A 72,089-nucleotide genomic window follows, 5' to 3' on the forward strand; every position below is an offset into this window, starting at 1 on the left:
ATACAAGATTACATTATTGACTAGCATAAGGTCATGCAATTAGGATATAAAAGGAATTTATTACATACTTGTGTGTTTAAGTTCAAAATTGTTGACTATTGGTGGGGTTTTTCCTTCAAAATATAGGTGAACAAAGTGGCATAGATGACAATTAGAACATTGGCCAAGACGGTAGGAGAAGTTGTGCTCAACAAAAATGATGAAGTAGAGGAAGATTGTGAACTATGGATGGTGGATGAGGTGGTATGAGGGGTATGTGATGCCAAAGGATGAAAAATACTAGTCATGGTCATGATGAAACACAAAATGTAACCCAACTAGACATGAGGATAGATAATACGTACGCATGATCTTTAAAAAATATTTATCATGCTATTTTTTGTGTGTTTGTACCATAATTTTTTTAAATCATGGATGCCTTAGTTGGAATAGACATTGAACTTTGATGCTCTTTTTATGCATAGTTTTATAGATGGGTATGTGTGGTTAAATAATTTTTTATATATTTTTTAATAATTTATGATCAATGGCCTAGTGCATTGTTAGGTGGGGGTATTGGGATACTAGAAGGGGTAGATGTAGAAAATTTAATGTTATAAGTGTCATGGTAGAATGAGAAGTAAAAATTTAAAAAATTGATGCATTGTCAAACCATATTATATTTTAGGCAAAAGTCTACAACACAATGGTAGATTGTGAGCCTCTTATCAAAGAGGTCTTGGGTTTGAATCTACTTGTGGTTAATAAATAATAATAATTAATCACAACACATAATAATTAATCTTGGCTTCAGCCTCTTACCAATAAAAAAAAAACCATTTTATATTTTTAATAGAATATACAATTTTATGATAGAAAAAAAGAACTAAACATGGGTTTCATGAAAAAAAACCCATAAATAAACAAACATATATGTTCTCTTCTTTTTTATTATTGATACTTTGAGAGATCTCATGTACATAGAGGTTTGTAAGTGTTTCTCAGTTTAAGATTCATTTTTACTATTTATTTAAAGTATTATAAATATTGTTATTAGTTTATTTCTCTAATTTAACATTTTCAGTTTTATTTTCTATTTACAATCTGTTGGCTTTGTATAAATTGCTAACTTGAAAATTTATGCTTTCTGAGTGTTTCTTTATTTACTATTCATCTAGAAGACGACATGACATGTAGATGTTTGTGCCATACATTAGAATCCTAACCTGTGACTTCCTTCTTTAGACACCACGTTCTATAATACACACACACACACACACACACACACACACACTTAGTAGGTGACTATTATTTCTCTATTACTAGTTATTCATATCAATGTACTTTCATCAAACATTTTAGGCATATATTTCATCAGAGTAAGTGGTGAAATTTAATCTCAAAGGAACATAGAGTCAAATTTGCTACATTACAATAATGCTAACATTTACAAGCTAAATTTTTGAAAATTACAATGCAACTTAATTTGCATAAAACTTTGAAGTAATTTTTAATTTGTTACAACATTAATTTATAACACATCTAATTCATTAAAATTTTAAAATGTTATTTATATCAAATCCTTTTATAAGTAGGTCACTTCTAAACTTTGCAATATAATAACACACAAATATATTCTAAATAATAATAATATTTATAGTACAAATCTTGATCTTTCCTACTCTTTTTATTTTACCACATTTTAAAAACTACTCTCAATTTTTTTCCATTTTATTAATGCCCTATTATTATATGTCCCACTAAGATTCTTATTTGATTCTCCCTCATTTCCTTGCCCCACCCTTTTGAAATATTAGTTTTACATTTTGTCTCACAACTTTTTATCTCATCAAGATAATGGTTAATTATTATGATGAAAAAATAATTCAACTAATTCTCACACACATTTTCTGAATTTTTATTTTTTATTTTCTTTACATATAGTTCATATTGAAAAATGTAATATTACACATAGCACATTCAAAATGAATATTCAAATGAAGACATCAAATATGATGAGAATCAAAGAAAAGTAAATGATAATATACAAGCATCAATGGATACCATGTAGTTGTATGATGACTAAGCCTAGAGTTCTTATAAATAGTACACTTAGAGCAAGGGTCCTTAAGGGATTCAATTTGAGATATAAATAAATAAATAATAATGCTAAGTCATACATTAATTAAAGTGATAACATCAAAATAAAAACTTCAACTTTGTACAAACCTTTTTTGTAGATATACAATTACTCACCAAACATAATCACCATCACTAATTGTATATTATGACACAATATATAATATTTTTGTTACGGTATTCATTTCTATGACATATTTATTACCATTTATGTCACCACATATCAAGTACACAATCAATGCTTCTTTTTCAATCTATCATGCTTAACTTTCATTCACACTTTATATTTTATTTTGTATTTCTTCCTCTTCTTGATTTATAGACAGTCTTTTGTAGCATACATAATTTGAGTAAGAAATATTATTACTATTCCATTATCATCTTTTAATAATTTTTATTTTTATTTTTTAGATCCAACAGATGCTCGCTTTATATATAATATAAAAGAAGCACATGCTTGTTTCAATTGGCCCATATTCTGTGTTGTAGAATCAATATCCCTTTTTGACTATTTGTTTCTATTTTGGATTATAAATTTAAATAGATTAGCACACATACTAAATGCATGGTCTTAGCACCTTGCTTGATGCACTTAATGATCCTCATCCTAAATCTATCTATTTGATATAATGGAGAAGATGAATAATCTGATTGTACATGACCCTTTTTTCACAAACTAGACTACTTATGTGATTTTGTCCTTTAATTTATTATAAATAACTTATTTTCTTAAGTAAAAATTTCAAGAACATAACTATTATTGAAAGACTTGGGTGACAAATATCTAAAATGATTTATTTAGGACTTGAATTTAAGGACACAATCCTAAGTCCACAATAAAATATCATCTTACATCTATATGTAAAACATCATTCGTGATATTAGAGTTAAATCACCATCAATTTTTACTCTATTTCTACATGTTTCTGTCTTATTACATCATTTGTTAAGGTGAACTCAAAAAAGTTAACTAAACTTCTTTGTCAATGATAAGCTCTTAAATAAACCTCTCCACACACTCCATTTTTTTTTTTTTTCTCACCATTTTTTATGAAGATATTTCCATTCAAATTGTCATGCCCAAAATATATGGGCAAAACACACAACAATTTTTTTTTATATAAGAATTAATTAAGATAATAAGGTCGACAAAGGTTCAGTTGATTAACTATAATGGAACTAATTGTTCAAGTAGTTTGAAATTCAGATAACCGAAGGTACTAGAAGATAGAAGCAAGTTCACATTGATATAGAGAGGTGACATCTTAGTTGAAACATAACATAAAATAGATGGTTTGGATGATCTTAATGTTTCTTAACAAATCAATTTATTTAATTTAAATGACAAATTCATTTAACATTAAGAGACTCTAAAAACTCTAGGAGGTCAATTAAATTTAACTATTCAACCATGCTAACTATGTTTTAAAAACTTTAATCCGACATCTAGACTAACCTTAGATATACACATACAATAGAGACAACTTTGTTATCGGTTATACTATCTATATTTTAATTTATAATTTCTTCCAACATACTTATAACAATCTTATTTATATTAATCTATTATTTACAATTTAAAATGAAGATTAGAATTAATTCAAATAAATCTATAAGTTAAACTAAACTTTATTTAATCTATTATAAAGTTAAATTCAACATTAAAATGTCAATATTAAGGTTTATCCAAATAATCTCTCAATAATATAAGACTAATTAGCAACATAAAATAAAATACAATAATAACAAAGGGTAATAGAAATAAAACTACTAACCATATGATTCACTAGCTAACAACATTCTAAAACTATTTACCAAAATCTACAGTAACATACTAAATATTCTTACTACTTTCTAATGTCATAAATGAATTACTGATCTAATAAATAATAAAAGAGTAATCCTAAATTTAATTAAACATACATCTACAACTAACTAAACATATATTAAACTAACCTAAATCACATACACTAACTACACTTCAAACCCAAAAGAAAATAATATTAAACTACCCCTATAACTAACCTAGGCTACAACCGCTCAATACCCCTAAACTACCTACATACCTACCTAGCCCCCCCACGGCCCCCCATGCAGCTTCACGCTGCCTCAAACCTACCATCGTAGGCCTGCCCTCCTCACACTGCATGAGTGAGTGGGCAACAAATCCCCAAGTGCAATATGGGGTAGGGGAATGGTGGGTGAAAGTTAAAGTTTATATATATATATATATATATATATATATATATATATATATATATATATATATATATATATAAACTTCACTTGCTCTCCTCCTTGTAATACAAGGTCAACGTACACTCAACCAAGTAAATGGCATGGAAGGTAGTTGGTGGGGTCCACGCCTGGCCTCAAAAGGAAGTGAAAATAAAAGGTAAGAGGTGGGGGGGAAGAAAATTAATTTAGTGGGTAAGTTTGATATTTTTTTTTATTAATAAAATAAATAGGTATGATGACCTAGGCAAGTACCTTGCCTTAAGCTACATGGAGTTAAATGCTAAAGTTTTGTTATTGAGAGATGTCAACAAGATGTCAATTTAAATATTTTAATTTTAAATGTATTTAATTTATAATCCTTTTTAAAAGATTTAACATTGATTTGTGTTGCAATACAAAAGAATAATTCAGAGAATATTCTCCGTGACTTGGGGGGAATTAAAATTTTCCCCATACATTTTCCAGAGAGGTTTTTAACTCTTGGAGGTGCACATTTTTTTTTTTGAAGCCAATTCTGTCTAAGTGATGATATATCTTGTTTCTTGCCATATATTTTTTTTCTTAAGAGTGAATTCTAACCCAATGACAACATAGATTTTCCTATAAACAATATACTATTACAAAGATTTGAATAGGGTTATTTCTTTCTTTTCTCCTACCATTCATGTTTTATCAATCATCCTACAACAAGGTTTATGTTTCTTTTATTTAGAGTTCAAATTGATGCATAATTCTTAATCAAATTTGATTGTGTCAATTATGAAATTTAACAAGGAGAGAGTTAACTTTGTGACCACAATGTAGGATTTTTATTTCCTCTTGATACATAAACCTTGAATTGGAAACTTCATCATATCAAATTAATTTTATTACATAATTGAAAACTTGAGAATTCATAATTTGAAGACATAATCTATTAACCTACTTTCTCACATACATATGCAAAACTTGAAATCACATAAAAGCAATGCAAGGAGATTTTCATAATCTTTTTCTTTCTCTATTATTCATCCTGGTTCAAAGCTCTGTCGGGAAAGAACCAGTAAGAAAACTCAATGTCTTTGCCAATACATCAAAATTCAAATACATTTTACATAATATTACAATTCAAATGAAATCTATTCTAAATCCTTCACAGGTGCGTTCTTCCAATATCTTCAATGCATCAAGGAAACCATGGGGAGACAAGAACTAACATGGAGGTAAAACAACATAATATGATGAACAATTCAAGCATGCATTCCCAACCCAATTTTGCACAATAGGTTCAGAAATGGACCAAAATAGGGGGGAGGTGGATTTTCTCAATAGGAGATGTCAATCACCATACCATAACATAGCCTTTTCAGGGCTAAAATTCAAGAACTTTCATTCTTCTATAATGCCCTTTCGGGGCCAATATAACAAGGGTGTTCATTCCTTCCCTTGTTCAAGAATTCAATTTTTCATACAAAGTATGGGATGACAAGTAGGGGCCCATACACCCTACCCTCTTTCCCTCCTCTCACCATGAGAAGAGACTCTACACTATTGAGGTCCAACGAAGGCCCTTCCCCCATACATGGCCACTTCTTCCCTATCCAAGGGTGAGTGATGCCAAAACAATCCCCATAAAATCCCCTCAAAACACAAAACATCAAAGCAAGCATGAAAATAACATCAAAAGAAAAACAAGTTAAGATCCCTCCCAATCAACCCCAACACACAAGAAAGCAATACAAGAACAACACAATGAATTATGCATGATTCAAGCAAGATTCAAGCATGAATAAATGAAGAGAACAATTCAAAGAAGTGAAGAACTCCTACCTTCACCAAAAGAGTTATGGCAAAAATGGTGGTTGAGAAGAGCTTTTCCTTTTCTTCCTTCAATCTTCAAACTCTCTCCAAAACTAGAGATTGGGTAACAAAACCAAAACTACTACAAAATGCCTCTAAGTATGATCCTAAACTCAACTAGGCTTCAAGCAAACTCAAGATAGAGTTTGAGTGACCAACACATGGAGGTGACAATCAATTTTTGCAATCAACCAAAAGTAGGGTTTTTGAGTGACCCTAAAAGCCAACCAAAAATACTAAGGGGTTGGAAAGTGCTCCCCACCCACATCCTTACCCCTAGGGTACTTAAATTTAATGTTTTAAGGTCTTAAAGACTTAATAGGAAAAATTAAAAGCTAGGAGAATAGTAAGACCAAATAACAATCTTTAAAGAATTACAATACAAAGATAGCACAATTTAACAAGGGGTTTAGTTCCATCTTTCCATTGGATTTCCCGGCTAAATTTCTTGCACACTCATTGCACACATTAGTAGTTCAAGAAACACACACACACACACACACACATATGTAAAAATACATATCAAGAAATTCATGTAAATTAAAACATCCATTTTCTAATAATCAATTTTTTATCTCATTCTACTCATATTTTCGACCATTAGAATTGCATAATCAAAGTGTTAGTTTTTGCATTCATTTACTTCATCATTATACATTTTCATAAAGCATTAATTGATGAAATCAAATAACTGAAGTAAAGCATCATACATCATAAAATAGCATAATAATGTTCAATGCATCAAATAATGTTCTGACATATCGAGTCATGAGTATCAAAATAATAATGTATCATCAATGCTAGGATGGGTCGGGGCGAGGCCTCGCACAAATTTATGATAAAAATAAACTATTCATAATTTTTTTTATAAGAACATGAAATTATCCTAAAAATTTCAAACTACCCTAACACAAATACAACTATGCACTTTTTATTGAATTTTATTAAACCAAACAAATCAATTTGAATAAACTACGACAAATATCAAATAAACTCTAGAGATTATTCTCTATAATTCTAGTTCTATATCTTGGATTACTAATATGGAATTGATAAGGGAAATGTTCCAATTCAAGTCTTATTCTCTCATTCTTTATTAAATTTATCCTTCCCCCCTAGACTTGTAGTGTGGTTCAATTGGTTGGTCTCTATGCAAACAAGCATGCTGACCCACAGTTCCACGTAAAAATTTAGATAAATCTCATCTTGTCCATGGTCAAATATTCACTTGGAATGATGAGTATTGCTATTGCACTTGTTGGTATGTGGAACAAACTTCTTCAAAATTGAATAATTGTGTCTTTCTCCCAATGTGTAGCTCTTTGAGAGTAGTTTCCATCTCTTCTCACTTAGGATCAATTGGTTGAGAATCTAGTAATCCATTGACATTAGATCATAGTCTAAGGTGTTGATCTAATGGTGTGAGAGGATAAGGAGGTATGTGATAAGGGTGTGACATGACTTGGTAGGTGGATGTGGTTAGGGCATTCACCCCCTATGAAATATTTTGTAAAGGATGCTACATTGATATTGCGTAAGTTGGGAATGTGAAGGTTGTACTAGAACACTGAGTGTTTCTATTGTGATTGTTAGTATGTATGTGAGACAATGTACATTTGAGCTGCATAGGGTTGATAAATGGTAGGGCTACCAAAAGACATATAGGTTCATTGTGTGTTCATGGGCATAGAAGGGGAAAGAGATAACTCACATAGGTAGATGCAAGATAGGTTTGTGAGCTAGCTCAATAATAGAGTGACATTATTTGAGTGATAGTAAAGATTGGCATAGTTAAATAGTTGACATATACCCCTAGCTTGTAATAAATAATAACATGGGATTTTCCAAGATCAAAGGTACAATGAGTATATTCTTACTCTTACCATGGATGTATCATGAAATGGTGGAAAGAAAAACAATTTTCTTAGTTATGTTTGTATCGATGTTTGGTAAGAATATCATCAATAATGAAGGTAAATTTAGTCTTAAGGAAACCAGGAAACGTATGGCCTTTGGGGGTAGAATTTCCACTAAGTTCGTAAAATGTATATTTCAACAAATGATCCATTTTTTCTCATGTGGTTTTGGGGTTAATGGGTATTCATTATTTGATTGCAATTTTTTCTTGTAGAAAAACATGTACATTTCATCCATATCTTGTGTGTGGAGGATGGAATTTAGAGATATGGAAGAAGCAAGAAGGGTCATTATTAGATGTGTGTAAGAACTTATTAGAGGCAAGGCCTTGATTCTCTTCTCTATCATGTTGAGCCAAGATGGGGTTTTGATAATTCAAATGGAGAATGGGTACATGTTCCAAGGTACCTTACACAAATTCATCTCTTTCTCCTTTGGTGAGCAGGTGTGGACAAAGAAGTGAGGACATTTGTAATGCCCCACCAAGGGATCCAAAAGAATTAACCTAAAGTTTTACTAAGTTTTCCAAACCTTTTTTTTTTTTAACAAGAAAGATTAACATACAAATCAAACACATAGTAGTGGAAGCAATAACATACAATCACCTAAACCATAATAACATGTTACATTCCTTAAGGATCCCATGTCATTGAATCACATTTAAATTAATCAATTCTAAGTCTAACAACTACCACATCCATATAAAAGAATAATTAAAAAGTCTAATAGTCCATAATTTACATTTGTTTTGAATGCCTCATGGCAAATGAAATCCAAAATTCTCAATCATCCACTATACATGTCACAGGGTATGAAAGGCTAAAAGAATATACATGTGTAAAAATAAAGATCATCATCATCCTCGGATCCATGATACAAAGTACAATGAAATAAATGAAACTAATAATATACATAAACATCCATCCATCATTAAACACAACTATCTAAGTGTGTGGTTCCTCCCAATTGTCAATAGCTTCATAAGACCATCATGGGCCCTAGCCGTCCCCTGTGCATAACATCCCAAGCAACCGATAAGATCATTGGTACTATAGTAATAGGGATGTCACTACTAAACATACTAAAACATAAGCATAAGGAAATCTAACATACTAGAATAAAGCAAAGTGATCCTACAAGTTGATAACATCACCTATCACATGCTAATCATCAATATAAGGAAATGCATCAGTAAAGAACACCATCTAAACATGATAAACCAACATCCCAAGAAGCTCCAACCATAGTGACTGTGAATGGATCTCAATGGTAAGAATAAAAAGCACTACCACCTGACTATGTGGAACCTAAATGGCCCACTCCCACCACACTAAGGAGATAGTCTCAAGTCCCAAATAGGAAAACAACATAAAACATTCCTAGGCAAGGAATTCCTAATAGCCAAAACTACCTCAAAGGTAACACATGCTACTCAAGAAGATAAGATAATCCAAAAAGAAAGAACACTCAATCCAATACCAACACCACATAACCAAACATCATACATGAATAGAGTATAAATTGAATACCAAGATCATAAGATAAGGTCAACAAAAGATATTCACCTCAAATCAAGAACCACATGTCAAAGTTACATCATCCATGAATCACCAATCATCATCAATGAAAGTAAATAACGACAATAAACACATCCAACAATAGGTACACCACCAGAGGTACACAAAATCTATAGAGGAGACTCAAGCTACATACTAGGGAGTGTTATCACATGGTCAAACTACTTGAGTTACCCTGGATTGGTCTCTATATAGACCCTGGACCCTCAAGTATTGAGTTACCCTGGACTAGTTACTCTAGACCCCAAACCCTCCTAACCCCGGACCCTCAATGTGACACATGCAAAACTAGAAACCCCTCTCAAGAAGATGAGGCAACCAGTTATAATGTCATCCCATTCCTGTCCTGAGTCTATACAAGCACTCAAGGCATGGATGGGGAAAATATTTCTAACTTATCTTTTTAGTGTGTTTCCACCCAAAATATTAATTACTAGATTATCACTTATTACATAACTTACAATAGGTTACACTGGCACTGACCACTTTGGGTGCTAGACCCCTACTGAAAGCCACTCCCAAAGACATGTACCTAGACAACCTCTCCTAAGATCATGAAACACAGTTGTGTCCCATACCACAACACCCATAATGATCAAACTCGGTTCCTTAATAGGCAACCTAAAAATAAGTTGGTTCTCTCACCCAAGTACACATAAATGCTCCACAAAGTAAACCTCATAAATATAATTTTAATTTAAATCACAAGATATATCATGACATCCAGCCACATAAATGGTATAAAAGAAATCCCACAAAGCCTCTGGTGTACATCTTAGACTGGTCAGCAACTAATCAGCCCCAAAACCCCCAAAGCAAAGACAATACATAGAAAACAATATAGTTTCATAATTTGGGTTTGAATGATAATTTATTATTGAATTAATGTAAAATTTCTATTTCTAGTTCCATATATGTTTCAACTAATAAGTTTTTGCAATTAATCCATACAATTAACCCATTTCTATATTTAAATGATTGTACAATTACCCTATAAATAATCTAAGGATAATCATTTATTTAAAATAATCTTTATTGATAATAACATAAATGTAAGTTTCATTAAAATCAAAATCATTAATAATTCAATAATTATATCACTCCATTAACTAATTAATCTTAATTAAAATTGTATTTAATTAAGTTAATTAACAATTATATAACTAATCTTATTAATAAATCTACAAACCAAATTTATCATTAATTAAATTTAATCAAACTAATTTTTTAATTAAATTAATTAATGATTGTCAACTAAATACTTATATTAATATCTATATAAGTATTAGTTATTAATAATTAATAAAATTATCAATAATTTTATTTATTAAGAAATTAACTATATTTAGATGCATTATTATTAAATCATTACACAATAATTAAATTTCAATAATAAATATTATTTAAACATCAATAAAAGAATATTAAAAATCTTATCAATAAATACTATTAATTTAAATAATAATTAAAAATTATTATTAATGTTGTTAATAACTATTAATTAAATTCTGTAATAATTAAATTAATAATTAAGTAAATCTTAATACTCAAACTATTAATAAATAATATTAAAAATAAACTTTACAATGTTAAATTTTTTTTTATAAATAATTTGCAAAGCAATTTTAAATCACTGCAACTACGACCATACGACTGTTGTCACAGACATACTGCGACCGCAGTCGCAAGTACGACTGCAAACAATTGTTGTAGTTGCAGTGCAAAGGTAAGGGGGTAGGGGGTGGGTAAAACCCGCCCCTCCCCAAATTATATATTATTGTTTTTAATTAAAACTTTCAGAACGAATTCCCCCCCTCCAATATTATTAATTTTTAATAATATATATTTATGATTATATATTTTTTAATATATTTTACAAATATAATTTGATAGAAGAACTACTATCAACCATACAAAGTTTTTCAATTTAGAATGTCTAATTTTGATTTTCACACCTTTCACAAATCATATGATAAAAGGTTTGATTAACATTCAAATTAAATTTTCTTTAAAATCTCAAAACCCTCCCCGGTTTAAAATAATAAATTCTTTACTCTACGAAACAAGGATCTTGATTACTTCTCTAATCTTCATGTATAGAAAAGGTATTGACATGCATTTAATAATTACAATATTGAAATGTTTAAGTGTTCATCATAGAGAATTCAGATTTACCATCCACAGGCATGAAGAAGACAGGAAAGGAAAATTGTGTAATTTAATCAGTGATCAAAACACAAGACCCTACTTGAACCTGATGCTGATAGGCAACCACCTGAAGATTGTGAGAGAATTTGCTTCTATCCAAAAATCTCTCTCCGAAACTTTCCTAGAAATTCCCTTCCAAAATTCATTTCCAATTTTGGCTTCCAAAAATTTGCATCCAAACTTGTCTCCCTCAAAAACGAACCCCTCAATTGTGATAAAGAGTTCTCTCCTTAAATTAGGGCACTAAATGTGCGTTCACTTGGGAGAACTCTGTGCTCACCAAACTTGAACTCCAAATTAACTTTCCTTAATCTTTCTTTATCTTGCACTAATCTTTTTCATGCATGTTTATGAATTATTAAATAACTTTATTCCATTTTCACTTGACTTTGCTTTCAATTAATTTATTAACTTTTAAACTTATGCACACATTATGCAATTAAAATATCTTTTTAAATTCACTTGTTTTATCTTTTTAATTAATTTCTTACATTTTCATCTCATGCATAAATCATGCGAACTTAATTTTTTTAATAATTTAATATCTTTTTACTTTTAAATTTATTTTAGAAACTTAATTGATAAGATATTTATTAACTCAATTAATAATAATATTTAGCATTTATTTAAAAATGAACTCTAAATATATTTTTATTAAATTAAATAAATATTATCACATTCTAAAACTTAAAGTTATAATTTTTATCTCCAAACTAAAATCTTTTTATTTAATTAATTCCTCAATTAATTAAATATAATTAAATATTAAAATATCATAATAATTTTCCATTAAATTAAATAATTAATTTAATCTTTTTAATTAGACTTAATTAATAGAAAATTCATCAAAGACTCATAAAACAACATATGAAAACCCATCATAGCAAAACATATACAAAATCAAACCAAAGGGTTATAATCATGAATTAATTATATTCAACACATTCGGAGGGTACTCGACTTACATACTTATACTAATTTTCAATTAGGACAAATGGCTTAAAAGTTTGGGATTTGGACTCAAGAATTTATCTCCCCTCTCTTACCATTGAGATAATGCGATAGGGTACACTCATCCTGGCAATTCAGAGAAGTTGATACCTGGTACCTATAACCTACATAAAATCCAAGCATGTACATACACAATATTCTAAGCTAAACATGCAATGGTAGGCAGTGGTGCATCGTGTAGATCTCGACTAGCAAGTCACTACAACTCTCTTCCTTAATCATATCAAAAACACCATACATAAAGAAAACAAACATGCACACCATACACATGTAGTATGGGGTAAGTATCCATAAGAAAACACATATGATAATAAACCATCTAACTAATCATCATTAATAACTTAAAGCACTGTAATAATCATCATGCATACATGAAATATAGAGTACCAAGTAATCTCATCATAAAATCAACTAAATGTAAAATAAAATCTGATAATCTCAAAACAATACTACTAATTACAAGCATAAAAATTAGCCTAATAGAGTTCGGCAATGATAACAGAAATGCAAACTAGGGGCAAGCACTACAACATTCCTTGTTTGGAGGATGTGGATGGTGATACAAGATTTACTATTGACTAGGATAAGGTCACACAATCAGGATATAGAAGGGGTTTGTTTGACATAAGTGTGATCAAGTTCAAAATTGTTGATTATTGGAGGGATTTTTCGATGGAAACATAGGTGAACAAAGCGGCATAGATGACAATTAGAACATTGGCCAAGAGGGTAGGAGAAGTTGTGGTCAACGAAAATGATGAGGTAGAGGAAGACAATGAACTATGGATGGTGGATGAGGTGGTGTGAGGGATACATGATGCCAAAGGATGAATAATACTAGTCATGGTCATGATGAAAAACAAAATGTAACCCAACTAGACATAGGCATAGATAATACCTATGGTGATCTTTCAAAACTTTCTATCATGCTATTTTGAGTGTGTTTGTACTATAAATTTCGTATCATGGATGCCCTAGTTGGAATAGGCATTGAATTTTAATACTCTTTTTATGCATAGGTTTTTATATGGGTATGTGTGGTTGAACAATTTTTTAATAATTTATGATCAATGGCCTAGTGCATTGTTAGGTAGGGGTATTGGGATACTATAAGGGGTAGATGTAGAACATTTAATGTTATAAGTGTCATGGTAGAATGAGAAGTAAAAATTTGAAAATTTTGATGCACTATTAAACCATATTATATTTTTAATAAAATATACAATTTTATGATAAAAAAAGAACTAAACATGGATTTCATGAAAAAAAAATCCATAAATAAACCAACATATATGTTGTCTTATTTTTTGTTATTGATACTTTGAGAGATCTCATGTACATAGAGGTTTGCAAGTGTTTTCTTAGTTTAAGATTCATTTTTACTATTTATTTAAAGTATTCTAAATATTGTTATTAGTTTATTTCTATAATTTAACATTTTCAGTTTTATTTTTTAATTCTAATCTTTTGGGTTTGTATAAATTGCTAACATGAAAATTTATGCTTTTTGAGTGTTTCTTTATTCACTATTCATCTAGAAGATGACATGACATGCAGATGTTCCTGCCATACATTAGAATCCTCACCTGTGACTTCCTTCTTTAGACACCAGCTTCTGTAAATAAATTTTAATTTATTTTCAACATTAATTTATAACACATCTAGTCCATTAAAACCTTAAAATGTTATTTATAGCAAATCATTTTATAAGTAGGTCACATCTAAAGTTTGTAATATAATAACACAAATATATTCTAAACAATTATAATATTTATAGTTCAAATGTAGTTTCTTATTCTTTTTATTTCACGCCATTTTAAAAACTACTCTCAATTTTTTTCCATTTTATTATTGCCTTATTTTTAGATGCCCCACTAAGATTCTTATATGATTCTCCCTCTTTTCCTTCCCCCCACTTTTATATTTTGTCTCACAACTTTTTTCCTCGCCAAGATAATGATTAAGTTTTATGATGAAAAAATGGTTCAACTAATTCTCACACACATTTTTTGAATTTTGAATTTTTATTTTCTTTACATATAGTTTTTATTGAAAATTGTAAGATTACACATATCACATCCAAAATGACTATTAAAATGAAGACATCAAATATGAAAAAAATCAAAGAAAAATAAATGATAAAATACAAGTGTCAATGGATACCATGTAGTTGTATGATGACTAACCCTAGAGTTCTTATAAATAGTTCACTTAGAGCAAGGGTCTATAAGAGATTCAATTTGAGATTGAAAATAATAATGCTAAGTCATACATTAACTAAAGTGCTAACATCAAAATAAAATTGCCAACTTTTTACACAACCTTTTTCATAGAGATGCAATTACTCACTGTACATAATCACCATCACTAATGGTTCGTTTGGTTTGTGGAATTTTCAAAACTAGGACATTTCGACAAACCTTGGTTTTGCCAAATCAAGGTTTTGGCAATCTTCATTCCTATTTTTAGAATTTTACTTGACCTATTTGTTTCACTCGAAAAATGCCTGTGAAGACTCATTTTTGTGCCTAAACTTGGAGTTGAAGGAAAACTTCAAAAAGTAATCCTATCTATTGTTTTTACACTCAAAAAACAAAACTAGGCTTTGATTTTCAATTCCTACTTGCTAGTAGGAAGTTGGAAAACTTGGTTTTGAGATAGAATTGGAAGTCCAATATTCTAATTCCATTCTACCAATTTTGAAACAAACACAAATTGTTTCAAATCTAGATTTTGAAAAAGCCAATTCCTGTCATCTTCCACGAACCAAACGGACCCAAATTGTATATTATGACATAATATATAATATTTTTGTTAGGGTATTCATTTCTATGACATTTATTACCATGTATGTCACCACATATAAAGTACACATTCAATGCTTCTTTTTCAATCTATCATGCTAAACTTTCATTCATACTTTATATTCTATTTTTAATTTCTTCCTCTTCTTGATTTGTAGACAATCTTTTGTAGCACACATAATTTGAGTGAGAAATATTATTACTATTCCATTATCATTTTTAAATAATTTATATTTTTATTTTTTAGATCCAACAGATGCTCACTTTATATATAATATAAAAGAAGCACATGCTTGTTTCAATTGGCCCATATTCTGTGCTATAGAATCAATATCCCTTTTTGACTATTTGTTTCTATTTTGGATTATAAATTTAAATAGATTAGCACACATACTAAATGCATGGTCTTAGCATCTTGCTCGGTGCACTTAATGATCCTCATTCTAAATCTATCTATTTAATATAATGGAGAAGATGAATAATCTGATTGTACATGACCCTTTTTTCACAAACTAGACTACTTATGTGATTTTGTCCTTTAATTTATTTTAAATAACTTATTTTCTTAAGTAAAAATTTCAAGAACATAACTATTATTGAAAGACTTGGGTGACAAATATCTAAAATGATTTATTTAGGACTTGAATTTAAGGACACAATCCTAAGTCCATAATAAATATCATCTTACATCTATCTGTAAAACATCATTCATGATATCAGAGTTAAATCACTATCAATTTTTAAAATTAATTACACCATCATACTCTATTTCTACATGTTTATGTTTTATTACATCATTTGTTAAGGTGAACTCAAACAAGTTACTAAACTTCTTTGTCAATGATAAGCTCTTAAATAAACCTCTCCACACACTCCATTTTTCTGATATTTCTCACCATTTTTTATGAAGATATTTCCATTAAAATTTATGATAAAAATACACTATTCATAATTTTTTTTATAAGAACATAAAATTATCCTACAAATTTCAAACTACCCTAACACAAATACAACTATGCACTTTTTATTGAATTTTATTAAACCAAACAAATCAATTTGAATAAACTATGACAAATATCAAATAAACTCTAGAGATTCTTCTCTATAATTCTATGTATGTATCTTGGATTACTAATATGGAATTGATAAGGGAAATGTTCCAATTAAAGTCTTATCCTCTCATTCTTTATTAAATTTATCCTTCCCCTCTTCCCCCCTAGACTTTTAGTGTAGTTCAATTGGTTGGTCTCCTTGCAAACAAGCATGCTGACCCACAATTCCACGTAAAAATTTAGATAAATCTCTTTTGTCCATGGTTAGATATTCACTTGGATTGATGAGTATTTCTATTGCACTTGTTGGTTTGTGGAACAAACTTCTTCAAAATTGAATAATTGTGTCTCTCTCCCAATGCGTAGCTCTTTGAGAGTAGTTTCCATCTCTTCTCACTCAGGATCAGTTGGTTGAGAATCTAGTAATCCATTGACATTAGATCATAGTCTAAGGTGTTGATCTAATGGTGTGAGAGGATAAGGAGGTATGTGATAATGGTGTGACATGACTTGGTAGGTGGATGTGGTTAGGGCATTCACCCCCTATGAAAATTGTTGTAAAGGATGCTACATTGATATTGTGTAACTTGGGAATGTGAAGGTTGCACTAGAACAATGAGTGTTTATATTGTGATTGTTAGTATGTATGTGAGACAATGTACATTTGAGCTGCATAGGGTTGATAAATGGTAGGGCTACCAAAAGACATATAGGTTCCTTGTGTGTTCATGGGCTAGAAGGGGAAAGAGATAGCTCACATAGGTAGATGCACTGTAGGTTTGTGAGCCAGCTCAATAGTAGAGTGACATTATTTGAGTGATAGTAAAGGTAGGCATAGTTAAATAGTTGACATATACCCCTAGCTTGTAATAAATAATAACAAGGGATTTTCAAAGATTAAAGGTACAATGAGTACATTACTACTCTTACCATGGATGTATCATGAAATGGTGGGAAGAAACACCATTTTCTAAATTGTGTTTGTGGTGCAGTTTGGTAAGAATATCATCAATAATGACGGGCAACTTCAGTCTTAGGGAAACCAGGAAACATATGGCCTTTGGGGGTAGAATTTCCACTAAGTTCGTAAAATGTATATTTCAACAAATGATCCATTTTTTCTCATGTGGTTTTGGGGTTAATGGGTATTCATTATTTGATTGCAATTTTTTCTTGTAGAAAAACATGTACATTTCATCCATATCTTGTGTGTGGAGGATGGAGTTTAGAGATATGGAAGAAGCAAGAAGGGTCATTATTAGATGTGTGTAAGAACTTATTAGAGGCAAGGCCTTGATTCTCTTCTCTATCATGTTGAGCCAAGATGGGGTTTTGATAATTCAAATGGAGAATGGGTACATGTTCCAAGGTACCTTACACAAATTCATCTCTTTCTCCTTTGGTGAGCAGGTGTGGACAAAGAAGTGAGAACATTTTTAATGCCCTACCAAGGGATCCAAAAGAATTAACCTAAAGTTTTACTAAGTTTTCCAAACCTTTTTTTTTTGAAACAAGAAAGATTAACATACACATCAAACACATAGTAGCAGAAGAAATAACATACAATCAGCTAAAGCATACATAACAAGTTACATTCCTTAAGGATCCCATGTCGTTGAATCACATTTAAATTAATCAATTCTAAGTCTAACAACTACCACATCCACATGAAAGAATAATTAAAAAGTCCAATAGTCCATAATATACATTTTTTCTAAATGCCTCTTGGCAAATGAAATCTGAAATGCTCAATCATCCACTGTACATGTCACAGGGTATGAAAGGCTAAAAGAATATAAATATGTAAAAATAAAGATACATCATCATCCTCGAATCCATGATACAAAGTACAATAAAATAAATGAAACTAATAACATACATAAACATCCATCCATCATAAAACACAACTATTTAAGTGTTCGATTCCTCCCAACCGTCAATAGCATTATAAGACAATCATGGGCCCTAGCCATCCCCTGTGTGTAACATCCCAAGCAACCAATAAGATCATTAGTACTATCATAATAGGGATGTCACTACTAAACATACTAAAACATTAGCATAAGGAAATCTAACATACTAGAAGAAAGCAAGGTGATCCTACAAGTAGATAACATCACCTATCACATGCTAATCATTAATATAAGGAAATGCATTAGTAAAGAACATCATCTAAACATGATAAACCAACATCCCAAGAAGCTCGAACCACGGTGACTACGGATGGATCTCAATGGTAAGAGTAAAAAGTACTACCACCCGACCACGTAGAACCTAAACGACCCACTCCCACCGCATTGAGGAGATAGTCTCAAGTCCCAAATAGGATAACAACATAAAACATTCCTAGGCAAGGAATTCCTAATAGCCAAAACTACCTCAAAGGTAACACATGCTACTCAAGAAGATAAGATAATCCAAAAAGAAAAAACACTCAATCCAATACCAACACCACATAACCAAACATCATACATGAACCAAGTATAAATCGAATACCAAGATCATAAGATAAGGTCAACGAAAGATATTCACCTCAAGTCAAGAACCACATGTCAAAAGTACATCATCTATGAATCACCAATCATCATCAATGAAAGTAAATAACCACAATAAACACATCCAACAATAGGTGCACAAAATCTACAGAGGAGACTCAGCCTACATACTAGGGAGTGTCATCACATGGTCAAACTACTTGAGTTACCCTGGACTAGTCTCTCAATAGACCCTGGACCCTCAAGCATTGAGTTACCCTGGAGTGGTTACTTTGGACCCTGGACCCTCCTAACCCCGAACCCTCAATGTGACACATGTGGAACCAGAAACCCCTCTCAAGAAGATGAGGCAACCAATTATACTGTCATCCCATTCCCATCCTTAGTCTATACAAGCACTCAAGGCATGGGTGGGGAAAATATCTCTAACTTATCTTTTTAGTGTGTTCCCCCCGCCCCCCCCCCCAAAAAAAAAAAATAAAATAAAAATTAATTACTAGATTATCACTTATTACATAACTTACAATAGGTTACACTGGCACTAACCACTTTGGGTCCCAGACCCCTACTGCAAGCCACTCCCAAAGACATGTACCTAGACAACCTCCCCTAAGATCATAAAACACAGTTGTGTTCCATACCACAACATCCATAATGATCAAACTCGGTTCCTTAACAAGCAACCTAAAAATAAGTTGGTTCTCTCACCCAAGTACACATAAATGCTCCACAAAGTAAACCTCATAAATATAATTTCAATTTAAATCACAAGATATATCATGACATCCATCCACATGAATGGTATAAAAGAAATCCCACAAAGCCTCTGGTGTACATCCTAGATTGGTCAACAACTAATCAACCCCAAAACCCCCAAAGCAAAGACAATACATAGAAAAAAAATACAATTTCATAATTTGGGTTTGAATGATAATTTATTGTTGAATTAATGTAAGATTTCTATTTCTAGTTCCATACATGTTTCAAGTAATAAGTTTTCACAATAAACCCTTACAATTAACCCATTTCTATATTTAAATGATTGTACAATTACCCTATAAATAATCTAAGGATAATCATTTATTTAAAATAATCTTTATTGATAATAACCTAACCATCAGTTTCATTAAAATCAAAATCATTAATAATTCAATAATTATATCATTCCATTAACTAATTAATCTTAATTAAAATTGTATTTAATTAAGTTAATTAACAATTATATAACTAATCTTATTAATAAATCTACAAACCAAATTTATCATTAACTAAATTTAATCAAACTAATTTTTAATTAAATTAAATAATGATTGTCAACTAAATACTTATATTAATATCTGTACAAGTATCAGTTATTAATAATTAATAAAATTATCAATAATTTTATTAATTAAGAATTAACAATATTTAGATGCATTATTATTAAATCATTAAACAATAATTAAATTTTAATAATAAATATTATGTAAACAACAATAAAGGAATATTAAAAATCTTATCAATAAATACTATTAATTTAAATAACAATTAAAAATTATTATTAATGTTGTTAATAACTATTAATTAAATTCTGTAATAATTAAATTAATAATTAAGTAAATCTTAATACTCAAACTATTAATAAATAATATTAAAAATAAACTTTACAATGTTAAAGTTTTTTTTATTTAAATAATTTGCAAAGCGATTTTAAATCACTGCAACTACAACCATATGGCTATTGTTGTAGACATACTGTGACCGCAGTCACAAGTATGACTGCAAATAACTATTGTAGTCATAGTGTAAAGGTAAGGGGGTAGGAGGTGGGTAAAACCCGCCCCTCCCCAAATTATATATTATTATTTTTAATTAAAACTTTCAAAAAAAACAAAAAAAAAAAAAAAATATATATATATATATATATATATATATATATATATATATATATATATATATATATATATATATATAATTTGATAGAAGAACTACTATCAACCATACAATTTTTTTTCAATTTAGAATGTCCAATTTTGATTTTCAAATCTTTACCAAGTCATTTGATAAAAAGGTTCATTTAACATTCAAATTAATTTTTTGTAAGAATCTCAAAACCCTCCCCAGTTTAAAATAAAAATTCTTTACTCTATGAAACAAGGATCTTGATTACTTCTCTAATCTTCATGTATACAAAAGGTATTGACATGCATTTAATAATTACAATATTGAAATGTTTAAGTGTTCATCATAGAGAATTTAGATTTACTGTCCACAAGCACAAAGAAGACAAGAAAGGAAAATTGTGTAATTTAATCAGTGATCAAAACACAAGACCCTACCTGAACTTGATGCTAATACGCAACCACCCAAAGATTGTAAGAGAATTCGCTTCTATCCAAAAATCTCTCTCTGAAACTTTCCTAGAAATTCCCTTCCAAAATTCACTTCCAATTTTTGCTTCCAAAAATTTGCATCTAAACTTGTCTCCCTCAAAAATGAAACCCTCAATTGTGATAAAGAGTTCTCTCCTTAAATTAGGGCACTAAATGTGCATTCACCCAGGAGAACTCCATGCTCACTAGAATCAAACTCCAAATTAACTTTCCTTAATCTTTCTTTATCTTACAATAATCTTTTTTATGCATGTTTATGAATTATTAAATAACTTTATTCCATTTCCACTTGACTTGACTTTCAATTAATTTATTAAATTTTAAACTCATGTACACATTATGCAATTAAAATATCTTTTAAAATTCACTTGTTTTATCTTTTTAATTAATTTCTTACATTTTCATCTCATGCATAAATCATGCAAACTTAAATTTTTTAATAATTTAATATCTTTTTACTTTTAAATTTATTTTAGAAACTTAATTGATAAGATATTTATTAACTCAACTAATAATAATATTTAGCATTTATTTAAAAATGAACTATAAATATATTATTATTAAATCAAATAAATATTATCACGTTCTAAAATTTAAACTTATAATTTTTATCTCCAAATTAAATTCTTTTTATTTAATTTATTCCTTATTTAATTAAACATAATTAAATATTAAAATATCATAATAATTTTCTATTAAATTAAATCATTAATTTAATCTTTTTAATTAGAGTTAATTAATAGAAAATTCATCAAAAACACATAAAACAACATACGAAAACCCATCATAGAAAAATAGATACAAAATCAAACTAAAGGGTTATAATCACAAATTAATGTCATTCAATGCATTTGGAGGGTACTCGACTTAGATACTTCTACTAATTTTCAATTAGGACAAATGGCTTAAAGGTTTAGGACTTGGACTCAAGAATTTATCTCCCCTCTCTTACCATTGAGATAATGTGATAGGGTATGCTCATCCTGGCAATTCAGGGAAGTCGATACCCGGTACTTGTAACTTGCATAAAATTCACGCATGTACAATCACAATATTCTAAGTTAAATAGGCAAAGGTAGGAAGTGGTGCATCATGTAGATCTCGACTAACAGGTGACTACGACTCCCTTCCTTAACCATATTAGAAACGCCATACATAAAGAAAACAAGCACGCACACCATACAGATGCAATATGGGGTAAGTATCCATAAGAAAACACATATGATAATAAAGCATCTAACTAATCATCATTAATAACTTAAAGCATTGTAATAATCATCATGCATACATGAAATATAGAGTACCAAGTAATCTCATCATAAAATCAACTGAATGTAAAACAACATATGATAATCTCAAAACAATACTACTAATCACAAGCATAAAAACTAGCCTAATAGAGTTTGGCAATGATAACAGAAATGCAAACTAGGGGAAGGCACTACAACATTCCTTGTTTGGAGGATGTGGATGGTGATACAAGATTTACTATTGACTAGGATAAGGTCACACAATCAGGATATAGAAGGGGTTTGTTTGACATAAGTGTGATCAAGTTCAAAATTGTTGACTATTGGAGGGATTTTCCATGGAAACATAGGTGAACAAAGTGGCATAGATGACAATCAGAACATTGGCCAAGAGGGTAGGAGAAGTTGTGATCAATGAAAATGATGAGGTAGAGGAAGATAGTGAACTATGGATGGTGGATGAGGTGGTATGAGGGATACATGATGCCAAAGGATGAATAATACTAGTCATGGTCATGATGAAACACAAAATGTAACCCAACTAGACATAGGCATAGATAATACCTATGGTGATCTTTCAAAGCTTTCTATCATGCTATTTTGAGTGTGTTTGTACTATAAATTTCATATCATGGATGCCCTAGTTGGAATAGGCATTGAATTTTAATACTCTTTTTATGCATAGGTTTTTATATGGGTATGCATGGTTGAACAATTTTTTTTATAATTTATGATCAATGGCCTAGTGCATTGTTAGGTAGGGGTATTAGGATACTAGAAGGGGTAGATGTAGAACATTTAATGTTATAAGTGTCATGGTAGAATGAAAAGTAAAAATTTGAAAGTTTTGATGCACTATTAAAGCATATTATATTTTTAATAAAATATACAATTTTATGATAAAAAAAGAACTAAACATGGATTTCACGAAAAAAAATCCATAAATAAACCAACATATATGTTGTCTTATTTTTTATTATTGATACTTTGAGAGATCTCGTGTACATAGAGGTTTGTAAGTGTTTTTTTAGTTTAAGATTCATTTTTACTATTTATTTAAAGTATTCTAAATATTGTTATTAGTTTATTTCTATAATTTAACATTTTTAGTTTTATTTTCTAATTTTGATCTTTTGGGTTTGTATAAATTGCTAACTTGAAAATTTATGCTTTTTGAGTGTTTCTTTATTCACTATTCATCTAGAAGATGACCTGACATGCAGGTGTTCGTGCCATACATTGGAATCCTCACCCATGACTTCCTTCTTTAGACACCAGCTTTTGTAAATAAATTTTAATTTATTTTCAACATTAATTTATAACACATCTAATCCATTAAAACCTTAAAATGTTATTTATATCAAATCATTTAATAAGTAGGTCACATCTAAAGTTTGCAATATAATAACACAAATATATTCTAAACAATTATAATATTTATAGTTCAAATGTTGTTTCTTACTCTTTTTATTTCACACCATTTTAAAAACTACTCTTAATTTTTTGTCCATTTTATTATTGCCTTATTTTTAGATGCCCCACTAAGATTCTTATTTGATTCTCACTCTTTTCCTTCCTCCCACCCTTTTGAAATATTAATTTTACATTTTGTCTCACAACTTTTTTCCTCACCGAGATAATGATTAAGTTTTATGATGAAAAAATGGTTCAACTAATTCTCACACACATTTCTGAATTTTGAATTTTTATTTTCTTTACATATAGTGTTTATTGAAAATTGTAAGATTGCACATATCGCATCCAAAATGAGTATTAAAATGAAGACATCAAATATGACGAGAATCAAAGAAAAATAAATGATAATATACAAGCATCAATGGATACCATGTAGTTGTATGATGACTAACCCTAGAGTTCTTAAAAATAGTTCACTTAGAGCAAGGGTCTATAAGAGATTCAATTTGAGATTAAAAAAAATAATGCTAAGTCATACATTAACTAAAGTGCTAACATCAAAATAAAATTGCCAACTTTGTACATAACCTTTTTCATAGAGATACATTTACTCATCGTACATAATCACCATCACTAAGGGTTCATTTGGTTTGTGGAATTTTCAAAACTAGGACATTTCTACAAACTTTGGTTTTGCCAATCTTCATTCCTATTTTTAGAATTTTACTTGAATTGTTTGTTTCACTTGGAAAATGCTTGTGAAGACACATTTTTATGCCTAAACTTGGAGTTGAAGGCAAACTTCAAAAAGCAATCCAATCTATTGTTTTTACACTCCTCAAAAAACATAACTAGGATTTGATTTTCAATTCCTACTTGCTAGTAGGAAGTTGGAAAACTTGGTTTTGAGACAGAATTGGAAGTCCGATATTCTAATTCCATTTGGCCAATTTTGAAACAAACACAAAAATTTTCAAATCTAGATTTCGAAAAAGCCAATTCCTGTCATCTTCCACGAACCAAACGGACCCAAATTGTATATTATGACATAATATATAATATTTTTGTTAGGGTATTCATTTCTATGACATTTATTACCATGCATGTCACCACATATAAAGTACACATTCAATGCTTCTTTTTCAATCTATCATGCTAAACTTTCATTCATACTTTATATTCTATTTTTAATTTCTTCCTCTTCTTGATTTGTAGACAATCTTTTGTAGCACACATAATTTGAGTGAGAAATATTATTAGTATTCCATTATCATTTTTTATTAATTTTTATTTTTATTTTTTAGACCCAAAAGATGCTCACTTTATATATAAGATAAAAAGGAGCACAGGCTTGTTCCAATTGGTCCATATTTCATGCTCTAGAATCAATATCCTTTTTTTGACTATTTGTTTCTATTTTGGATTATAAATTTAAATAGATTAGCACACATTCTAAATGCATGGTCTTAGCACCTTGCTCAATGCATTTAATGATCCTAATCCTAAATCTATCTATTTGATATGATGGAGAAGATGAATAATTTGATTGTACATGACCCTTTTTTCACAAACTGGACTACTTATGTGATTTTGTCTTTCAACTTTTGAAAAAAAATATCTTATTTTCTTAAGTCAAATTTTCAAGAACATAACTATTACTGAAAAACTTGGGTGACAAATATCTAAAATGATTTATTTAGGACTTGGATTTAAGGACACAATCCTAGATTAGTTTTAGTCCACAATAAATATCATTTTACATCTATATGTAAAACATCATTAGTGATATTAGACTCAAATCACTATCAATTTTTAAAACTAATTACATCACCATTCTCTATTTCTACATGTTTCCATCTTATTACAATATTTGTTAATGTAAACTCAAAAAGGTTACTAAACTTTTATTTGTTAATGATAAGCTCTTAAATACACCTCTCCACACACTCCATTTTTTTGATATTTCTCATCATTTTTATGAAGATCTTTTCATTAAAAAATTATAATAAAATACACTATTCATAAAATAAATAAATATAAGAACATGAAATCATCCTACAAATTTCAAACTAGCCTAACCCAAATACACAAATAAAAAATGAACTTTTTATTGCATTTTAATAAACCAAACAAATTAATTTGAAAAAAACTATGACAAATATCAAATAAACTCTAGAGATTCTTCTCTAAAATTCTAGTTGTTGTATAACTTGGATCACTAATATGGAATTGATCAATGAAATTTTCCAATTAAAGTCTTATCCTCTCATCATTTATTGAATTTATCCCTACCCCCTCCCCCCTAGAATTAGAGCGTGCTTCAATTGGGTGGTCTCCCCGCCAACAAACATGGTGACCCACAATTCCACGTAAAAATTTAGATAAATCTCATTTTGTCCATGGTCAAATGTTCTCTTGGAATATTTTATATTTACAGTTGTAAACCAACAAACCAAATTTGGGACCCTTGAAATATTTGCATGCAACCCTAACTTATATGAAGTGGGAATCAAAAGTTTTAAAATTCTAGCATAAACATCACAATCTTCTCTTGTATCTTTCTATTCATTACTTTTGAATTTTACCCTAGACCTTTTAAGTTATTCCCCTTCCAAGCATGGAGAATCAATGGTCATCATATTCTCAAAGTCGCCGTGATGTGTAATCTTTTGGTACCAAAGATTCATATATGCATTTTCATTTTATAAGATGCTTCCTATTCTCAAGATTTAAACCAACCTGATATATTTTGGTGCCAAGATTAATTTATCAAAAATCTTGGAGGCTATAAGAATTGCATTGGCATCGAGGGCACCGAAGTGCCCCAAGGTTGCATGAGCAGATCCTCACCATTGATTCATAGTTTCCTCGATGTATAAGTTTCAAAATCTGGGCCTTGTACATTGTATTGTTCTCTGGATTCGCGATGTTATTCTCTACTGATTAACGTAGGCTCTAGGAATCCAGAGGATTAGAGTATTCGTCTTCTCTGGCCCTTGAGCGAGATAGGACCTGAACCTATTATTCGGATTGAGCTTTATGAATCGGAATACAGTTTTTTATGCCAAATCCCTCTCAGCCCACAAATTGTAAAGGTCAGAATCAGCCCGAAGGCATCCAATTCCCATCTGGGTGTCCTATAAATTCCAAGGAAGAATACCAATTTGGGTGTGAGAAGATATTTGAATTCATTCTCCAGGTGGATTTGTTTTATCTTCCCTTTCCGTAGCAAAGTCAATCAAGATGGTGTTCTATTTCAAGGCCAGGCCCGAGGCAGGGGATTACAGCATTTACATGGGTCTCGACAAACATGAAAATGAAGAGCTCATCAAATATGGCATTCCGGAGGATATTTGGTATGCTATATGTGTTTTTTTTTAATACTATTTCTATTTTTGTTTCTGTAAGCCACGCCTTGATCTCTTACATCGTGGCCAAAACCATTTTGTATTCTATATTCTCAATCATGGCTAAAAATGTTTTGTATATTATTCGATGTTTTTTATTAAAATTGTGATGGATTAGGCACTGTTCTTAAAATCATGTTGTATTGGATTCTGTTATTGTATGTACATTTTGATGGTTTCAATTTTTTTTGGGTTATACTTTTTAGTCGAATAGAAATTAGCCCTTGTGTTGCTCACATAGCACGTAAGTTTTCAATTCAAGCACTGGTACATTTGTTTAAAAATATCTGATGCTAAAATTTCCATTCACAAACCTAATTGTATATTTCTATTCCAAGCATGGTTTTTTTGATTGATTCTACTGCAAGTAATTGTTTTTGATAGATTCTATATCAAGCATGTTATTCTATATATTCTGATACTATTGGCCCAGTTAGGAATGCAACTGGAGACCCCATTGGGAAATCTGTTGCATGGGAGAGAATGAATAGAAAATAGAAGTGGGTTCAATAAAAGATGAGCGCATCGCTTATCCTTGCTATTAATTAATCAATGGAATGAAAGCAGTTTGCTAAAAGAGCCCCTAAACGTGCACAATTTGTGGGCATGCCCTTGTTTGGTAGGGCGAGTGCTTTGGATTTTTTTGGAGGTTTAACTCTGAAGCAAACAAGAAAGGATTCCTTATTGCTTATTGTTGACTGAGCATTTTATTATTAATCTTCTGATTTTTAGAACAGTTAGGGAAAGCTAATTCCACATTAATATGCATAGAGGTCTTTCGTAAGCAGCAAGCAAGATTAGTAGTAATGTTTATGCCAGGACCATTGATAAGAATTGGTCTTTGAATCCTAGAATCTGTTTAGAATTTATTAGAATGTCTTCCTGTCCTAAACTCTTCTCAAGAGGGCCCATGAATTTTTGAGAAACTTCCCAGCTTCCCAAGGGGTAAGTGCCATTTCTGACTGTTTTGGGTTGTTGAAAATTTGTAAAAATCCCCGCTTCTATTTGTTTGTAGAATTTTTTTTTCACCTAAACTAACTTTTCATACCAATTCCCAATTTTCTTGAGCAATCTTCAGCAGAGTTTCATATTGTTCCTGAGCCTGTCATCCTCAAATTTCTTTAAATGTTGCAAATTCAAGCACTTATTTCACAATTTGTACAATATTATTTGATTTCAAGCTGCAAAACAATCATGCTCATCTTCAAAACATTCCTTTATCATGCAGAGAGTCCCTAGAAATTTAAAAATTGGTCATATGTGTCTGACGGGATGAGGTTTTGGATTAAAGGCAAAAACAGGTTTTAAAGGAACCCAAAACCCTTTATAATAGCAGCCTCTTAAAGACAGATTAATGATAAATTATCAACCATAAAACAGTTACCAGCAGAAAAGGTAACACCAACCAACAACAAAAAACGAAACAATAGAACACGCTCTGTTTCATTTTCGAATTGCTCCAGTTATTGCATAGTCTGAAGAATGGAATCCTCCTTGGGCGCCTCCACTTTGTGTCCTCCATCTTCTTCTTTGTGTTAGCTCTCGTTCTTTTACTGGGACCCATGGTTTCATCAGCCACACCCATCTCCTTATCCAAATTAATGATCTTCTGGTTCTGTAGCATCTCATAAATATTTTTGCGATTCAACCTGGAAGCCTTGAGTTGTTCATGTCTGTGGAGCAGGATGGTAACCAGCATGGTTTCGTTCTTCTGAATTCTCTCTGTCAGCTCCTTCAGTTTGCCCTCCATTTCCTCAATCTGACTGCTCGTATTACTGGTGTTATTACCATTCTGCTCACCACCCAAATCCTTCCTGAAATCCTGCATATGATTCTTTATAACCTGAATTTCATTGACAATCCAGTTGTCAAATTGGAGGGAGTTGGAATACTTGGCTTTAGCAATGCCCAAAATGTTCAGACTGGCCTTATCATTTTCAGTATTTCTCATCTGGGGCAAATTCAGCACAGAGGTTCCCTGGACATATCTGTCCTCTTTATCCTCCATGTTTGACGAGATGAGGTTGTAGAATAAGTCTAGAAAGAATTTTCCATTGGAAAGAATCTGTATTGGGAAGCTCTATCAGGTTCAAAATATAGATACAGTTGCGTTTGAGAAGTTTTATGAATCATTCCGTTTGAGAAGTTTTATGAATCATTCCCAAGGTATGAGTTTAGATAGAAATCTCAATCAACAAGTTGTCTTATGATCATTTCCAAGGTGTAATACATGTATAAGAATGATTGTTGTCATCACATTCATATAGAAGCATGTAAACAATGTCCAGACTCCAAATACAGTGGTTCTATTATCTTTTAATTGTTATTAGTGTTTATGAATGCATGATCTTGGCTCATGCAGAGGAACAACATTTGATTTTATTTGATACATTTGAATATTTATATCCTGGATACCTCTCTGCAGGTTCCATGTGGATAAGCTATCTTCAGCACACGTATATGTGAGAATGCACAAGGGCCAGACAATAGATGATATTAGTGAACCTCTTTTGGAAGATTGTGCACAACTAGTGAAGGCAAACTCCATTCAAGGCATGTTTTTCTTTTTTGTTAGATCTCTATATCTAAAATCAATTCTTCCATTGCTTGAATTTATGACCTTTTAAATTACATCTCTCTGCAGGAAATAAAACCAACAATCTTGATGTTGTGTACACGCCTTGGTCCAATTTACGAAAAACTGCATCCATGGATGTTGGACAAGTTGGCTTCCATAACCCCAAGAATGTAAGTAACTTCTACTATGTTTTGTAAAACATGAATCCTTTGGTTGCCTTGAAATATTTTAGAATGATGTTGTTTTCTTGCTTTAAAAAGACTATCAAAAGCATGCTAGTTTTCCTGTTATTTACTATAGTATTTTCTGTCATCATATGTCATGGTTTGAATGGTAACAAATATCAGCTGGCCCCAGTTAATATCACCCTGCAAGCACTAATGTTTTTGTGGGTTCTAGCTGGGAGGATGGCTGCCCTCACAAGGCTATTATATTTATTCATATATTAAACTTAATATCAATGTATGCATCCTTTTGATACTGATCTTTTTCACTACTCACGGTAATGGAAAATAATTGTGATGACTTGCATGTAATCTGCAGTTGATAAGTTTGGCAATCTGAACTGAACTGGATTGCCTTTTATTCTCCATGGATCCCAAGGCACCAACAAACAAAAAATACAATTTAATTGCAATTTTATCTGGAAACTTGCTATTTAATCCTTTTTTTGGCATGAAACTAATAGAAAATGAAAACAAGTAACCATACACACACTCACACATATTATATATATGTAAATTGTACATAATTCTTTTAATTAGTTGAAATAATCTTTATCCTTTGGTTGCCAAGACAATCCCAAGAAAGAATTTTGCTGCCATACCCAAATCCTGGCTTCGATATTAATCAAATGTGGAACCTGACTTGAGATGATCAATGTGCCTAAAAGGAAGTTTGGGGTATGAGTGTGGGCTTTCTTTAAGATGGGACGGGTTTGCGATGAGAGAGTTTCTTGGATAGTTGTCTACCACTTAATTTTGATAAATTATGCCATACATGTTGCTTGAAGTTACTGAGAGCCACAGTAGATGTACCTTTTTTTTCCACCTTTATATACTCTTGGTTTCATAGTTGAATCCATAGTAAGAGCCATTTCCTGACTGTGCAATCAAACTCTGAGGTGTTCTGTTTTCTTAGTCATCTTATCTTCCTAGCTGTCACTCCTACCTATCATGCTTGCAATGATATAATAATTGATAATAGTGAAGGTAATTAACTGCTAGTGTCTCCATTAAAGAAAATGGTAAATATTTTAAAAATCACACTCTAGAGGCTCTTGCACATTAGGCATGCCAAGCCTACAATTAAGTATTGTTGCGATGCAGTTATTGCAATGTCTCCTTCTATGGATGCTCTAGGTTTTGCCTTAAATCACAAATTCTATATTAAAATAGCCAGGAAAATAGAATCTGTACAATCATATACAGTCAAATCCAAAAAACCATCACATAATCATTTACCTGGTTGAGATCCTGCAATATGTTGGGAAATCATTGAAACAGAATGCACAAAATAGATCTTTCTTTGTTGGAGATATTAAAACAGAGATTATTGCCAGGGTTGGGAAAATTAAATTATCACAAGATGTATTCACTTTATTAATTGAGTCCAACCACAGGAGAGGCAGGATAAGGGGAGTATTCGGGTGCTTTAACAAAACCTCACCCTAGGCCCAAGAGTTGATAGATATCCCTGTTGGCCTCATGTGGCTCTTGCCATCCAGATGAGGGGGTGTACCTAGCAAGGTATCCATAATCCATTAATCCTCTATATTAGACCCAAAGGCGAATTACCGTCCCTCTTGGCCTCACGTGGGTATTGCCATCTAGATGAGGGGGTGTATCTAGTGGGACCCATAATTCATTAATTCTCCACATTAGACCCGAAAACCAATTACCATCCCTCTGAGCCTGATGTGGCTCTTGCCATGATTCTGTTTTCCCTTCCTCTTTCACTGTCCTTTTGCCTTTCAAACTTCATGTAAAGTGCATATTCTTTGCTATAGAAATACTTGCTTGGGGATTGATGCCCTTCCTCAAATGAAGTTCTTCTCTTTTGTTTCCTCCATGCCTGCTCTTTTTCTTCTTGAAAGGCTGCTCTTAAAATCCGAGTAATATTCTTTTATTACTGCTCCTCGTTTTCCAACTTTTCTTCTGCATCTCCAATTTTACTTATACAAATAACCCATTTCACCTTTCATGAAGAGATATAATTTTCCCAAGGGAGTCGGCCTTTTTCTTTGTTGGACTATGATTTCTGTGAATTCCTCTGGTCTTATTCCAATTTGTTGTTATAATGACTGCCTTGAATCATATCATATCTTGTTTGATTTTTGAGTGAGATTGCTGTGTTGTAAGATTGAGTCGTTTCCTCCTTTTCTTGGATGCTGGTCTTTGATCTTTATATCTGTTCCTTGGGAGGAGATGTGCTCCTTCCACTTTGTGTCTCTTCCACAATAATGTGCCTCTTCATGAAATAAGTCACATACTTCCTTATTCACACCTTGTTAATAACTTGCATTCTTCCTTAATTGTTTCTTGTGAACTCATTCACACCTCTCTTATTTTCTGTCTTATTCCTGAATCGTGGTTGGAGGATAGTTGCTATGCATCTGATATTGATTATGCAGAAATATAGTTTGATACTTATCTCCTGGATCTGTGTCTTCAGAAAATCTTAGGTCTTATACATAAGATGATTTTCTGATGGATTTAGGGATCTATCATATCAGGGACATGACTGTTACCTGCCAGATCTCTCTCCAATGCAGCCTAAACTGCCCTAGGTATGTGGTTTATTTTACCTAATTTCAGATATACCCCTTTAAAAGATCTACCTGATTATCATAAAATACATGTATTATTATCACCCTAAAGCATATTTTTGTAATGTATCATGAACTGGTATTGCCAAGATTTAATATCATAAGAGACAAGTTTTAATACACATATATTAGCATATTGTTGAACAATTTGGATATTAGTTTTTGATTGGCTTGTGACATATTTCAGCATATTGATTTCTATAAATACAGTATGGTATATGTGACCTAGCAAGTCCTGTGATGATCTTCTTTTTCATATTCCAGCTTTGAATTTTGATGTTTTAAATTTAAAGTAAGTGTATCCATGTTATGAGGAATCAGTACCATATGTATCTACTATCTCCTCTGTCAGACCTGCATACCTAAGTTTTTGGGTTTGCCACTGGGTGCTCCCTAACCTGTGCACCCATGCAACCTTGCTGCAAAATGATTATTGTGCAAACAGAGATAAGAGTTTCTGATTTGAAGAAGATAAATATAACCAGTCTTCCACAACTTTTTCTTTGACCACATATCAACTTTTGCCTAAGGTTGAAAAATTCCACAAACAGTTAAGATCCTCCAAATCCATATCCAAAGGATGTAATCTTTCTCTTGTTAGGAACTGTGCAAGCTAAGCCGATTAATGGTTTTTAACCTTATGTTAAAGACATTGAATCTACAAACCCACACCATTCTCTAAATTAGAATTGAGGATCTATTTTGCCCACTGGAAATATTTTAACTAAGATAGGAAATCGACTTAAAAGTATTAGTCCTCTCCTTGCAAATAATCTGTGAATGAATTACCATTGTGATTCTTGACTGAGGAATTGTATTCTAATTTCTTCCCATGAGATTCTGCTCACTCAGGAAAACTGATGCTTGTCAACTGTGTTTTCAGTTTTTTAAAAACAATCCTTAAAAAGATTGAAATTTGTGGAACTTGATTTAAAGATGTTTCTCTTTTGCCCTTCTTTAGAATACATTGAGGAGTCAGGACCTTATAAATAATAAATAATTGTTTTTAGTTTCATATTTACTTTCTAGTATATGACATCTATTTTGGAAGATTGAAGTATGTACTATGGGAAGTTAATTTAGGTTGAATCTTGACATGAATTATCATCTTTTTCCTTGGCACATTCAGGTCAGAACTGTCAGAGTTGAGAAACGTATCAATGAAATTGTGAATCGTTTGAATAAAACAAAAGTTGAGCGGAAGCCTGACTTGAAAGGTTTGTTTATCTTGTTCTGCTACCATGTACAGTACTTCCTGACTAGATTTTCTGTTGATAGTACCTTGTATGATTCAAATTTGTCTGCAAAGTATATCCGTATAAAAATGGGTCTCATTTGACAAGGAGATGGATTAAACTGCATTTTCCAAAACTAAACTTCTGTCTTTAATGGTTTTTGGTGGGTTTATTTAACTAAAAAAATTGTATACTTATTCCATTTTTGTAGCTGAACGAGAAGCAATGAATGCTGCAGAAAGAGCAGAGAGAAAAGTTCAGCTTAGGGAAAAGGTTTGCTTCCTTTCTAATATTTATAACTAATTCGTTCCTTCATTATAACTCAGAAACAAGGAGACGACCATAGGTATTTGTTGGATGTTGTGTTTTCTCTTTTATCCTAAAGAAGCATCTGAACATTTTTACATGAAATAGTGCATTGTAAAAATTGTGTCTAATTTTTCATCACCAGTGAGGTTGGTAACTCTGAATTTTTTCATTTGACGGTTGTGGTTATGCTAAGTCTGTTGTTCAATGTTATGGTAGTAATAATTGTACGGTATAGAATGATTAGTTAATGTAAATTTTAGGCAAATCCTTCATTTTTATTTAATGAAAGTTCGTGTCTAGTCTTACTGGGTGTTATTCTCACAGAAACGGCGTGAGGAGTTAGAACGTCTTGAAAAAGAGAAGCAGGCAGAAATAAGAAGCTACAAAGGACTTATGGTTGCAGATAAAATGACTTCCAATAAGGATATTGCATCAGGGAGTAAGTCTCTTCAGGAGTTGGAAGAAGATTTCATGTGATGATACCTGAAGGAAGGAGCATATATATTGACATATGGCTGAGTTTGTATTACTTTCCTTGTTCTGAAAAGTTGTCTCCATGCAAGGAAACATCTGAGGTAGATCGTGTCCAGTTTTGTTGTCATCTACTAGGTGAGATCAAGCCAGTAAGAGCTGGTTTCATATTCTTCTGCAAATGGCTAAATGGATCAAAAACCACCTTCTGAGTGTCACAACTGCCATTTTCAATTTCTGAAGCAAATAGAGGCAAGCGTTCCTCATAGATGGTAAATTTGGTGTCAGTGGTTGTGGGCTGCAGATGTTTAGGCAAACTAGCAACGAGAGGGTTCTGCTTGGTCTTTAGAATGTGTTTCACTATTTCTGTTTCATTATAGCACTGTTACGGATTATTTATAAAAATGCTTCCGTGGTGAATTCTGGTCAGGAAAAATTGTTTTCTTTGATTCTGTGGCATTCATCTTTATTCCACTTTATTGAAGTTGGGCCTATTTATTCTAAATTTTGCCCATCATTATTCCTCATTCAAGTTGGGCCCATTTATTATAAATTTTGTCTGCCTTGTTATTTAACTGGTGTGCATTAAAGAACATAAGAGTAAAATAAAAATAATGATGATATAACGAAGATGCTGTATAATAGTAGTGTGTTGAATTTGAAACAAGGATTGTAGGGGATCATTGTTTGAGTTCTTGTTTCATTTATTTCTCCTATGCTCTAGATTCAAGTTATTTTATTTTCTTCCTAGGAATTCTTAATTTTTTAAAGCTGGGCATGCTATAAACACAACGGTTTCTAGAAAATCTGGGAAAATTCTAATGTATTCCAGTTGACAATCTTGACAGGCTATATTGGGTTTGGACTTTTCAGTTTTGTTCTTGCTTCCTCTAGATTTTATTACAGAGCATTCTTTACTGACAAGGGGCTTACCATTTCACAATTGTCTAGTATGTAAATGTGTGTTGGAGTTTTTGTCTCAATTAATCTGTTCTTCAACATGAGAAAAATATCCTAAACAACTGTGACCTAGCCCAAGCATGTTTATTAGGAGTTTGTCTTATTTGATTACATCTTTTTTTTTGAGAATGTTGTTTGTTGAAACTCAATTCTGATAATAGAATCATCTATTAGTTTTACATGTACATACAATTTGTTTTCTAAGTTGGCAAAACACAGTTATATTATAAGTTATAACAATTGGTTGCTCTTGTAGACAACACTAGGAAAGCTACATCATGTTATACGAAGACTTCTTGCAGCAGATTATCTTGCTGCAGAAAAGTACTTATTGCAAGGTCATAAGAAGTGTCAGACCGGAATGCTTTTGGACTGTGTATGCTGGTGTTGTCAGTTATAAGCCTTAGATACTGATACTTGCCTGGAATGACTGGATACCGAAGCGGATGCGTGTGGAAGCTTGGAGGCGGACAGGTGCCCTGTGGGTGCAACCAGGATGCCACTCACAGGCACCCGGATGTGAGCAGATGCCTGTTTCAGGCATCTGGACGCATCCAGGAGCCTGTGAGTGGCACCCACAGGGCACCGGGGAGCTTTCGTCAGCATCCACACAGAAAAAGTAACTTTTGAAACTGGCATTAGATTGTGTTCTGCATTAGAAGAAATATGTGTTCTGTTGTGTTATTTATTTGTCCTAGCCTTCTTATGAAAATAAACGAGAGGTGACAAATGCTGAATCATTTGCTTTAGTTGTTTGATCAAAATCACAGCTAAGAGAAAGTGCAAACCTGGCTATCCATTAACAACCATATTTACAATTGCCTAGTCCCTCTACCTTACCAATACCATGAATAGATTTGGACTTCTTGTTTCTGATGAGCTTCTTTTCAAGGATGTCCAACTGCATGCTGAGCTTTATATCTTAATAATATTTTGCTGCATACTGATTTTCCTTGAGGTATTTTTGATTTTGTAGTTTGGAGTTTAGAACTTGAGTGAATTTCAATGTGAATATTTGTGCCCATGAAGTTTTAATTTTAAATTTGAGCTATTTAACTGACATTAAATAGCTTGAATCTTGATCAATGGTGAAGTATCATATGATACTATCAAATGATGTATGTATATTTCTAAGTTCTTGTATTTATAAGTTTTTAAAATTCTTTGCAGCGCACGCGCGCACACACACACCAGATTTTGTAGTTTGGAGTTTAGCACTTGAGTGAATTTCAATGTGAATATTTGTGCCCATGAAGTTTTAATTTTAAATTTGAACTATTTAATTGACATTAAATTTCTTAGTTTCTAAGTTCTTGTATTTATAAGTTTCTTAAATTCTTTGCATATATATTAGTGTATCGCACACGTGCGCGCGCACACACACACACACCTGTACTCAAAGTTTTTTTCCTGCATCCCGTATCCACTTCTAGACGCATCCAAATTGGTAACTTAATTATATACTTTTTTTGTGCAGATTTTTATCTTTGCCTTTGTAGGATATAATGATTAAGTTAGTTTGATTAAGTCCATTTTCTTTCTAGTTAAAATCCATATAATGGCAACTCTGCTGAGATTAGACATTTATCCTCACAACCCTTCAGTTGATTGAAGCTAGAAAGGTTGGTAATAACTTAGTAATAAGTCTCATATATATTTGGCCAGTCATGAATATTTTATTATATTCATACCACCCTTTTCACGATTGTATTTATCCTTAACAAAACCTCAATTAATTAAGATAATAGTGTGTAAAAATGTAGATTCAATTCATTAAGATAATAGTATGCATACCCCAATCGCACTTCCTCCCACTGCAGCCTTGCTAGTTGGAAATCTTGCCCCATGAATTAGTGGTTTGATGAGCATTGCAAATCTTTCAACCACTCCTTGTGTGCTTCCTTCGCATCACACTCCCCCTCTTACACTCAATTGCATTCTTCTTATTGTTGCTTTCTTTGCTTCACAAAGTGTGTTTTTGTGGCCTCGTAGTGTAGATCTCTTTGCGACACTCTTGCTCATGACCCAAAAACCTTCTAGCGTACCTTGTTCCCTTGCCACCCTCCTTCGCCTTCTACCCTCGACTAGCACTCATTAGTTTCCCATACCTCCACCCTCTATGATATCCTTGGCCAGCTGCCCACTCACCCTGTTGTCTCCCCACAATGTCATCTTTTTACCTCCATCGTTGGTGAGGCCATTTGACTCATGAGATGCAACAGGGCTGTCGGCAAGGAAGGTTTTCACCCAGAGCTCTTCAAGCTCGGTACTTTGATCTGTTAAGAATGTTAGCATTTAAAGTATTGAAACATATGCTCAGTAGTTGGTAATTGATATTACCATATCCCCATTGTAAATACATTATCATTACATCTAGATATATATTGGTTACTTCAGAGAATTGTCTACTGCCGGTTAACCTTATATTAAGATAACAATAGGCAATAATATAGTTGTCATTGAATGGGTTACATCTCTGTCACATTGCTTGGATTATTGGGTGACATTCTATGATTATTGTTATGTTTGCATTGTTATCAGGTCTCCCATATCGTGACATATATTGTTTTGTCTTTCGCTAACTAATCCTTATGAATCAGTGCTAGTCTATATGCATATTGAGGCATGACCACATAGGGTCATGCCCCTACTTGGTTGTGCTTCAAATATGTATATATATAAACTCCTATCCCATATGTAAAAATCATATCAATAACATGGCATATTGATCTCAGATAAGAATAGGATAATATCATAATAAGAATATAGAAAGTTTGACGTTATATAAGGAAGACACCAATTTGCTATAACATAGAATATAGACTGAAACACTTTGATAAGTCTACACCAAATAATATTTACTAAAACGTACATAGTATCAAAGCCTACTTGGAAGAGAGACTAAAAAAAAAAACATGTCAAATAACATAAGAGTAGACGACAAACTTGAAGGTGTTGTAAATTATTTTTCATGGAAAATTCAAATTACCATGATTCTTGAAGAACTAGAACTAGAATCTTTCATTGAATTTGATATTTTGATTCCTAAAAATGAAACAGAAAAAACCACCTGGAAAAGACAAAATGATAAAGCCAAGAAAATCATAGTAGACTTCATAAGGATCACATACTTCCTTTTATATCAAATCTGAAGAAAGCCTTTGAAGTATTCACAATAATAAAAAATGCATTTGAAATCAACAGCTCATGTAGATTGATTACTTTGAAGGATCAACTGATGAATACTAAAATGAATAAGGGAAAAACAATCTCATCTTATTTTGGAAGGATCTTGGAAATAAAAAATCACCTAAATTCCACCGGAAACAAAGTAGAAGATCAAGAACTCTCTATATTGGCACTTAGAGGATTACCACTATCATGGGAAGCATTCATTCAAGTTGTCAGTAGACCTTCAATCCCTTCATTTGATCAACTAAAGATTGAGTGTACATCAGAAGAGTTAAGATTGATTTCCAGAGGTATTGTATCAAGTCAATAGGGAGAAAATCAAGCTCTTTTTTCAGCTCCAAATCATCAAGGGAAAAAGAGAAAATTTAAAGGAAAGAAACATGACTATAAGAAAAAGAATAATAAGTTCAACATAACTGATCTCTCCAAAGTTAAATGCTATAAGTATGAGAAATTTAGACATATCTTCAATAAATGTCTTGAAAGAGAAAGAATCTTAGCCTCTTTAGTCGAAAGTAAGAAAGATGAAAATCTATTATTCTATTATGCTTTATCGTGTGAGATAAACTCTAATGAAAGTCTATGGATAATAGATAGTAGCGCTTCCTGACATATGACAAGATTCAGGGACAAATTTGAAACACTTGAAAATTACAGATCTAAAAGAGTTACTATTGGAGACAACTCCACTCATCCAGTCAAAGGTATTGAGATCTACTCTATTTAATTAAGGACTGGAGTTACATTAAGGTTGAAAGATGTTCTATTTGTACCTGGAATAAAAATAAATCTAATTTCAATCTCTAGATTAATGGATGAAGGATTTCAAGTTACATTCAACGAAGACAAAGTTTTGTATTGGCCTAAAAAGTCAAGTCTAAAAAATGCGATCACCATAGGAACTAGAGATAGGACCTTATATAAACTATGCAACATTCAAAACCAAGCTCTTAATCATGAAATAACAAACTCTATTGAAATTTGGCATAGAAGACTTGGGCATATTGGTTTCAATTTACTACCAAAGATAGTAAAAATGACCTCTGAAATTCCAAACCTAGATCCTAAACATATAAGTATATGTAAAGGATGTACTCTAAGAAAAAATACTAAAAAACCTTTCCCTCCTAGTGAACACAAGTCTAAATCAATCCTGGAACTAATACACTCTGATCTATGTGGGCTCATGTCAACTCTCTCTCTAGGAGGTTACTCCTATTACATGACCTTCATTGATGATTACTCTAGAAAGACTTGGATCTTCTTTCTAAAAGTTAAAGAATCAAATGAGGTGTTATCAAAATCCAAAGGATTCAAAGAATTGGTGGAAAATCAAGTGTTAAAGAAAATTAAAACTCTAAGATCTGACAATGGGGGGGAATATACCCTTGAGAATTTCAAAGCCTTTTGTACATTTGTTGAGATTAAGAGGGAGTATACAGTACCTTATAATCCTCAATAGAATGGGATAGTAGAAAGAAAAAATAGAACTATTGTTGAGGCAACAAAAACTATACTTTATGATCAAAATCTACACTTTTCATTCTGGGCGGAAGCCACTAATACTGTTGTATACATACAAAACAGATGTCCACACTCCATTCTAGAAAATATAACACCTGAAAAAGTCTTTACAGGAAATAAACTTGACTTAAGTCATCTCAAGATCTTTGGTTGTCCTATGTATATACATATACCTAAAGAAAGAAGAACTAAGTTAGAATCATTATGAAAGAAAGGAATATTTGTTGGGTATAGTGAAAACTCAAAATGATACATAGTCTATGTTCCTAGACAAAGATCAGTAGAAGTAAGAAGAGATGTCATATTCAAGGAAAATACTGCATTAAAACTATCTATAAGCACAGGTGATGAACCCTCAATAGACTTAGATGAAAGTCCACAATTTGAAATTCAGAGGGAGAATATATTAGAAAAAAACTATATCAGCACAAGATGCAGAAAATAGAAACATCTCAAATATATAAAAAAAGACCTTTGTGGGTAAAAAAAATGATTGAAGAAAATGATATTGAACCAAATGAAATTACTAAGGAGTTCAAGAAAACTAGAAATAAATCATGCTATAGTGCATTAGTAACTGAGCTCACTAAATCTGAACCTACATCTATTGAAGAAGCTCTAACTTGTCAAATGTAGAAAGATGCTATGGTTGAAGAATATCAATTAACTACAAAATGATGTCTAGGATATTGTACCTAGACCTAAAGTCAAATCTGTTGTCTCTTCTAAATGGCTCTATAAAATAAAATATGTAGTAGATGGGAGCATTGAGAAACATAAAGCAAGGTTTGTTGTTCGAAGTTTTACACAGAAGGCAGGTATTGATTATGAAGAAACTTTTGCCCTGGTTGCTCATTTCACTTCAAACAGGATAATTCTTCCATTAGCAACAATGAAAGGATGGAAGGTGCATCAAATAGATGTGAAAACTGCATTCTTAAATGGAGTAATAAATGAAGAAGTTTATATTGAACAACTTGAAGGTTTTGTGATAAAAAATGAAAATATTTATGTATGTAAACTAAAGAAAATGTTGTATGGCCTAAAACAAGCTCTTCAAGCTTGGTGAAGATCATCTTATTGCTAAATACAAACAAAATCTTGCTGCTAAATTTGACATGAAAGACCTAGGTTTGCTACATTATTTTTTGGGTCTAGAAGTATGTCAAAAGGAAGATTACATATTCTTAAATCAAGGAAAATATACTTAAGATATTTCAAATAGATTTAGGATGATGGACAACAAGCCACTTGCAGTTCTAATGGAAACTAATGTACACAATCTAAAAGAGGAAGCAACACATTCAAAATCTATTGATCCTACCCTCTATAGAAAAATTATTGGATCTCTCATGTTTTTAGTAAATACTAGGCCTAATATTTGTTATTTTACAAATATATTAAGTCACTTTATGTGTGAACTTAAGAAAATACACCTGATAGCCGCTAAACATATTTTGAGATATCTACATGGCACTATTAGTCTTGGACTAAAGTACAGAAATGTTGAAATCAAACTTGAAGGCTATATTGATTCTAATTGGGTTGGTTGTTCCATAAATAGTAAGAGTACCATCAAATGTTGCTTCAGTCTCAGATCAACAATGATATCATGGTTAAGTAGAAAACAACCTGCAATTGCCTTGAGTTCTATTGAAGCAGAATATATGGCAGCCTCCATGGGAGCACATGAAGTGGTTTGGTTAATGAAGCTATTATTTGGATTATTTGGAAAGAAGTTAGATTCCATTGTGATCCATTGTGACAATAAGAGTTGTATCAAACTTTTTGCAAATCCAGTGTTCTACAATCAATCAAAGCACATTGAGACTCCTTACCACTATATCAGAGACATGGTTGATAGGAATGTGATCAAGCTAATCTATGTTAACAAAAATGATCAAAATGCTGACATTTTCACTAAACCTCTTGCAAGAGTGAAAATAGAGTATTTTAGATCTAAACTTGGTATGACAAATATGTAATTACAGTTTTTTGCAAATTTATTCATGAATACTATATTTAATTATATTGTTTGCAAACTTGTTAAATGGAAGGTGACAATCTTTCATATGTATTTAAAGGTCTTTATTGTAAGGCGATGATCTCACCAATAGAAGACCAACCTTTCAATACTAAAAGTATTGAAGGTTATTGGTGTCATTGTTATTGGGCCGGATCTTGCTGGACATCATGAAAATTATTGGTGTCATTGTTATTAGGCTGGATTCTGTTAGACACATTGATATCCATCATGATTATTAGGTTGAGTCTTGCCGGACATCATGAAATTTATTGGTGTCATTGTTATTAGGATGGATTCTACTAGACACATTGATATCCATCATAATTATTAGGTCAGATCTTGCCGAACATCATGAAAATTATTGGTGTCATTGTTATTAGGTCAGATTTTGCCAGACACATTGATATCCATCATGGTTATTAGGCTAGATTTTGTGGAACACCATGAAAATCAACTATTATGGTTCTTTAGGCCGGATTTTGTTGGATAACATATTCTATCAGATATAATTGAGCCATGCTTAATTGTATGTAGAAGTTTCAATCCCTCATTGCTAAAGAGGGAGTGTTAAGAATGTTAGCATTTAAAGTATTGAAACATATGCTCAGTAGTTAGTAATATATATATATATATATATATATATATATATATATATATATATATATATATATATATTGATTACTTCAGAGAACTGTCTATTGCCGATTAACCTTATATTAAGATAACGATAGGCAATAATACAATTGTCATCGAATGGGTTACATCTCTGTCACATTGCTTGGATTATCAGGTGACATTCCATGATTATTATTATGTTTACATTGTTATCAGGTCTCCCATATCATGACATATATTGTTTTTTCTTTTAACCAATCCTTATGAATTGGTGCTAGTCTATATGCATATTGAGGCATGACCCTACATGGTCATGCCCCTACTTGGTTGTGCTTCAAATATGTACATATAAAATCCTATCTCATATTTGAAAATCATATCAATAACATGGAATACTAATCTTAGATAAGAATAGGATATTATCATAATAAGAATATAGAAAGTTTGACATATAAGGAAGACACCAGTCTACTATAACATAGAATATATACTAAAAATTTTTGATAAGTCTACACCAAATAAAATCTACTAAAACTTACACGATCCTTTGTTCTTATCTTCCGACATTATTCAACATAGTGGTTTGCACTGGGTTTCTAGACTCATGGCTGAGACATGTGATTTATCCCATCTATAAGTCTAGGATGGTTTCGGATCTTGAAAACTACAAGACTATCATGATTGGTCATACCTTTTCCAAGCTCTATGCCATAGTTTTGAACACTATCTTGTCCAGATACCTCAATAGGGGGCAACACCATGCTAGAGGACATGTGGATTGTCATTGAGGAGGCTCGACATCATGTTGCAAAAGTCTAGTGTTGTTTCATAGACTTCTATAAGGCTTTCAACTTTGTTCCCCATGGAATCCTTTTCCAAAGGCTTAGAGCCATTGGTATTTTAGGCATTCTTTTGACAATGATCATGAGATTGTGAGATAGTGGTGGGAAAAATTTGAACTCCAGAGGATTTCTCCAATTTTATACACAATACCATTGGGGTGAAGCATGGCTTCCCTCTCTCCCCCACTTTATTCAATATATACATTGATGAGATTGAGACCTTCCTCAGGGAGACCTTGCTCCCTAGAAATGGTTGCTACTTACACTAGGTTCTTATCTCCATTATCCTCTTTGTTGATGATGTGGTTCTCCTTGCCTCCTCTCTCAAGGGGCTCCAGAGACTTATTAATGGATTAGCCTCTTTCTATGTATGTCGCCAACTTGTTGTGAACCTGGGCAAGACTTGGGTCATGGTCTTCAATTGCTTAAAGACCTCTCATCTTCACTTTACCTTTTAGGATTAGGATCAAGAGATTGAGATTGTCTCGTCATACACTTACCTTGGGGTTAAGTTCTTTGGCCCCAGGTTTAGCACAAGGCTAGCTTGCCTACCCAGCATTGCCAAGGGGATGGGCTCCCTTGCCCTATAGGAGAGACAATGCTTTTGATATCACTTTCAAGACACTGAGTCCAAGTTATCACTTTTGGACTCTTTGGTTAGATCAAAAGTTCTTTATGGCTCGGTGGTTTGGGGACCTTCACTTTTGGACACTAACTAGGCAACAATCGAGTGGGTTCAAACCCTTCTCCATTGGATCATCAAATGCCATTGGTACACCCTACATAGTATTATCTTGGCTGAGTTCAGGGCCCATCCCTTCGGGCTTAGTGCTATCTTTGACTTGATCTGGTTTCTCCACCAACTCAAGGGCTTTGTTGACTCCGTGAACAACCTCCACAGATACTCCTACCTCACCTATTGCTCCTCCATTGATATTGTCAGCTCTGATTTGAGACCTAAAGCTCATGGCTGGTATGCCCAGGCCATCGCCTTACTTAGCTCAATAGGGATTGATATTGACCATCTCCCTCCTTACCATTTCTCATTGGATGCTCCCGCTCATTTTCTCCTCTCATAGGGTGAGTTGAATGGGCATGTTAGACTCGACATTTATAAACAATACACCACCACGACCTTGGTTAACCCACATGGGGGTTTGCGCCCGCGAATGATCTTCTACTTGTAGCATTTTTTTGAGATCCATGAGGGGATTATTGTGTGCCCTTTCTACTTGAGCCGGCATTGGAGCCACACCCTTCGTATCTCCCTGGGGTCCTTCAGAGTGGGTTCACATAGGCTGCGTTGTCAGACATATCATCACTTGGTTAGAGATGATCGGATCTGCCGCCTTTGTACTCTATATCTGAGATCGAGATGGAGATCCATTTCATCTTTAGATGCCCCATATAATATGAGATTAGAGACAGGTTTCACTGCCTATTCAAAGACTATAGATCTTTGTCGGCCTTCTTCAACTACTCTGACCAATGATGTTTAGCCCTCTACCACTGTGAGACTTCGTAGCTCTGTGACCACACTTTACAACTTATGTTTCCTTATGGTTAGGCCTCAGATCGGCTCATCACTACCTTTTTCCCTCCCTTGTCAACCTCTAGGGGTAGGAAGCGGCTGCTAGATACACCCGCATCGAGACACACTAGATCTGTTTGACCACATCATAGATTCATCAGGCAATGACATTCTACTCCCAATGCTACTCGGATTCAGGCTTGGGCTCCTGGTCTCCTTGGTTCTTATCACTTAGTGTTGAATTTTTTTGTTCCAAGAAAGGATATCTAGTCCTTCTCTTGTATGTTCATTCTCATTTGCTAGCTTTGTTTTGTTGCTTGTTCTTTTTTCGGACATCGTTTAGTGCTCCCATTGGGTTTCTTTTCTACACTGTTGCATCTTCCAGTCCCTTGGACCCTTCGTTGTTCTTTTGTTGGACATTAATATCATTATCATTATCTTATCTCATCTATGTTTTTGAGATTCAATACACAATATTCTTTGTGTAAGAAAAAACCCTTTTATTAATGGTAACTTTCCTCACCTTCATTTTCCTTTCTAGTTTCATTATCCTTGTTTTGGAATGCTTTAGTATTTTGTTCATCTTTTAAGGTATTGTTGAAGGGATCTTTTGTCCATTTGTAAAGATAAACATTGTCTCTTTTATCTTGTGCACTCTCTCTCATGATAAACATTTAGTTTCTCTATGGAAATTGGCCAGTGTGCTTTTGATATAGAATATTTTTGTAATGAATTATGAGATGAATATGTTTGAAGTAAAATAAATTGCATTCTTTCCATTGATTTGGCATAGAAAATTGGCATCTTCCCTCCTACAATAATAACAAGAAAAAAGAGAGTATTTTTCGAATGAATTAGGCAAGCAAAACATAATTTGTATTTTTCTTAATTTTAATACATGTTCTTGTCTGGTATACATTCCTTAAGTTCACTTTTAGTATATGTGCTTTAATCACCTTCTTCTCAAAAGTTGGACCATTAAACATAAGGCTGATCTAATCACTAAATCTAAATACTATGAAAAAACTTTAGCTTGTGATATTGCTGTTAGGATTCAACCGAGTAGTTTTTTTAGTTAAACTCATTGACAAATGTTTTATGAGTAATGGTTCACACAAAATCATCTCTCATGAGAATTAATGGAACACTTAGCACTTATTGGATCTAGTGATGCTCATAGAGGTGAAACACTATGACTTCCTAAGAGCTCACCCATCCATAACTACACTAGCTTGAGTGCACTTAACTATGAAGTTTCCTCCATGGTTAAACGCACTCTACTTGCTCCCCTATTTGCAATACCTTCACAAAGTGTTGTACCCTACAAATCATTCATTAGAAAGTCCCTAAAGCTAATCAATTGATAGATTGTCCTTTTTACTTAATACACATCTTAAAGTTTTCAGACCATCTTAAATTTTTTAGAAACTATCTACTATAACAAAACACTCATCCACTGTTTCTAAATATATCTCAGTTAATGCACAACAATACACCATGAATTGATAAGTATTAGGAACACATATACATCAACACAATGTACACTAGATATGATGCGAAAACCCAAACTGGAAAAAACCACAAAGAAACTAAATTTCATTAAATGAATAACACCGATTAGGTGATTTGATACAAGGCTAAGTGCTAAAGAGAAAAAAAAGTACTAATAGTAGGCTACCTATCCTAGTAGCTACACCTCAAAATATATAAAGGCTCACTATCAAAATGAAGGTTCGCTGCCATAAAAGTGTAACCAAGATATAATATAGAGTTAGATCTCAGCAACAACTATCTATGATATGTTTGCAACTCCATGATAAACTTTTTTGAATGGTTTATAGTTCTGTTACAAAGAAATAGAATTGCCAACTTTATATGCTTTACAAATTTCACATATTTTTGGGATACACACAGTGAGGCAATATAAATAAATAAATAAATAAATAAAAATATAACTATAGCCCCACCTTCCAAAATAGATAAATGAAGGGACACACTACCTTGAGTAGGATGAAGACTCGAGCATGCCAACACACTTTCACAACCCTATATGTCAATGGTTAAGATGAACACACTAAGAACAATTGTTAGGACCAAATAAGAATAACACACTTTGTAAAGGGCTGATAAAAAAAAACAAGCGCTGCACAACTCCAAGACAAACCAAGCAATTGTTGAGGCATGGAATGTAGAATCAATCAATGTTGAGCCAATGATCATGAAAAAACAATGAAGCGTAGGATATCAATGAGGATGATAATTAATGTATAGCCAATCGATACACTATGATTGCTGGAAACCAATCGATTTACAACCATCGATGAACTACTAGAATAACCAAGGTCTAGATAAAGATGATGATGCTAGATAAATAAGAGGGGGGATGGAATCAATTATGTCTAGTTATCCTATAGGTCTTTCAAACACTTAAATGTCAATAAAAAATCATAAATACCAAAAACTTGATGATCTCATTTAACTTCACAATTCAATCTTCTAATTAATTTACTTTGAGCTATTACTTCACTATTTCTGTTATTACCAAATATCACAAATATAACTTAGCTTTAACCTTGTTGATACCTAGTTGTTACCGAGTTGCTATATAAAGTAATGTCATGAAAATCAACTTGCAACATAACAACATTCACCCATTTGACACCATGATTTAACATGGAAACCCTGTAAAGGGAAAAATGACCTAGGACTGACAACCCAAATAATTTCACTCTTCGAAAGTGAGCTCAGCTATTACCCAACCTTGTTAAAGGTTTACATGCACATTTTTAGTGTGATCAGGTTAGACCTTAGCACTCCTTGATCTCGTCTATAGAGTGACCTCCTCTAAAGGACTTACAAACATCACTAATCGATGTTACCATATAGGATTTCACAGACTTGTTAGGTCCACTCAGTTAAGAGATTTTTTTGCTACAATGGTAAGAAAGTAACAATCAAATGATCTATAAGATTAACACTACCTTGCTTATTTAGATATCTATTCTTCTTTGTCTTCTTCCTTCTCCGATCTCTTCTTAGCCAATTCACTTCTTCACACTTTCACTCTACTCAAACTTTGCTTGATCTTCCTTTTTCTCTACTTGTTTCTCCTTTTCTCTTCTTCTCTTTGCTTCACACAAATCTCCAACATAACAATATTGATCAAAAACCAAAAAATTAGTTCAATATCTCCTTTAGTAGTAAACTTCTTGCTTCCAGATTCTTCCATATTTTGCCACTTAACCACATCCATAGATCTCAGATTCCTTGTACTTAGTCACTTAGAAAATAGAAATTTCATTGAACTTTATACTGATTCTATTATGTCTCAATCTCCATCATTAGGTCATCATTGTATTTTTAATTTTTTTTCCATTTTTTCATCTTGTAACAAAGTTTGATTCACACCTTTGAACTTCTCCAACATTCTCTATTTTCACCATAAGTTAGCCTCAGATTCTATCTTTCTTAACTTGTTCTTCTAGCTCATACTTAGTGAACATTCCATTTCACTCTGGTAATAGATCACTCAGTTAATTCATAATTTACTCAGTTAGCACTGTAGAGGTCGGGCAATACTATACTCTTCTTTCACCTTGTAACTCAGTGTAGCTTGAATAAATCGGTGTATACATAAAATTCATCATTTCATTATAGAATTACATGATTGTAAAATAATCAAACCAATATTACATTATCACTATCCTACTCATTCAAGTGCCCATTGAATACTATACTTATCAAGTCTATCATCAATATACTTTCTTCAAATCCTCTTAATCAATCAAATCATTTTCATCAATCAAATGGTATAGCACTCTTCTGAATTAGCATAATGTATAGAGAACTAAGATTTTGACACCAATAACAACATAACAATTGATATGACTCTTTCACATATCATAGGATTATTAGTTACATCATCAACTGGGGCTAATAATCTCCTCCTTTGGCATTGATGGAAGCACATTAACATATGATTTTACATTACAAAACATCACATAAGATAATAAAATGTATGCATTGACAACCATACAACTTTTTAGCTCTAGGTTCTAATTCAATTTTTTTGCAACAAATTTAATCATTACGGGCACTTAGTCTATATTCTCATCAACATCAGGGTAAGCAGAAACCATAGAAAAGAAGTGAAATTTTCACATAATGCAATCATGTTACATGCACTTTTCATAAAATTTAAAATTGGGCTTACCTCATTATCAAGCCAATCAAATAATATTAAAAAACATCAAAATATTTTTACTTACAAAAAATGTGATCACATTTTTATTGGTGAAAATAAATTTATGTTTTCCTACAGGTTGGGCCATTTTTCACGGCCAAATCCATGAAAAACAAAGGTCAAAGTGCAAAAAAACCACAAACTTGATTGGGTTTGGCTCCCTCAACGTCGAAGTCATCTTGTTTGCTAGAAGTCTTTGATGAAATCTCCATGAAAAAGCTATCTTTATTTTTGTTTTTTGTATTTGTATGTTGTATTATTTTAGATTTTTCTTGTATTGATTTGTGTTTTTTATAATCATTTAATAATTAGATACATCTATACCTAGTAAATGCAAATGAAACCAAAGGTTGCATCTTGTTGAAGAAGCAAACATTAACCTAGAACACACACCTCAAAATGAATTACAAAACCCTCAAGGGGAAGCCCCAAACATACAAAATCCTCAAATGGCTTCCCCTCAACAACCACCACCACATCTAAGGCCTCCACTAATCCCACTAGATCATCTAAACTTAATGCAAAGAGATGGGCAAGCTTAAGTAGAATCAACTCAACTTAATCCTACAAACATCCCCTAATCAGAGTTACATAAGAAGAAACATACAATAAGGCATGATTCCAATATTTTACTTGAGTGTAATTAATCAAAAACACATTGAACATAAGGCTTCACAATTGGCTACCACACTGATGTAATAATCAGGCAACATGCCCGATTATAAGGCCTTCTAGTTTAAGGCCACATACAATGAAATTAGGAAATACGAATCCACCCTCACATTCTTGTCTTCTTCTTCAATATCCTCCTATTGCTACTACCTTCTTACTATGTGGAAACTAAAATGGTCACCTAGACTATGAGCCCCTATTATTCAATTTCTCAAATTTCCCGAATCAATGGTTTGCAATATTTTATTAAATCAATTCAAATAAATTTCTTTGATCAAATTGTAATTAATTCAATTATTTCAACATTTCCTAAGGTTTGATCATTTTATCCTAAGTCTTATTTAATTAAAAGAAAACCTTTCTTTTAATTAAATAATTAATCCACATTTAATTATTAAGAGGAAAACCCCTCTTTTAATTTAATTAAATATTTCTTATTTAATTAAAAGAACTTGCTCCCTTTTAATTAAATAAAATCTCACGTGAAAAAAGAAATGAAATAAATAAAAATTAAATAATTTTTTCCCCCTTCCCTCATTTAATTTTTCTTCTCTTTTCTCATTGGTGGAATTTTATCTCACATGGATCAAAATCTATTATCCCATATGGGTTGTGAGAAGCCTCCCACCACCACATTCTTCTTTATAAGAGAGAGCCCTCTCCTCATTTTTGACATCCACGATTATGCTATTGTTATGTTGTAGGTTTGGAGAGCAATTTTTGGAGGAGTTTGAGCATTAAAACTTTTTGTGGAGAACTTTTATCTTCTTGTCTTCTTCTCTCATGCATACATGGCTTCTATCATCATGATCCATCCCTGCATTTTCATATTAAGTTTAGATCGATATTTGTTTTCATAGATTAATATTGCATTGTTATTTCCTTTCATATATTAGATTTCCTTTCTTGCATTGCTTTGCATTGTTATCATTTAGATTAGCTTGCATATTCATTTGCATTTATATTTTGATCCTTGAATCTCTTGTTTCATGGTGTACTTGCATGGGCACAAACTAGGTCAAACTGAGGGCCTCCATCACATACCCTTGCACTCCATGAATAAAGAGTTATGAGCTGCCATTTGAGACCTCATTCTTGAGCAATCTTGGATATAATGACTCATAGAAGTGTGTTCACATTTTAGCACAAATTTTTGGCACCCATTGTGGGGCAACCCACCTTTACTTCCTAATTTTAGATATTTTTGGAGTTAACCCCCTTATGTAGATTTGTTTAGAGACAAAAAACCCTAGATCTGAAAGATTTGATCATAGCTCCCAAAAAACTTAGTTTTTTTTGTCTAAATTTTGTTTTGTGGGGTAATGACATATCAGAGAAGCTTCCATGAAATTTTCATATTTTTTATAATTTTTTTTAATTTTTAATGAAGAATAGTTTTAGGGTACAAATTAGCAATTTTTAAAGAAAAATCTACATTTTTGGAAAGCACTCTAAATTTTAAATAGAGTTGGTTCTTTGTATTTTGATTTTAGAGATCATATTAAGGTTCAATAATTCAATTTGCAAAAATTGGTCTATTTTGACAAAATGGTTCTCTAGGGTACAAATGAAAATATCCTTTCAAAATTCTAAAATTTTTGGAAAGCTTTTTGATTTTTGATATAGGTCTCTTTTCTTCATTTAGGGTCTATTTGGTTCATAGAATTAAAAAAACTCGAATTTCTACAAACCTTGGTTTAGCCAAATCAAGGCTTTACATATCTTCATTCTGATTTTTGGGATTTTACTGAAACTGTTTGTTTCACTTGGAAGATGTGCGTGAAGTGCATAAAATTGGAGTTGAAGGAAAATTTCAAAAATTAGTCTAATCTATTGTTTGTACACTCCTTAAAAAATAAAACCAAGTTTTGATTTTCAATTCCTACTTGCTAGTAGGAAGTTGGAAAACCTGGTTTTGAGGCAAAATTGGAAGTCGTGTATGTTAATTCCATTTTGCAAATTTTGAAATAAACACACAAATTTTCAAATCTGAGTTTTGAAAAAGCCAATTCCTGTCATCTTCCAAGAACCAAACGGACCCTTAGGGTTTTGGATCCGAATTCATGACATATAGGTTCAATCTTGTTGACTAGGTTAAAAATCATGATTAATTTGCACTTTATTTGCACAAAGTTCAATGCATGATATGAGTTGTTATTTTTCATGGAATCAAATAGTTCAATATATTTTCATATGAATTTTCCTATTTCTTAATGATTTCATGCACTTGATTGAAGTTTGTGAAGGTAACTTGGAGGTCTAAAGAGCAAAAAATAGAAAAATTTGGAAAGCGTAAAATCAAGGTGCATACATTCCAAACCTTCTCATTTGAATTATAAAAAGTGATCATTGTGTTCTTTTTCATTGTAAAATAATTTTCTTTCTTTTGTCAAATTGTTTGGTGTGTCTTCCCAACATTGAAAAAAGGGCTTAAAATGATTCATTCACATTTAGATTTGAGCTTAAAATAAAAAAACCCCTTTTGACTTTTAATCCCCAAGATTTTACTATTGATGTTTTCTTCTTGCATCCTTGTTTCCATGCCCTAAAATATACAAGGAAAAACACCACCATAATTTTTTTTTTTTTCTAAAACAAGGAATAACACGTGTATCAAAGTACATATATATACCTTATGGAACTACATAGAAATTGAAATCTATGATTCATGTTCTTGAAGACATTTAGGTATCATTAATATGATCATGAGTTGGAGGTAGAACTAACATCTTTTAGGTACGTTGATATTCAATCCAGGCCATAGGGTTAGGATGCAAGCAAATCAAGATGAAGTCTAGGGTTACACTTAGGTTATATGTTAGCGTAGAAGGATCCATCACTTCACCATTAAGCTTAACTAGTTTTAGTTCATTCCGTTTTGTTTTTTTTGTTTTTTTTCTAATAGTGTGCACTAGACCTATGCTAACACAAGGTGCATTGGGTTGTAATATGGTGGAAATAAGTTAATTATTATAGTCATTATTATTATTTAATTTTGAACATTATCAGGATTTATCATTTGCATCTAGGTCATATAGAAACTTATAGGATTACCATAAATTGCTATTACTTGTAATGATTGGTTGTATCTAAGTTTTTTTTTCAATAACTAGCCACAAGATAACTTGCATTATTAATGACTTATCCATACTATGAAGTACCCATGATAAATTTTAGTAAGAACATCGACCCTCTTAACCATCTCATGAATCTATGACGAGCAAGGGTGAATTCTTATTTTAACTCCTTAGGCTCTCATCCACGTCCCTAACTAATTCCTCCACAGATTATCTATAAAGCTTGATTAAAATCAACTTCTTTCTGCATATCTTCTAGTTGAAGAATACCTAGAACCTATAGAACCTATTAGAGGGCTATAATTATGTGTTAACCATACATATATATGTATTTTGATTTTTTGATAATACTAATTCATTATAACACCTATATGACATACCCCTTTTTTATTTTTTCACTACATAAAGTGAACTAAGGATGATCTCTACATATACTTACGTGACAATACAACTTAAGTTTCTTTAAGGATATAAGATTGTTACTTGTTTGGTGATTAGTTTTGTCCATAATTTTGGCTTCAAGTTTGCAAGTGTGAAGTACAAATCCTGATTGAAGTGGTCAAGGTAATTCTATAGTTTTGTGTGGTGAAGGTGTTCAATATTTGTCCTAGGTATTCATAACCTTATCTCATTCTATACCCTATTTCTATTCCAGTTTATTTACGTTCTAAGTATGATTTTTTTTAATGAAAAATTCTACCTTTAATCCTTTAACATCTACAGTTATTCTAATGGCTTTTGAACTAGGTGTTATTGTCAAGATTGGTGTTCAAATCTTTATTTCCTCAAACCTACTACAATGTATTACTATCTTTACCAATAAATAAAAATTTAATATTACAATTACTAAGCTCTCATGCCCTCTAATACTATGTTTCTTACTAAAAGGAATCTCCACTAATCTCCTTAATATAACTTGACGCACATCCCTTATTGTTAGTCGACTACTTCCTACTCAATTTTAGAGGGCTTGTAATCTCGTGTTTAGTTATTTAACCCATAAAAATCTATCATCAAGAAGATATACATACTAATTACTAGGTGTCCTAACTAACATGTTAATAATATCATATTTTGTTTTCACCTATATATCTTATTACACAATAACGCTAGGATGCCATGTTCATTTGATCTTAGTTTATGGAAAATATTTCGTACTATGCCTAGTCTTGGACATACATATTATTTAGTATAGGTATGCAATGATCCTCATTGATTCCAACTAAATTTAGGTATGTTATTTAATATTCCAAATCAAATTATGTACGTTATTTTAATTACAATATGAAGACAAGGGGTAACTAGGCCTCTAACCCAAGTTGGTTCATTTCACTACTAGCTATGCATTACATAGTCTCAACAGTGCCTCTTATCTATATGTGTTTTCTAATTACATTGGTCCATTGTACCTTGACTATCTCTTATACCTTATAATCCTATCTTTTCTAATTACACTCGCACTTTTTAAGATCCTCAAATAAAACATCTTAATTATCAATTTAACATTAATGTTTCCCACATAGCCATTATTAACTTTTATTTCAATTAAAAAAACATCACACTACCTTCCAACTTATCACCATTCTTCCTAATAGCCCTAACTCCTCAACTTCAATCATATTGGTAAGTTACTAACAAGGTACCACGAGCAAGGCCTTAAGTTTAATCATTAGTTCTTTATTTAATTTTTAATTAATTAGTTATTTACTTAATTATTAATATTTACTTAATTTTTAATATTTATTAATATTATTCATTCATTTCACTAATTATATTTAATTAAAAATTCATACCATATCCCTAAATCTTATACTCCTAACACTGATCGTAATGTACCACACCCCACTAACTCAACCACCCATCTACTTAGGATAGGCTATGACTATAGTCAATGTATTTAATCTTCTCCATGGAATTATACTACCAAAATATCCCAAATGAGACTATACTAACTAACAATCATGATTTCATAACCCTCTTTTTTCTCCCTTTGACCACTACTTAATGTCTTAGGGTATAGATCTTATTACTGTCACATGTTATTATTATTAACCTGAATCTATTTTTACCACTAAAATAATATTCCCTACTTTACATGTGGCATCCACCTCTTCCTTGTTTGTTTTCTTTTTCCTATACTTACCCCTAGGAGTCCCCATCATCATGTAGCACTAGGAACAAGGGTAGGTGGCTTGGGAACTAGGCTTTTTTTTTTGAATTTTTTTTTTTTGAATTAACATGTGTGTCTTGTGTTTGGTGCTAGAAAGGGGATTCTCCAAGGTTGAACACCTAAGGGTGGCCACCACCATGATTACATTCGTATGGTACCTTTTGACTTTCTTTATTTCCTTTGTCCGTTGATCCTTCTTAGCACCTGATGCCTAGAAACCTAGGGAGGTGGGTCTGCCATAATGTCAGAATGTTGCTCCCCTTTTATTACTTAGTCACATGTATCCCAATGCCCTAGGAAAGATAGGTGCTTGGGTTTTTTTTGTTTAAAAATTTTATTATCAAATTTTAGTGTTGTTAGAATGGCGATGGTTGCTAAAATAACACCTAGTGTTAGGGATTAGGTACTAAGTGATAAGATTGCTCATACATAACATACGTACATAACTTTATTTGTGAATAATGATAAAGATCATGTGACTCTTGTGATTCACAAATTTTTAATTGCTTATAAACTAAAGTTTATTATTTGTGTGTATTTCTAATCTAATGTACTAGTCCTCATTATGCTAGGTATGGGATTCCCAAGAGTATATTCTTCTTGAATATTATATTGCTCTGTAATATGGGAAGGAAATATTTTGTTTCCTCATACATTTTCCAGAGAGGAAATTTTACCTACAACAAGTTTTTTTTCATTGATTTGGTATATGTATTACTATTTCATTCTTCTACCATGGAACTTTTTGTGATTGTGTTGATGGTGTGAGGATATTATCTAGTCTAAAAGTTTGATTAGACTTGAATTATTAATGATCCAATAAGAAAACATGTATCATGAACTAATATCTTTTATTCCTATGAATTAAAAGCATAACCTATTTACATTGCAATCCTCTTATTAATTCAACTATATGAGGTGAAATATTGTCCACAACAACTATGCAATATACATATTAAACTAGTTATAGATCATCAAAGAAAGAGAATTTCACTTCATATCCACTCTATGATACATCAAATTACATAATGTGAAACACATAATGAAGCTTTCCTTGCAAGATGACTACATACAACTTCTCAATCCTTCCTTACATATTTACAACAACATACAATAATAGGGAAGAAGTTTCAATTTACAACACATTAAGAACAACCAAAATGAAGTTTAATTCTTACAACACTATCTTTTGTGTTAACATGGAAAGGTTGGTCTCTCTACACACTTGAGCTTCCAAAATTGCCAAGGGTGAATCACTAACATCTTCAAAGGATCTATCTTCACAAAACCTACACATACACACAAACTAGGAACCATGGAGGCTCACCTTCCATCCTAGGCTTCTATAAAGCCACCCACCAAGTAGGGGAAACAAGATCCAAACTGGGTTTCATTCCAAGCTTACAAATGCATGAACATCACATTACAAGTTTTCAACAATCCATCCCAAGGTATTTCACAATGGTTCACCAATGGAACCTTAACCATAGGGTGAAGGTGGGATTCTCACAAGGAGGTTTTCCATATCATATCATATCTACAATAAACAACTTTCATGCCCTTTCGAGGCTTCACAAATCAACAAAATATCATGCCCTTTTGGGGCTTCACAACTTAACAAAATATCATGCCCTTTTGGGGCTTCCATGAACATCCTCTAAAACACACTACCAAAAACTATAGCTTCCTTGCAACCCATACTTCATTTGCTTCCTTCCTTCACCATTTTCCCCTTATCACCCCCTAGCAAAATATGAATGAAAATGACATACAATGGAGCCCATACTCCAAGGTCCTCAACTATCTTTTAAGCCCAACTATGCCCTTCACCCTGCACTTTTCTTCCCTTCCCAAAGGGTGAGTGAAGCCCTCACACCCATGATCACATTCACATTCCAATCCAAACAAGAAAAAAAATCAAGAAGGAAAAACCAAGAAAACTTCAAGAACACCATACACTTCACATTGCCACAACACAATATCAAAAATCCATAATACAAAGACTCCCAATATAATGCATACTCCATTGACACATTCCTCATACTTTCAGATCTATTTTGCACTACTCAAGAAAGAAAATGAGGCATAGTTATGGAAACACCAACCTTGGTCCAAGCTAGGGTAATGATAGTTGTAGTTGAGCTCCCTTAATCTCCTCCCAAAACCTAACTATCTCTAAACTTAGAGAGTGGGTGAACACCCACTAATTTGTCACCCTTCCTCTAAAAAGACTCTGTACCAACCTTTTTTTAGTAGGAACATCAAGCCTCCTTTTTCTTATATTGTTGCTCCTTCAAAATAAGAAAGTTGACCAAGTGGGATGGTGAGGGTACACTCATGGGAAAAAACTCAAATTTCGAATTGGTTCAAGAGGGCAGTGTTTAAGGGGCCCCCTAAGTTAGAAAATCAGTAAACGGTTGAATTTAGGCCCCTAACATGTTATACAACCATTAGGGTGGCTTATTTTCAATAAAAGGACACTCTAGGATCCCATTTAGGCCCCCTAAAATCCCTGACAAGTTTGAATTCGAAAATCAACATGATGTTGACCCATCCTAACACTCTCTCCCAAGTGGGGGTACTTAAACATTAATTGGAAGAAAATAAAAGGACTAAGGTTAAGTGGCCTTGTGACCAACACTCTAGGTGACATGTCATCAACACATAGACAAATACAAGTGTCAAGTGACACATTAAAATACATTATACTTCACCATGACATGTCCTTAATGCATCTAAATTATGATTAAACATTTCCTCATGGAAATAAATTTACATTATGAAGAAAAATACTTTCACAACGAGGCTTCTGAATCTTCCAAAGATTCGCCTTGGTTAAACTATGTTCACATAGGTTTGGAACTTGTTTCCCCCAAAAATTTCCATGGTTCCACTTCTTGCACATTCAACTCAAGCATCAGTAGTCCAAGGGGGTTATATAAATAAACATCATAAATGCATATAATTTCAAACATTACATAATATTATTAACATAATTCAAATAAGTTTTCTTTCCTAATCATTTCAAATAAATGATTCAAAATGTTAAAATATTAGGGTCTACACATCAAAAACTATAAAAATCCAATCAACATCTATTTGTGTATCACTTTAAATCATAAATCATCATGATCAAATTAACATTTATCTTCATGTCACATTAAATCATACACCATCAAAATAAAATTAACATCTTCCCACATACTACATTAAATCATAAACCATCCTTATCAAATTATCATTTAGCAGCATTTAAATCATAAGCCATTGTAATCATCATATTATAACCTAACTTTATCATGTCCTAAAGTTGTACCATTATGTGTTCGATCATTCCATTCACAATATCTGGTTCATAGTACATATCGTAGATCCAAAACACTACTGTAAGTGTCAAAATCAATAAATTAAATAAGCCATTATCCTACCTAATTCTTGAAAAATGTCAAATATCCAAATATCAAATATCAAAAGTAGTAACATAACTCCCCCACTTAAACATTACATCACAAGCATTTTTGTAAGTCAACCTCTATCAAAACAATTGAAAATATTTAGTACCTAAACAAAATCATTAAATTATATCATTTAGGTCCTAACGTGAAAACATAAGTGCAGATATTAAAATAACATAACCCTATAGTCTTGAAAATATCAAATTAGAAGTATCATATTGAAATCATGTCATCTATATTATGATGGATCGGGTGAGGCTTCACACTTGTTAAAGAGTTTGAGGGGAACTTAAAAAAGGGATCTTGATTTTTTTTTTTAGGAGGCCTACCTAGAGAAGTGATCACTCTAAGGGATGACCTCAAATCCCATGTTCTGGTGGAGTATAAATAATGTGACTTGAATCTAAAGATAGCTCTCTTGGAAGTAGAAATATTTTCAATCTTGGCTAAGCCCCAAAGAAATTTATACCTTTGGGTAGTGAAGGTGGAGATTTGGTTACCATTTCCTCCCAAATGTTTGGTAATAATCTCTTTCATTTATGAATTTAGACCTCACGTACCTTGTGTATATCGAGGACATCCCCTAGTTGAGCTTGTGCATCCTTATAGAAACATGAATAGGCTGTTGGCATGTTTGATGTGTTTGAATGTTTAAAACCTTCCCCACTTTGTACAAAAGTGGACACATCCATCAAATTGAGCCTTAAAGATTCTTTCCTTTTAAATGCTTTCAAAACCACTATGGGCTTCAAACCCTATGCTCCCAAACCTTAGTCAAGTTTAGCTGATTATAAGTTCTCATGTGCCATTAAAAAATATATAGACTTACCTACCAAACCTCAATCAAGTCTAGATGATTATGAGTTCTCCTTTTCCATTAAAAAGTATCTAGGCTTACCTGCTAGTTTATCTTTTTCAAGGTCTACATCTTCTACTCCGAGACATCAATTGTCTTCATCTTATAGATCCAAAGACCTCATGAGAAAGAAAGTGAGTAATAAATCCTTTGAGAATATGCCAATATTTCATGATGGGCCTATCTTTGACTGAGATGAGAATGAAAAAAATGGTCCTAGATATATTTTTGAGAGAACTTTTACTCCTTTGGGATTTTCATATGACATGGTGCTTGAGAACTTAGTTGCAAAAGAGATAATTACTTTACCATATAAATTTTCTACACCTTATGAACTTGAGGTAAAACCTTATTGGTGGAGAGATGATCACTATTGTGGCTACCATACATGCAAAGGTCATAAAACTGAAGATTGTATTGTATTTAAATATATAATTCAAGATCTTATTGATGACAAAATCATTGATGTTGAAATTCCTAAAGACCTTGTAATGAAGATGCTTCTCTTGAGCAAGATCATGTTGATGAACCTATGTCTAGTGATGCTTTCCTCAATACCTCCATTTCTTCCAATACTTATGCTTATCCCAAAACTTCAAAGCTATCCAAAATTCTTCCATCAAAAAAAGATCTTAATGCCTTTTATGCAGTTCCCTATAGTTAACCTCAAGGGCTACCTCTTAAAGAAACCCAAGCTAATCGACACTTGGCTGAAAATCATTTTCATGCTTCTAAGACTAAACATCCTCAACCTTCATGCAACACTATGTCTACTATACCTACTTCAGCTAGTACTTAATTACCCCCTCAAGATCCTATCATTAAAACCTCATATACTCCCTTGTCCTTAGAAGTTGATCCATGTCAAGAGGACTCTCAAAAAGATAAATATAAAAAAGTCAAGAAAGATCAATATCAAGCACCCCTCATCTCCTTCAAGATGTCACCCCTCCATATGCTATGTCTTATCCACCTCCTAAGTATGATGAAGGCACTACTTCCACTATTTCCCTTGAGTTACTAAAAATTGTGAAGAAAGTTCTATGCCTATTTTATCAAAAAAAACTTATCAACATCAAAGAATCCGTTCTTGTTCTAATTTTCCATATTCACTTCAAAATTATGCTCAAGCTTCAAACAATCCTATCAAAGGCATTTCTCCTATTAAAGATACTCATGAATTTATTGAAGGCCTTGGTCTTATTGCTCACTCTAAAGATGCTAATATTCCCATTCACTATCCCTTCACATCTCCTAAATTTATCCTTGGTCCTTATCCATCAAAGATAAAGCCTTCAAAACTTCCATCTATATTGGGACCTTATGTTCCTCCATATCCTACTTTCACTCCTATCTCATCTCCTAGCTCTCCTATCATACCTCAAGATCAACAAAGACACTCATCCTTGATGAATTCTCATTCATCTATCCATATGAATGAGTCATATAATCCTTATTCATCCACAAATCCCAAGTCTTTTGGAAGCAATGTGGATGATGATTTTAAGAACAAATGCAAGAATCCATTTAAAAATGAATACCACTATGTCCCATCTAATCGACATGTGAATAAAAAGAAAGAACAATTATTCAAGAGACCACAAAGGTCTACTACCAAAAGAGCTAAATCAAAGAAAATATGGGTTCCTAAATCCATAATTGAAGAAATGCATTCTAAAGCATCCAAAGGAAAAGAAAAATCTAAAACCATATGGATTCCCAAATCTCTTTTGAAAGACTTGAATATTGAAAATACTTCAAAGTTGGCATTCAAGCTTCCAAAGGCTTCCACTCCATCTTCTTCCAAAAATATTCCTAAGAAGTTTCCAAAGACGTCCACTCCATCCCCTTCCAAGATTCTCTTACTTCCTCATACATCTAAACCTCAAACTATTTCCTCCATGATTACTCCATCATTTCGCAACACTTCAAGTTGTGTGTCGATGTTGGTCTTGCCTACTTTTTCACCTAGCCTTATGCAATATTTTCAAGCCTAGACTTACCTACTATCCACATTCCTTCTATCTTTCCAAAGCATAAAACCTTGTCCTCCATATGTACATTATCTACCATCTCCTTTCCATCACCCTATTAGCATCTTTGAGCGTACCTTTCTATGGTCTTGGCTTGTCATGACTAATCTTTCCTATAGGAGCACTGTTTAAATTGAAATAACTTGAGCTCTTTCTAAAAATTTAAAAAGAGAAAAAAAATTGGAAAAAAAAGAAAAATAGAAAAAAAAAAGTACCTTGGTGAAAACCTGGTAAACAGGTGCCTTGATAGCAAAAGCAAAGAGAAATAAATTCATCCTATGGTGAAAACCACTTCTTATGGCACCTTGGATAAGTACCATGATGAAAATCTGGTAAATAGGCATCATGTGTAGGCATTCCCTAATCCAATTATCCCATATTTCCTCTTTGATCTTGATAATGTTGAGCTATCCTTGTGTATTGGCTATCTTATTTGTCAGCTTGCCTAGTATGCTTTTTTATTCACTCATAGCCTACATATTTACCTTTATTCTTATTACTTTATCCTACCACTATTCTATCCATTTGAACCCTTTTTCTTGATCACACAATGAGAAACATGGTTCTTAGGCCTCTTGACATGCCTACTTTTGTTGGACTACACACTTTCATGCTATCTCAGTTATTAGTTTCCACTGCTTATCCCACATGGTCTCCTTTCATGGATTTCTTTTCTTGTCTAACACATTCTTTATATGGTTAAATTTACCTAGCTTGGGTACTCTTGAGGAGTCTGTCCTTGAAGATCACTTTCACTTGCTTCATACACTCCTTGCTTATCCATCATATCCACCAGCTTCTTGCCACATCATACCTTACACCTTCCTTGATAATGGAACAAAATGATATGATCTTTCTTGAGAGTGATTAATCTCTAAGTCATTTTAAAAATCCAAAAAAATTCATATATGATGCTGAAAAGAAATCCTAAAAAGCATAAAATGTCTTGTAAAAATGACCATCTTAGTAATAAGTGCTTTGATGTGTCTCCAAACAAAATTATATTTATATATTCCAAAAAACTAAAAAATAATTTAAAAAATAAATAAATAAATAAATAGAAGTGGTGAAAACTTGGAAATGAGCGCTACTTGAGGACTTTGCACCCTTGTTTCTTAGTGTGTGTCCTCGACACTTGGCCTTTCTCCATCATGCATTGTCCTTGTTGCCTTGGTTTGGAATTGGTCTTTATCTAGGGGGCATAACTATGTTTTCTTTGGTCTCTTGGTTATGTTAGTCTTTAGGACACCTTGAAAATGGTGTTTTTCAACCCCACCCCAACTATATTTTTCAATACAAACCTTAACATTGAGTGTTTTTCAACACTTATCACTTTGGTCTTACCCAATTTCATCATGTGATCTTACCTACTTTCCAACATTCGATCATTATCCTTAGATTTAAGTATTAGTTAACACACTTAAATTTTTAAACACATGCTTAATGCTTGACCTATGTCATGATCTTTTCTTTGTGTGCTGACTATTAATGATTTTCTTTGAGTGTCCTTGTTTGATAAGTCTTTCTGAGATGCATAGCTAGAGGACTTGGAGCATGGGGCAAGTTTTTATTTGTTTTCTACTTGCAGGCGTGGTCTTGAAACTCTAGATTGTCTCTTGTTGTCCCCTTGCATCACCTAGGAGATTTGAGGCATCATCCTTGACTATTTTGGCACAACCGAATGTCTTATGGTCATCTTGGCATCTACACCTTGATGCGAGCATGGTTTTGCAACATTAAATTGGGTAAGCTAACATCAAAGTCATCTTGACCTTTATGTATTTGATTCTTATGTTGGAATCTTTCCACATTCCAATTTGATATAAATCACATTCATATCTTCATAGTTGTGCTTGTGACTAGCGATGATTGTGTGATTTTTCAATGTCTGTTAATAATGGCCTAGTGATGAAAATAAGTTTTTAACATTTTGTAATGAATGATGAATACACAATCCTATGTTATAGTTTCTCTTTTGCAAGTAAACCTTTGCATTTTCATGTAGCTTGCATTATTAGACTTCATGTTAGTTTGCATTTTTAGGCCGCATTTTGAGTTTGAGAGGGTTTTCCCTTCCTCTTTATTGTGGACTTTTAATCAACTGTGGTCATGTTTTGACCTTAATTTTCTTATCTTCTTTCGTGATCTCAATCAAAATTTATATCTTAAACAATTGATTGATTTTGGGGCATTTTCTTTTCTTCTTTATGTTTCTTTCCATATCTTCCAAACTTCTATCTTCCATTTTCTTTTATCCCACTTCTTTTCTTCTAATTCACCTTTGGAGCATAATATTTCATGCTTGGTGATCTACCTTAGTTTTATGATTCTTATATCCTTCATCTTACATCAAGAACTTTATCTTTTGTTTGATTTGATCAAATTTATCAATTTGCTACTTCTCCTCTATCTCATTTCAATTTTGATCACAAGGGGGTAGTACCTATCAACTTCAATGCTTGATTCAATTTTATCCTTGACTTTTTAAAGTCAAAATTTATTTCTATTCTTTGTCCTAATGTGTTCTTTAATCAACCACACATCTAGGTTATTTTTTGATCCCAAATCGATCTCACACTTCAATTTCTTTCTTTAACTACATGTGTTCCCAAATCAATCACACATTATTCAAAGAGGGGCAAATGCACGCACCTAAAATGGTCGCCTAGACTGTGGGCCCCCATTATTCAATTTATGAAATTTCTTGAATCAATGGTTTGCAATATTTTATTAAATCAATTTCTTTGATCAAATTGTAACTAATTCAATTGTTTCAACATTTCTTAAGGTTTGATCATTTTATCCTAAGTCTTATTTAATTAAAAGAAAACCTCTCTTTTAATTAAATAATTAATCCACATTTAATTAATTAAGAGAAAACTTTCTCTTTTAATTTAATTAAGTATTTCCTATTTAATTAAAAGAACTTGCTCCCTTTTAATTAAATAAAATCCCACATGAAAAAGGAAATGAAAAAAAATAAAATTAAATAAATTCTTTTTTCCTTCCCTTATTTAATTTTCCTCCTCTTTTCTCATTGGTGGAATTTTGTCTTACATGGATCAAACTCTATTATCCCATATTGGTTGTGAGAAGCCTCCCACCACCACATTCTTCTTTATAAGGGAGAGCCCTCTTCTCATTTTTGACATCCACGATTATGCTATTGTTATGTTGCAGGTTTTTTTGGAGGAGTTTGAGCATTAAAGATTTTTGTAGAGAACTTCTATCTTCTTGTCTTCTTCTGTCATGCATATGTGGCTTCCATCATCATGATCCATCCTTGCATCTTCATAGCTTAGATCCATATTTGTTTTCGTAGATTACTATTGCGTTGTTATTTCCTTTCATAGATTAGATTTCTTTTCTTGTATTGCTTTGCATTGTTATCATTTAGATTAGCTTGCATATTCATTTGCATTCATATTTTGATACTTGAATCTCTTGTTTCATGGTGTACTTGCATGGGCACAAACTAGGTCAAACTGAGGGCCTCCATCACAAACCCTTGCACTCCATGAATAAAAAGCTATGAGCCACCATTAGAGATTTAATTTTTGATCAATCTTGGATATAATGACTCATAGAAGTCTGCTCACATTTTAGAACACACTTACTTCCCTGAACTACCTCTAACCAAGCTTCTTATATAGCCAGCTAAGCCACAAGTCAACTAGTCAGACATTTAAGTACATTATACAAACAACCTTGGAGATGTAAACCACAACCAAAGGAAATACAATGCGCACTCAAAGATAGATCCAAACATATCTAAGGACTTGACTCCTAACTGTGGAACACACCAATATGACTTAGAAAATTGCACCAAAACAAACAACACACTTTGCTGGAAGAAAAATATAGGAAATAGAGACCGCAAAGAATGAGACACAACTCAAGACACATGAATGGTAAGGGCTTTCAAACTTAGGATGAAAATCTAAAGTACGTCCTTGAGCAGATGTTAACTTTGCATGCCACAAAACTACAAGCAATAATGATTACTTCCTAAACAACATACTTTTATAGAAAACAATAAATATTTTTGGTTGATGAAAGATTGCTTCAAGACCCAAGATGTTCTTGCATTAGACACTTGGGGTTAATAAAGAACTGATGTCTACATTAGGCACTACTCATATTCTGTCTTGAATCATAAAGATCCAACTCAACTTGTGGGCAAGTGCACCAAGTTGTGGTGCCAAAATGGGATATAAGTGACCACTTTATTTATTTATTTTTAAAATTTATGAAATCAACAATTTCTAAACTTCGACAAGAATTTGAAGGCTCAAAATTTTAAGATATGACAAAAACAAAAGTAGTAGTCCTTTGAACCTAGTTTTTAAGCTACTAATTTTCTTTTCAAAATGGTTTAGTTTTAGGTCCTCAAAAAAGGAGGCCACAGAAAGTGGTACTATTTTTTCAGAAAAAAGCATACCATAGTGCAAAGTGTGAGCCCCCTATAAATTTTAAATTTTTTTTTGAAATTCTTTAATCACTCTTGTCAAAAGTTACCTAACACTGTGTAGTTTATCCCAGATTTTTGGGTAATTTTGTAATGTGTATTTTATATATATAATTTTTTTAATTGGACACATCCAAAAAAATGTGAAATATTTGTGTGCTCCCCCTAGAAATGATTGAAAACTAATCTAAAATCAAATTTTCTTTTTTCCAAAGTGTGTTGAATGGAGTCTAGTTTCTAAAAAACTAAGTTGTTGCAAAATTCAATGAACGAGCTAAAATCTACACCCCAATTAGTACACATTGATTTTTGACTGGAAAATGGACATACATTCAAAAGAAATTATAGTTGAAAGGATTGAAATAGTTCAAAATCAAAATAAATTATATGGTTATATAGCTAACACAGAGATCTACAATGTCATGTAACCTGATTTTATCGATGCTCAACCACAAGGAAACTTGAAGGAAAGCACACAAGAAAAATCAATCATTTTTTGTATGGTGCTGCAAAACACATGCCAAACCAATTTAGAAGAATCCAAAGCTTTAAATAGTGTGTGTGTACTATTTAAAGCATTTTAAAATTCAAGCTTACATAGTGCGTACGTGCTATAGTGCACACACACTCTACAAGCCAGAGTTTCAATAGAGAGGGAAGGAAAGAGGAAAAGAGGGTAGAGAATGAAAGAGAGTAGAGGATGGGGAGAGAGTAGGAGATGAGAGAGGGTGGGATAGGGAGATAGATGGAGAAATAGAGAGAGAGAGTAGGGGATGGAAGAAGGTGGGATAGGGAGAGAAGGATGAAGAAATGGAGAGAGAGAGAGAGTAGGGGATGGGAGAGGGAGAGAGTGAGAGAGAGGAAAAGTAAGGGATGAGAGAGGGTGTGATAGGGGGGGAGAGAGATGTGTGTGAGAAATATATAGTAAAAGAGAGGAGTGAGAGAGAGATTTAGCTAGAGAAATATGAAGACGAAGCTTAAGATATATATATATATATATATATATATAGAGAGAGAGAGAGAGAGAGAGAGAGAGTAGGGGATGGGAGAGAGAGAGACAGAGGGAGAGCAAGACTGGGTGAAATAGGGGGGAGAGAGAGTGAGAGAGAGAGAGTAAGGGATGTGTGATGAGAGAGAGAGTAGGGGATGTGTGATCCACCTCGCAATAGGTATATAATAATCATGCTCTAGGTCGTGCTTATGAATAATGTATTCAATCTAAGGATTATTTTTCCCACTATGAGGTGCATTTAATCATGTCAACCCAGGGACGTATACTTGAAATGGTCGGCACAGTATGTGCACTAGGTCTCTTAATGAGTCACCATGTTTATGCTATAGGAAAGTAAAATTCAAGGAAAAGAACTTACACTATTGCTACAAGAAACTAACACACTTAACTCTATGAGTATTGGAAATACAATGAAAGACTAACATAAATTCCAACTCAGTTCATCCACTATAACTGTTCTCACAAATGCTGTAGGAACATTCATGTAGTATGATGCTATAGGAAGGAACTTACAACTTCTACTTGCAACACTAAAAATGCTTGGAAAAAAATCTGTACTATCCTAATCTAATCCACCTCCGAAGTGGGTCCCCTTGGTCAGCTTCAACTAAACTACTAATAGACAATAAAAACTAAAAACTATTTCATTATATTTTAGAAATTCATTACATAGAAACAACACATAGAACTATAAAAACACAACTCACTATAAAAGTTAACAGTCTATTCTCATAAACTTTCTTCTAAACTAACATCCCTATATATAGAAGATTAATGTTTATTCTGAAACAAAAAAAATAACCTGGCTATAAATCTGTAGGAGAGAAAAAGGGAAAATAACAACTCAAGGCGGGAAGAAGAGATAATGGCTCAAGGCAGGAATAATAAAGTCTAAACAACCACTTGCCATAATAATAAATGTAGAGAATGTAGTAAGTCTTCATAGTTCCTCTATACTTTCTACCATGTCCTTTGGTATCGTTATGACTTTTCTCCATTGTGGCTACACCTCAAAATTCTTTTCTCCGTGAATGCTATTGGCTATTTTCAACATTCATCTTTGAATTCTTCCAATCATCTTTAGCTTCATTTCTAATAGGCTAGTTTTAATGCAGAGATAATTGTAAATAAGAATTTTCAAATTAAATTAAAATATAAGAAAACACATTTTGATAATTATATGAAATACTGCATCATATATATGATATTGGCAAAAGACGACAAACTATCTACCCATAGGCTAATCATTGGTTCATATAAACATAGGTTCACAAGTATCTTGATGAAAATAAAATAGAGTATTAACAAAGTGTTTAAAAACTATCATGAAATAGGGGCAATAATTAGCCTCATCATCTGCCCCTTGGTAAATTGATGCTTGTCCTCAAACATGGCATTTCCTAGTCAGTGACCTAAATTCCCCACTTCTGCCCTTCCTTTCCTATTGCTCTTGAAGGTATAATAGGATCCTCATGTTCTTTCCCACACCTCCCTTCTATCATCCTCTTGGTTTGTATTTGAATTTGGTCGTTGGAACTATTGCAGGAAGTCCTCTTTGGTTTGGGGCCGTTTATATATCTTAAGTCTATGACCACTGACTAATAATTTAAAAGGCACTGGATTAATGGTAGTTAATTAAACAACTCCATTATTAAAGACATGACTAATTTCATATGGACCCAACCATCTTTTCTATAGCTTACTTGGCCTATCTTTAAATCTAGAATCATAGAGTAGTGCCCAGTCACCAACTTGAAATTGTTTACTAATAATATGGGAGTCATGCCATTTTTTTCTTTGTTTTTGTATAATTTCAGTACGTTCCAAAGTAGCTTTGTGCATTTCATCCAAAGAGTTAAGATGTAGAAGACGTCCTCTTTGTGCTATAGGAAGTTCAATGTCTAACTCTAGTGTAGTTCTCAAAGTTTTATGTTCAAATTCAATGGGCAGCATTGCTACTTTCCCATATAGGAGCTCAAATGGTGTGAATCCTATAGTAGTCTTCCATGTTGTTCTATAGGCCTAAACAACTTCTTTTAATCTACTGGTCCAATCCCTACAATGTAGATGAACTATTTTTCTTAGGATGTTCTCTAGCTCACAATTTGTGACCTCTACTTGTCCATTAGCTTGAGGTTGATAAGGACTTGATTTTTGGTGCCTGATGTTATACTATTTCATCAGTTCTGAGATCAACTTAGAGGTAAATTGTGCACCTTGGTCAATGACTAGCTCTTTGGGTACACCATAGTGAGTAAAAATTTCTTCATAGAGAAATTCTACAACTTTTTCATCATGAGCATGCTTCATAGCCTTAACTTCAACCCATTTTGCCAGGTAATCAGTGCACACAAGAATATAGGATTTCCCATTAGATGGGGGATTAATTGGAGCAATGAAGTCCATACCCCATTTGTCAAATGGTGTTAACACCATCTATGGATTAGGAGGCATTTCATTTATTTTTTTTGGTCAAACCATCCTTTGACACTTATCACACTTCCATGTATAGTTTACTACATCTTTGTGAAGTGTAGGCCAATAATAACTAGTTGTCAAGATTTTCAAGGCTGTTCTTTTTGCTGCAAAGCATCCTCCACATGTTTCATTATGACATGGATGTAGAATGTCATATGTCTCATCCTCTCTCACACATCTTCTCATAACTTGATTAGGTCCAGTGTAAAATAAGAGATATCTATCCAAGAGAAATGAAAACTTTTCTCTACAAGGAGCTTCTTTTCCTTGTAAGAAAAATATTTTGGTATTTTATTAGCTACAAGGTAATTATCAATGTCTGCATACCATGGAGTTTGAACAACACTATGAAATAAATGCTTATCTAGAAATGCATCATCTACTAAAGTAGTGTCAGTATCATCATGATGGATTCTTGATAAATAATTATCTACAACATTAGCTCTTCTAGGCTTATCAACAATAGTCATATCAAATTCTTGCAACAATAGTGACCATCTTGCTAACCTACCTATTATAGCAGGTTTGTTCGTGAGATATTTAATTGCTGCATGATCAGTATGGACAAATATAGGGTAGCTAGTTATGTAATGCCAAAATTTGTTCAAAGCATAAACTACTGCTAGCAATTCTTTTTCTGTCACTATGTAGTTTAATTCTAGTCCATGAAGGCTCTTGCTAATATAATATATTACATTTTCAAGATTTTAAGATTGTTGTGCTAGAACTACACCTATGACATAGTCAAAAGCATATATATATATATATGAAAAGGTAAATTCCAATCAGGGCCTTGTAAAACTGGGGTTGTAGTAAGAAGTTTCTTAAGCTATAGGAAGGCTTCATCACATTCAGATGTCCAACTAAATTCAAAATTTTTGTGAGTAATTTATACAAGGGACTAGCTATTTTTCTAAAATCTCTTATAAAACATCTGTAATATCCAGTGTGACCTAGAAAAGATCTTACATCTTTTGATTTTATAGGTATGGGCAATGTTTGAATTACCTCTATCTTAGTTGGATCCACTTGTATTCCTACAATTGATATGGAATGGCCAAGTACCATATGTTCCTGCATGAGCATAAAATATTTTTCACTATTAATTGCCAAATTATGTTCTTGACACCTTACCAAATTTTTTTCAAGATTCATCACTGCTTCCTCAAAAGTGACTCCAAATGTTATGAAATTGTCAATATATATTTCCATACAATCATGTGATATATCAACAAAGATGCTAATAATAGCTCATTGGAACGTTGGAAGAGCATTACATAGACGAAATGGTAAAATGAGATATGTAAACGTACTCCATGGGCATGTAAATGTGGTTTTGTCTTGATCTTCAAGAGCAATACTGATTTGATTGTAACTACTATACCCATCTAGAAAAGAGAAATACTTCTTTCCAACTAGAGTGTCTAGAACTTGGTCTATAAATGGTAAAGGAAAGTGATCCTTTTTGGTGGCCTTGTTCAATTCTCTATAATCTACAAAAATTCTCCATTTTCCTCCCTTTTTAGGCACTATGACCAAAGGTGACACCCATCTACTATCAGTTATAGGATAAATGAAACCAACATCAAGCAATTTTTGCAATTCAGTTTTAACTATTTCTCTAAGGCTTGGATTTATCCTTCTCTAGGGTTGATGGAGTGGTGGACACCCTCCATTGATGTATATCTTATGGTTGCACAATGTAGAATCAACCATTTCATATCACTATAATCCCATGCAAACCCCTTTTCATGCCTTTGAAGCAACTCTTTTAAGTGTTCCATCTGTGTGGGTGTTAATTTGGGATTAAC

General features: G+C 32.4%; 1 protein-coding gene across 1 annotated transcript; it reads left to right on the top strand.

The window, feature by feature from the left end:
* Positions 1-27,202: 27,202 nt before the first annotated feature.
* Positions 27,203-35,629, top strand: LOC149531152 (coiled-coil protein). Its single transcript, XM_089809516.1, has 6 exons — positions 27,203-27,653; positions 30,130-30,257; positions 30,349-30,452; positions 34,239-34,326; positions 34,556-34,617; positions 34,978-35,629. Exons 1-6 carry the CDS (start codon positions 27,541-27,543, stop codon positions 35,128-35,130), a joined length of 648 nt encoding a protein of 215 aa, XP_089665642.1. The 5' UTR covers positions 27,203-27,540; the 3' UTR covers positions 35,131-35,629.
* Positions 35,630-72,089: the final 36,460 nt, after the last annotated feature.

Source organism: Cupressus sempervirens, chromosome 11 (genome assembly GCF_028749045.1).
Source record: "Cupressus sempervirens isolate cs-2001-9-10 chromosome 11, ASM2874904v1, whole genome shotgun sequence".
Lineage (NCBI taxonomy): Eukaryota > Viridiplantae > Streptophyta > Pinopsida > Cupressales > Cupressaceae > Cupressus > Cupressus sempervirens.

What these genes read in the sequence shown, in the direction of transcription:
- LOC149531152 (XM_089809516.1), top strand. Translation starts at nt 27,541, where the DNA reads ATGGTGTTCTATTTCAAGGCCAGGCCCGAGGCAGGGGATTACAGCATT. An exon ending in GGCATTCCGGAGGATATTTG is followed by an intron (nt 27,654 to 30,129) that starts GTATGCTATATG and finishes ACCTCTCTGCAG; the next exon opens with GTTCCATGTGGATAAGCTAT. An exon ending in GAAGGCAAACTCCATTCAAG is followed by an intron (nt 30,258 to 30,348) that starts GCATGTTTTTCT and finishes ATCTCTCTGCAG; the next exon opens with GAAATAAAACCAACAATCTT.